At 44.9% G+C, this 71,111-nt stretch overlaps 4 protein-coding genes across 6 annotated transcripts; all 4 read left to right on the top strand.

Moving 5' to 3' along the window:
• Positions 1-24,174: 24,174 nt before the first annotated feature.
• Positions 24,175-39,113, top strand: LOC311110378 (uncharacterized protein). Of its 2 annotated transcripts, XM_084188925.1 has the most exons (7): positions 24,184-24,676; positions 25,123-25,253; positions 25,450-25,626; positions 30,263-30,415; positions 34,222-34,333; positions 34,612-34,733; positions 37,923-39,113. In XM_084188925.1, the coding sequence occupies exons 1-7, from the start codon at positions 24,394-24,396 to the stop codon at positions 38,862-38,864; spliced, it is 1,920 nt and encodes a 639-aa protein (XP_084045051.1). In that variant the 5' UTR covers positions 24,184-24,393; the 3' UTR covers positions 38,865-39,113. The 2 variants fall into 2 exon arrangements, with proteins under 2 accessions (XP_084045052.1, XP_084045051.1); XM_084188926.1 differs by lacking the exon at positions 37,923-39,113 and having other exon boundaries at positions 24,175-24,676; positions 34,612-36,314.
• A 3,559-nt stretch (positions 39,114-42,672) lies between these two features.
• Positions 42,673-45,831, top strand: LOC311110435 (uncharacterized protein). 2 transcript variants are annotated; one of them, XM_084188981.1, is made up of 3 exons: positions 42,673-43,141; positions 43,520-43,650; positions 43,823-45,831. In XM_084188981.1, exons 1-3 carry the CDS (start codon positions 42,883-42,885, stop codon positions 45,098-45,100), a joined length of 1,668 nt encoding a protein of 555 aa, XP_084045107.1. In that variant the 5' UTR covers positions 42,673-42,882; the 3' UTR covers positions 45,101-45,831. The 2 variants fall into 2 exon arrangements, with proteins under 2 accessions (XP_084045107.1, XP_084045108.1); XM_084188982.1 differs by having other exon boundaries at positions 42,679-43,141; positions 43,520-43,654; positions 43,830-45,831.
• Positions 45,832-54,823: 8,992 nt separating this feature from the next.
• On the top strand, positions 54,824-60,846 carry LOC311110374 (uncharacterized protein). The gene is made up of 3 exons (XM_084188920.1): positions 54,824-56,885; positions 58,645-58,775; positions 59,149-60,846. Exons 1-3 carry the CDS (start codon positions 56,597-56,599, stop codon positions 60,328-60,330), a joined length of 1,602 nt encoding a protein of 533 aa, XP_084045046.1. The 5' UTR covers positions 54,824-56,596; the 3' UTR covers positions 60,331-60,846.
• Positions 60,847-66,295: 5,449 nt separating this feature from the next.
• Positions 66,296-69,918, top strand: LOC311110379 (uncharacterized protein). The gene is made up of 7 exons (XM_084188927.1): positions 66,296-66,748; positions 66,966-67,084; positions 67,216-67,261; positions 67,395-67,498; positions 67,641-68,125; positions 68,234-69,085; positions 69,258-69,918. Exons 2-6 carry the CDS (start codon positions 66,975-66,977, stop codon positions 68,872-68,874), a joined length of 1,386 nt encoding a protein of 461 aa, XP_084045053.1. The 5' UTR covers positions 66,296-66,748; positions 66,966-66,974; the 3' UTR covers positions 68,875-69,085; positions 69,258-69,918.
• Positions 69,919-71,111: the final 1,193 nt, after the last annotated feature.

Here is a 71,111-nt window from a genome sequence, read left to right as displayed (position 1 = left end):
TTAAAGGGCCCCACAAACCGCCGACCCAGCTTCCGGCAGGGCAGGTGGAGGGGCAGGTTTCGAGTCGAGAGCCAGACTCGATCTCCCGGTGCGTACACCGGTCCCTCACTGCGGTGGCGATCGGCGCTCGCCTTTTGTTGACGGATGGCCCGCTGCAGATGGACATGGGCAGCGTCCCACGTCTCCTCCGAGCGCCGAATCCACTCGTCCACCGCAGGGGCCTCGATCTGGCTCTCGTGCCACGGTGCCAGGACCGGCTGATACCCTAAAACACACTGGAAAGGTGTTAAATTGGTGGAGGAGTGGCGGAGAGAGTTCTGGGCCATCTCTGCCCAGGGGATATACCTAGACCACTCCTCCGGCCGGTCCCGGCAATAGGACCTCAGAAACCTACCCACATCCTGGTTGACTCGTTCAACCTGTCCATTGCTCTCTGGGTGGTACCCCGAGGTAAGGCTCACCGAGACCCCCAAGCGTTCCATGAACGCCCCCCAGACTCTGGAGGTGAACTGGGGACCTCGGTCAGACACAATATCCTCGGGAACCCCATAGTGCCGGAACACGTGGGTAAATAGGGCCTCGGCGGTCTGTAGGGCAGTAGGGAGACCCGGCATTGGGAGGAGACGACAGGCCTTGGAGAACCGATCCACAACGACCAAAATGGTGGTATTCCCCTGGGAAGGGGGTAGGTCGGTTACAAAATCCACCGAGAGGTGGGACCATGGTCGTTGTGGAACGGGCAGGGGATGTAACTTACCCCTGGGCAAATGTCTAGGCGCCTTACACTGGGCGCACACCGAGCAGGAGGAGACATAAACCCTCACATCCTTTGCTAACGTTGGCCACCAGTATTTCACGCTAAGGCAGTGCACTGTCCGGCCAATACCTGGATGTCCAGAGGAGGGTGATGTATGAGCCCAATAAATAAGACGATCACGAACCTCGAGCGGAACGTACGTCCGCCCCACAGGACACTCGGGGGGAGTAGGGTCGGTACGCAGTGCCCGCTCGATTTCCGCATCGACCTCCCATACCACCGGAGCCACCAGACAAGACTCCGGCAGTATGGAAGTAGGCTCAATGGCCCTCTCCTCTGTGTCATACCGCCGGGACAGGGCGTCTGCCTTACCGTTCTGGGACCCTGGGATGTATGTGATCTTAAAAACAAACCGGGTCAGGAACATGTTCCACCTAGCCTGACGAGGGTTCAGTCTCCCAGCTGCCCGGATGTACTCCAGGTTACGGTGATCAGTCAGAATGAGGAAAGGGTGTTGAGCCCCCTCAAGCCAATGCCTCCACACCTTTAGGGCCTGGACTACAGCTAACAGCTCCCTGTCCCCAACGTCATAATTGCGCTCCGCCGAGCTGAGCTTCTTGGAGTAGAACGCACAGGGGCGGAGCTTAGGTGGCGTGCCGGACCGTTGTGACAGGACTGCCCCAATACCGGTATCGGACGCGTCTACCTCTACTTGGAATGGTAAAGAGGGATCCGGATGCGCCAGCACCGGGGCCGAGGTGAACAGGTTCTTCAGTTTGACAAATGCCCTGTCCGCCTCAGCTGACCACTGCAAACGAACCGGACCCCCCTTTAGCAGGGACGTAATGGGAGCTGCAACCTGTCCAAAGCCCCGGATAAACCTCCGGTAGTAATTAGCAAAACCCAAGAACTGCTGCACCTCTTTTACAGTGGTTGGAGTTTGCCAATTACGCACGGCCGACACACGGTCTACCTCTATCTCCACACCAGACGCGGACAACCGGTAACCCAAAAAGGAGACGGACTCCTGGAAGAACAGGCATTTCTCTGCCTTGACATACAAGTCATGCTCCAACAGTCTTCTCAACACTCGGCGCACCAGGGCTACATGCTCGGCTCGTGTAGAAGAGTACACTAGGATGTCGTCGATGTACACTACCACACCCTGCCCATGCATGTCCCGGAAAATCTCGTCAACAAAGGATTGGAAGACTGAAGGAGCATTCATTAACCCGTATGGCATGACGAGATACTCGTAATGACCCGAGGTGGTGCTAAATGCTGTTTTCCATTCATCCCCCTCCCTAATGCGCACCAGATTGTACGCGCTCCTGAGATCCAACTTTGTGAAGAACTGCGCTCCGCGTAATGATTCTGTCATAGTCGCAATCAGTGGGAGAGGGTAACTGTACTTAACCGTGATCTGATTGAGACTACGGTAATCAATACACGGGCGCAAACCCCCGTCCTTCTTCTTCACAAAGAAGAAACTCGAGGAAACCGGGGAAGTGGAGGACCGTATGTATCCCTGTGCCAAGGACTCGGCTATGTAAGTCTCCATAGCCGCAGTCTCCTCTTGAGACAGGGGATACACACGGCTCCGCGGAAGTGCCGCTCCTGTTTGGAGATTTATCGCACAGTCCCCCTGTCTATGAGGTGGTAGCCGTGTTGCCCTCGTTTTGCTGAACACAAGTGCTAAGTCCTCATACTCAGGGGGAATGCGCATTGCGGGCACTTGGTTCGGACTCTCTACCGAGGTCGCCCCTAAGGAAACACCTAGACATTTCCCTACACACTGGGCAGACCACTCCATAAGAGCCCTCTGTTGCCACGCAATGGTAGGATCATGGGCGCTTAACCAGGGAAGCCCCAGCACCACGGGGTACGCAGGAGAGTCAATCAGATAAAACTGAATGATCTCCTCATGACCCCCCTGCGTCGTCATCTTAAGTGGTGCTGTGACTTCTCTGATCAGCCCCGACCCTAACGGCCGGCTGTCTAGGGCGTGGACAGGAAAGGGGGCTTCTACCGGCCGAAGGGGAATCCCTAACCTATAACAAAATGCACGATCAATAAAATTCCCAGCTGCGCCTGAATCTACTAGCGCCTTATGCTGGGAATGAGGTGCCACCTGTGGAAATCTCACAGGAATACTCATGTGACCAACAGAGAGCTCTGGGTAAGTGGGGCGCCTACTCACCTGAAATGACTCCCCAGTGCGTGACCTGTTGTCCCCTCTCCCAGGAGACCCTCCCCAGCACCTGGCCGCGGTGTGTCCTCCACGGCCACAGTTGGTGCAGGGGATGGCCCCCCTCGGGTTCTCTCTCCTCCTCTCTCTAGCGCCAGCACCCCCGAGCTCCATGGGAATCGGCTCGGAGGTGCTGGAGGGTAGAATGGACGACCCCCACTCGGGACGTCCGCGGGTAGCCAGCAGGGTGTCGAGACGGATGGAGATGTCCACCAACTGGTCGAAGGATAGGTTGGTGTCCCTGCAGGCCAGCTCACGACGAACGTCCTCTCGTAGGCTACACCGGTAATGGTCGATGAGGGCCCTCTCATTCCACCCCGCATCCGCCGATAGAGTCCGGAACTCCAGGGCGAACTCCTGTGCGCTCCTCTTCCCCTGTCGGAGGTGGAACAGACGCTCCCCGACTCGATCGAAGACAGCCCTGAAGCGGCGGGAGAACTCCGCGTAGGTGATGGTAGCGGCGTCTATTCCCCTCCATTCGGCGTTGGCCCACTCCAACGCCTTGCCGGATAGACAGGAGATGAGGGCGGAGACGCTCTCGTATCCCGAGGGCGCTGGGTGTAGGGTAGCCAGGTAAAGTTCCACCTGCAGGAGGAACCACTGACACCCGGCTGCAGAACCGTCATATGCCCTCTGGAGCGAGAGCCGAATGCCCCTGGGTTCCGGTGCTGAGAGAGGAGGACTGGTCGTTGGTGATGGGATGGTGTAAGAAGACGTGGGCACCTCCCCAGTAACCAACCGGCGCAGAGTGTTGGACACCTCGTCCATGGCGGACCCAAGTTGCCGGATCATGGTGTCCTGATAGCTGATCCGTTCCTCCAGCGATTTGGGTGTCGCAGCTGCTCCTGCTGACTCCATAGTTGGTGTGTTGTTCTGTCAGATGAACCGATGTGGATGTGGTGGAGGAGTCAGGCGCAGGACACAGAGGCTTCGTCCAACAGACTTTACTAGTCAAAAGTGCAAAAATACAATACATGGCCTCGAAACAAACAGAGGCGAGTGAATACGTAAACCATGCGTAAACACTAAACAAACAAACAGAGCGTCAACACGCAGCTCCGAAATACAGGCAGACAACAACACACAATCTAACCAATACAAAACAGGGAACTTATAGGACACGTAATCAGAACACAAACAGACACAGGTGTACAAGACAGACCAAAGCAATCACACCACGAAACATTCAACGGTGGCAGCTAGTACTCCGGGGACGGCGAACGCCGAAGCCTGCCCGAACCAGGAGGAGGAGCAGTCTCGGCCGAAACCGTGACAGTATGAATTAAATTAGTGGGTCCTGCCTTGATGACTGTATTAGATTTACAGTACTTGTCCTATAGATTTTTGTTGTCTTAAACTATTACCTAGAATAAACTGATAGCTAAAACGCTCCTTTCCTGGAATGACATGCTAGCGATACAGCTATCTGCTCCTGCTAGCTAGCAACAGATCGACTTGTTGTAACTAGCTAACTAGCTACATCTAACGGTCTGGGAGGACAGAACACTACCACTCAACACCCCCTGCAACTGTTCTGCAGTAAAACCTTGCAATCCCAAGTATTCTCTGCCGCTGCCACCACAACCTTTATTTTCTGCGACTTTCGATCCAATTCTGTAGTACAATTGACAACCATAGTTATGAATGCCAAGAAACCTACCTTACTGAAGCACATATTCTTTCCATCACTCTCTATTAGTCTCTGTCTACTCACAGAAATCCTCTCAGGATCTCTCACCTTGTACCCATCTTCCTCTACCACTCTCTTCACTGCTTCAGCATACAACACTTTCTGTACTACTCTGACCCTAGAAACCTCAACCTGCCTTTCTCTCACTGGACACCTCCAATCTAAAACACTGAAATATCACATTTACATAAGTATTCAGACCCTTTACTCAGTACTTTGTTGAAGCACCTTTGGTAGTGATTACAGCCTTGAGTCTTCTTGGGTATGATGCTACACGCTTGGCATACCTGTATTTGGGGAGTTTCTCCCATTCTTCTCTGCAGATCCTCTCAAGCTCTGTCAGGTTGGATGGGGAGCGTCGCTGCACAGCTATTTTCAGGTCTCTCCAGAGATGTTAGATCGGGTTCAAGTCCGGGCTTTGGCTGGGTGAACCTTCGCCCCCAGTCTGAGGTCCTGAGCGCTCTGGAGTAGGTTTTTATCAAGGATCTCTTTGTACTTTGCTTCATTCATTGTTCCCTCGATCCTGACTAGTCTCCCAGTCCCTGCCGCTGAAAAACACCCCCAATGATGCTGCCACCACCATGCTTCAACGTAAGGATGGTGCCTGGTTTCCTCCAGACGTGACGCTTGGCATTCAGGCCAAAGAGTTCAATCTTGGTTTCATCAGACCAGAGAATCTTGTTTCTCATGGTCTGAGAGTCCTTTAGGTGCCTTTTGGAAACTCCAAGCGGGCTGTCATGTGCCTTCTACTGAGGAGTGGCTTCCGTCTGGCCACTCTACCATAAAGGCCTGATTGGTGGAGTGCTGCAGAGATGGTTGTCCTTCTGGAAGATTCTCCCATCTCCACAGAGGAACTGTGGAGCTCTGTCAGAGTGACCATCTGGTTATTTGTCACCTCCCTGACCAAGGCCCTTCTCCCCCAATTGCTCAGTTTGGCTAGGCGGCCAGCTCTAGGAAGAGTCTTGGTGGTTCCAACTTCTTCCATTTAAGAATGATGGAGGCCTTCTTGGGGACCTTCAATGCAGCAGACATTTTTTGGTACCCTTCCCCAGATCTGTGCCTCAACACAATCCTGTCTCGGAGCTCTACGGAAAATTCCTTCGACCTCATGGCTTGGTTTTTGCTCTAACATGCACTGTCAACTGTGTGACCTTATATAGACGTGTGTGCCTTTCCAAATCATGTCCAATCAATTTAATTTACCACAGGTGGACTCCAATCAAGTTGTAGAAACATCTCAAGGATGATCAATGGAAACAGGATGCACCTGAGCTCAATTTCGAGTCTCATAGCAAAGGGTCTGAATACTTATGTAAATAAGGTATTTCTGTTTTTTATTTTTAGTAAATTTGCAAACATTTCTAAAAGCCAGTTTTCGCTTTCTCATTATGGGGTATTTTGTGTAGATTGATGAGGATTTTTTTTAAACCATTTTAGAATAAGGCTAACGTAACAAAATGTGGAAAAAGTGAAGGGGTCTGAATACTTTCCGAATGCACTGTATTTTCCCCATGGGCTTTAAAGGGAGGATTTTTATCATATATTTAATTAGGGGCGTTTTGAAATGCAAATAGCCAAGGTCGTGCACGAGCACTGAGGCTGAGAACAATTGGTATTTATCAATGGTTATCTCATACCGGTGTGCATATGACGCTCGTAGGATTGTTATATAAAATCACACTTTTTCTATGCGTACGAACATTCAAAATTCCGTTCATAAGAAGTATTTTAGAATAGTTTCTATGCAATATTGATAAATGAGTCCCCAGGAGACATCATCACAGAGCAGGCAAGGACCAGAGGCGACATAATGGAGGTCAGTGGATGGGACAGCGTCCTCAACTCAGGGCTGGGGAACAACACTGTTAACCACTACCAGAAACAGACAGTCAAACACAAAACAACAACCAAACTTAGTCTCCATGACAACAGACTGGCTGAGACCAGGGCAAAGCGTAGATTTGGTCTGCGGGGACGGGGAGGTGTCCGTATGAGGCAGGTGAGAACACAGACTCGGCTAGCGATGCTCCGTCTTGCACCTATAGTTGTGATTCAGAGAGACTGATGGCGCCTCAGGTTAACCCCCTAGCTGGTGCTGCCTTCAGCCTGTCTTCTATAGGATCTATCAACTGGCAGATGGACCCTGACACAACACACACTCCCTGGCCTTCATCCTCCTCACACTCTCCTAATGTTAAACCAGACCTCAGACAATGCCAGTGCCTCAACACTAAATGACTACACAAGCCCATTGACAAATGACAGTAGTAGTAATGCTATCAGTAGATTCGGTGGCAAAGAGAAGTGCTTCCCGTGTTGATTATGTGGGAAAGCCTTCAGTTTCCCCAAACAGGTGGAAAGCCACCAGAGGGTCCATACAGGGGAGAAATCCTACAGCTGCCCCCAGTGTGAGAAGAGGTTCTCCCACCAGCACCATCTGAATGTGCACCTGAAGGTCCACACGGGAGAGAGGCCATTCACCTGTACGCACTGCGGGAAGAGGTTCTCAGATAGGAGATACCTCAGCATACACCAGCAGAAAATACACATGGCCCATGTATAGAGTGTGGTGATATGTAATGTAGTACTAGTTAGTTTGTTGTAGTTAATTCTGTTGGTATTTTATTTAGCATTTTATTAGGATCTCCATTAGCTGTTGCGAAAGCAGCAGCTACTCTTCCTGGGGTCCAAACAATACAGAAAATTAATAGACAAGAACAGCTCAAGGACAGAACTACATAAATAAATAAAAACGTCTCACATCCTACATATCAATACATACACACCTGTGGCCTCCCGAGTGGCGCGTTTGCAACGCCAGGGTTGTGGGTTCGATTCCCACGGGGGGCCAGTATAAAATAAATAAATAATGTATGCACTCACTAACTGTAAGTCGCTCTGGATAAGAGCGTCTGCTAAATGACTAAAATGTAAATGTAATACGCACCACAGGAGGTTGGTGGCACCTTAATTGGGGAGGACGGGCTTGTGGTAATGTGTCACAAGAATTTATATCTCTAATTAATCAAACTTAATGCTCTGAATAATTCCCAGAGGGTGTAAGGCTCTGGTTTAATCATGAATTAAACAAAGGTCCACAACCAGCAAGAATGATCTGTATGTTTAATCATGGAGAGCTCTGCCGCCAAAAAACAGATATACAGCTTTTATACTTCACACAAAGGCACTTTGCTCCGCCCACCTTTAGGAGGCCTTTAACCAGTTTCTCAGTCCCTTCATCCTGGAATGTTTGTCTCAGCAGTTTCTAACTCACCCCCTCTGTTAGTGGGTTTATAATGATAACCCTAACACAGTTCACACAGTCATCATCAGTATTGGGGTTAACAATTTTAGTCATAATCATAATTCCTCTATCAGTCCACCCTTTGACAAAATTTTTACACCCTTAGGATAAATGTATTTACAAGCATGACCAATCTGATCTTCATACGTCAGAACTAATAAACATTTCATCCAATTGCGGTCTTTCAGGGTCAAAGTCCTCGTCATCCACCAAGCCTGGAGGATCGTTTTTCCCACTCCCCTGGTCAGAGTCCGGAGTCGGTCCATCTCTCATCATTTGTTGAGATACTGCATTCACCAACGCCTTACTCACCAATCCTCGGACACAGGGAACAAGACAACAACCACATAATACAAGAATACCCATACAAACGCTGACCGCCCCTAAGATGGTGGCTGCTATGGTTTTCCATTTACCAAACATTTCATCAAACCACCCTATCCACGATGTACTAACTTCTGAGTTCTCAGCTCATTCTTCACTTAGAGCAGTTAATTCTGCAAGAGCTCTGGTGACCGTCCCATCCGGTGTGGTGTTGTTAGGGATAAATGTGCAACAATGGCTTATCATTCTATAGACACCGCCCCTTTCTGCCTGATCTAGAGCCAACCTCTTTTCCTAAGTCATGAGTGAGATGGCGGATAATTGTTTAGAGATCCCTTTTACTGCATCCCTAGTCTGGCCAATAAATCGTTGTTGGTCGTAATAGATATAATTAATCCAATCCACAATTTTGTTTATTGTCACCCACCAAAAGAACGTGGTAGTAAATCCTTCCCCTAATTCTTTCATAGCTTGCTCTCCATCCGGTACCCCCCTTGATACCCCAATCGCATCCATCTAAATAGGGCTATTCTCCTTCTTGTTAAAACTCCTCCTACGTCTGTTTAACCATTTCCTTGGTTCCTGGTGACTAATTCTAACTAGCTGAATCAGTAGAACTAGGGCGCACGTATCTAGCCACCCTTTTGGTATTCTCTGCCTTATACTGCCTTTACAAGCACACGCCCACCACACATTGGTTACAGGGGCTGTAAGGTTCAGAATTCTCTCCTGTGCTTCTGAACTTAAGTCAATCACATTACTACTATCTCCAATTGATAATTGGTGATGTCTTTGTTTCTCTTTACCCCCAATCTGGATGTTCAGTCCCGCCCGGTCTCATATCCCCGTCCCCAAGTGTGTTTAAACACTTGAGTCTAGGAACAATCCGCCGTGGGGGCCGAACACGAATATAATGGGATTTTATAATCCCAAATTGCTTATTGACATGTACCCCACCCATTGGCTACGTCCCTAACCTTTATTTTGAATCCTACAGTCTGCCCTTCTCTGACTCCCATTTTGTAGGCCACTCGTCCTTGACGGTCAGTATGTCGGGTCGCTTCTCTTCTCTTTTACTTCTTAACAATGGTAAGGGCATAGCGTAATTGGTGGTGGATCTTGACATATCAAGACCATTGCCGAGACTATGATGCAGCTCAAGTCACCCCTATTCCCAAAAACCGCCAACCCTCTCCTGTCCTCAGTCTTTCTGCTTGGTACTACCCCATACTCACACCCTGAGAACACACTACAGTGATGATAGGTCGGGGTAGGAGATCTTCGTTAACGGAGGTGATCCCCAGACCCCATTGGTTCAGTTCTTCTCTCTAACTCTGCGTGTGTTCAGTGGTGCTTGTATGTGTTCTTACCTTTTTGCAGTGGGTAACGTGGACCCAGGTTGCTCTTTCTGCTATTCTAATGGCAAAGGCAGTGACCAATATAACCTGATAGGGCCCTTCCCAACAGGCCTGCTTCCAGTCTTTCTTCTTTAGGGACTGGATGCTCACCAGTCACCTGGTTATATAGTGAGTCACCTTCTCCTTTAGTTCACCTGTGGGGCACAAAACCTCTGACATACCGGTGTGGTTAATAAACTACCTTCTCACGTTTTCTGCTAGGGTGCTCTTAATTTCTATTTCTGCCTTCTCCGGTCCTCCTAACTCTGGCATTCTGTATGGTCTACCAAATCCCTTCTCCAATGGCAATAACCCTTCTTCATCTGGAGTTCTCCTTATTGTCATTAATACTATCGGTATACCTTGTACCCCATTTCTTCCTGCTCTCCTGTGTGTTTTCCTTAATCCCTCTCTAATCATACCGTTCACATCAGTATTCTCTTTCTAGACTGTATCTAACAAAAAAAATGTTTTTTTTAAAGTATTTTGTCCTCTCCTTCATATATTTATTATGTAATCCTACCATCTACTATTATCCCCCCTTTTGACACATGTTTCTGCCCATGTGTCAATATTACCACCTACCTAAACAATCACTTAGGTAATATTGGTAATTTATCATCCAATTGCCATACCTTATTTATTTTTGAGACTGTCCCTTGCTTCTTTATTGCTCCTCCCACTTCCTTTGTCTATTATGGCGGCTAAATTCGACTTTCATTCAGTTCAGAATCAATAGTAATCCAATCAATCAATCCCTTATCTTGTAAAGACACTCATGTTTAGTTCAAACTCTGTTCTACCCCGGCTCTCCCGGGCTTGACCTGAAGACTGATGGTTGGGACCTGACAGGTCCATACTTAAATCTTTCAAACCTAACCCAAACCCCCCTTCATGCTGTAATCAATCAAGAAGATAGCAAAGGAGAGACAAAGGTTTTAGCCTGAACTCTGCTCAACCCTGGCAGCTTTTTCCTCTCTGTTTGAGGAGAGAAGCAAAAGGCTCCCTTCTGCTTTCATTCACTGATAATGTAGGACAGCCGTAGGACAGCCATAGATTACCACTTCACTTACACACCTCTAAAACATTTAATCTAACCCATGACACATTATTTACTACTGCTCATTCTCTTGCTACAATCTGCAAATGTACCAATAAATTATCTTACCATCATTACTACCCCCTTTTCTGAACACATGAGTCACAACGTCACTCATGCTTTCAAAAACAAAATACCAACATTGTTTATTAAACCATAATTTAAAAAATATTAAAATGACAACATCTGATAATACCTCAACTTACTTCTATCCCGTAAAGTAATCCAAGATTAGTACAATTGACTAGCAACAGGTATCCCTCATTCAGGGAAAGCTCTCTCTCTCTCTCTTCTGTTATTTTATGGTTCAACATACAGTGGGGAAAAAAAGTGTTTAGTCAGCCACCAATTGTGCAAGTTCTCCCACTTAAAAAGATGAGAGAGGCCTGTAATTTTCATCATAGGTACACGTCAACTATGATAGTCAAATTGAGGAAAGAATCCAGAAAATCACATTGTAGGATTTTTTATGAATTTATTTGCAAATTATGGTGGAAAATAAGTATTTGGTCACCTACAAACAAGCAAGATTTCTGGCTCTCACAGACCTGTAACTTCTTCTTTAAGAGGCTCCTCTGTCCTCCACTCGTTACCTGTATTAATGGCACCTGTTTGAACTTGTTATCAGTATAAAAGACACCTGTCCACAACCTCAAACAGTCACACTCCAAACTCCACTATGGCCAAGACCAAAGAGCTGTCAAAGGACACCAGAAACAAAATTGTAGACCTGCACCAGGCTGGGAAGACTGAATCTGCAATAGGTAAGCAGCTTGGTTTGAAGAAATCAACTGTGGGAGCAATTATTAGGAAATGGAAGACATACAAGACCACTGATAATCTCCCTCGATCTGGGGCTCCACGCAAGATCTCACCCCGTGGGGTCAAAATGATCACAAGAACGGTGAGCAAAAATCCCAGAACCACACGGGGGGACCTAGTGAATGACCTGCAGAGAGCTGGGACCAAAGTAACAAAGCCTACCATCAGTAACACACTACGCCGCCAGGGACTCAAATCCTGCAGTGCCAGACGTGTCCCCCTGCTTAAGCCAGTACATGTCCAGGCCCGTCTGAAGTTTGCTAGAGTGCATTTGGATGATCCAGAAGAGGATTGGGAGAATGTCATATGGTCAGATGAAACCAAAATAGAACTTTTTGGTAAAAACTCAACTCGTCGTGTTTGGAGGACAAATAATGCTGAGTTGCATCCAGAACACCATACCTACTGTGAAGCATGGGGGTGGAAACATCATGCTTTGGGGCTGTTTTTCTGCAAAGGGACCAGGACGACTGATCCGTGTAAAGGAAAGAATGAATGGGGCCATGTATCGTGAGATTTTTAGTGAAAACCTCCTTCCATCAGCAAGGGCATTGAAGATGAAAAGTGGCTGGGTCTTTCAGCATGACAATGATCCCAAACACACCGCCCGGGCAACGAAGGAGTGGCTTCGTAAGAAGCATTTCAAGGTCCTTGAGTGGCCTAGCCAGTCTCCAGATCTCAACCCCATAGAAAATCTTTGGAGGGAGTTGAAAGTCCGTGTTGCCCAGCGACAGCCCCAAAACATCACTGCTCTAGAGGAGATCTGCATGGAGGAATGGGCCAAAATACCAGCAACAGTGTGTGAAAACCTTGTGAAGACTTACAGAAAACATTTGACCTGTGTCATTGCCAACAAAGGGTATATAACAAAGTATTGAGAAACTTTTGTTATTGACCAAATACTTATTTTCCACCATAATTTGCAAATAAATTCATAAAAAATCCTACAATGTGATTTTCTGGATTTTTTTTTCTCATTTTGTCTGTCATAGTTGACGTGTACCTATGATGAAAATTACAGGCCTCTCTCATCTTTTTAAGTGGGAGAACATGCACAATTGGTGGCTGACTAAATACTTTTTTCCCCCACTGTAAATGTTACTTATCCCAAGTGTTCATTAAGTCCTCATGACATTTATTCTCATAAGAAATCATGTATACCCCAAACTCAGTCAAAAAACGAAAAACTCCATAAAATTCACTGTGTGAACTGTTGAAAACCCCCTAAATTCAAAATAACAAGCCTTTATAAACATCATACTAGGTGTGTTGTTTTTTATTTGAAAAACCCAATTGAAAAACAACAACCAAAAATAGCCAGGCCCCACTTAATTTGGTAGCTCACTTTTACGACCTAAATACTGCCTAACTTTACTACTGCTCCCCCTAGCCCTGGGCAACATTCCAATGAGGTAAGCTAATCTCTTTCTCCTGGAAGAGGAATTATACATTTTGTTAACCTTCAATTACCATCAGTAATCTAAAGATGGTAAGTACACACAAAACATGATACCGATATCCCCAGTCCTAACTCATCAATAATCGTTTGTATCAATCTAATTCCTCATAACTAATCCATAAAACCACTCAAAATTCCTTGAGTATACAATGATTGTTTAATTGATTACCCTCAGATCATATCCTCTTTAAATCTCACAATGATTATTGAACCCTGTCACACCCTGGCTCTGGGACTCTATTTGTTGAGCCAGGGTGTGTTTATTCTATGTGTTATATTTCTATGTTGTGGGTTCTAGTTTGTCATTTTCTATGTTGGCCTGAGTGACTCCCAATCAGAGGCAACGAGTGTCAGCTGTTTGCTGGTTGTCTCTGATTGGGAGCCATATTTAAACTGTCGGTTTTCCTTTGTGTTTTGTGGGTTCTTGTTTCAAGTTGGTTGTGTTTGACCGTGTACTGTCACGTTTCCGTCTTTTGTTGTTTTGATCGCGTTTCGCTAAATAAATGAGTATGTTTGCCTGCAATGCTGCGCCTTGGTCTACTCCTTACCCTGACGATCGTGACAGAAGAACCCACCATAAAAGGACCAAGCAGCGTGTCCAGGAGCAGGCAGACTGGACATGGGAGGAAGCGCCAGGTAAAGAGATGGAGAGGTTGGCGATGGCCCAGGTGGGCAAATCATGGTCCTGGGAGGACATGCTCGGGGGCAAGGGACCTTGGGGTAGGATTAAGGCCCTGGCGAGAGAGGAGCAGCGGCGTCAGCAGTGTCATCGTCGGAAGGACGAGAGGCAACCCCAAAAAAAAATTGGGGGGGGGGGGCACACGGCATGGGCGGCTGGGCAGCAGGAGGCTGCCACAGGGCGATTTGGAGAGGAGGCCACCAGGTTTGGGGGGCCAGAAGGCAGGTTGGCGGAGCCTGGATGGAGAGCGGAACCAACTTCCCGTGCTCAGGCATGGCAGCATGGGACGGGGCAGGTTCCGCGGTATGCGGAGCGGCGTACTGTGCCACGAGTGGTCCGGCATAGTCCTGTACGTCCTGTGCGAGCACCCCGCACGTGTCGTGCGAAGGTGGGTATGCAGCCAGGACGGAGTGTGCCGGCTCAACGCTCGTGGTCTCCAATGCCTCTCCGCGGTCCCGGATATCCTGCTCCAGTGTCACGTGCTGTTATGCCAGTACGGGTACACAGCCCTGTACGTCCTGTGCGGATGCCACACACAGAGTGTGTGAGGGTAGGCATTCAGCCAGGACGGGTGGTGGCCGCTCTTCACTCCAGGTCTCCTATCCGTCTCCACAGCCCGGTTCGGCCTGTCCCTGCTCCACGCACCAAGCCTACGGTGTGCGTCGCCAGCCCAGCCCGGTCTGTCCCTGCTCCACGCACCAAGCCTCGTCAGTTCGGTGAGGCCCGTTCCGGCTCCACGCACCAAGCCAGGGGTGCGAGTCGTCAGTCCGGTGAGGCCCGTTCCGGCTCCACGCACAAAGCCAGGGGTGCGAGTCGTCAGCCCGGTCCGGCCAGTTGCTACTCCACGCACCAAGCCAGGGGTGCGCATCGTCAGCCCGGTCCGGTCCATTCCTGCTCCACGCACCAAGCCAGGGGTGTGTATCGTCAGCCCGGTTCGGCCAGGTGCTACTCCACGCACCAAGCCAGGGGTGCGCATCGTCAGCCCGGTCCGGTCCGTTCCTGCTCCACGCACCAAGCCAGGGGTGCGTGTCGTCAGTCCGGTTTCGGCCAGCGGGGCTAGACCGGACCAGGGGCGCTATGGGGGGTTGATTGGAGGGTGGTGGGCAAGGCCGGAGCCAGAACCGCCGCCGAGGAGGTATGCCCACCCAGCCCTCCCCTGTTTAGCTCTTATTGAGGCGCGGTCGCAGTCCGCGCCTTTAGGGGGGGGTACTGTCACACCCTGGCTCTGGGACTCTATTTGTTGAGCCAGGGTGTGTTTATTCTATGTGTTATATTTCTATGTTGGGGGTTCTAGTTTGTCATTTTCTATGTTGGCCTGAGTGACTCCCAATCAGAGGCAACGAGTGTCAGCTGTTTGCTGGTTGTCTCTGATTGGGAGCCATATTTAAACTGTCGGTTTTCCTTTGTGTTTTGTGGGTTCTTGTTTCAAGTTGGTTGTGTTTGACTGTGTACTGTCACGTTTCCGTCTTTTGTTGTTTTGATCGCGTTTCGCTAAATAAATGAGTATGTTTGCCTGCAACGCTGCGCCTTGGTCTACTCCTTACCCTGACGATCGTGACAAACCCCTAAATCTGCTCCATGTGATCTCATCCCAAATTATCCATTATCAATTATTTGACCAACACCATAGGAAAATCTGTCTCCCCTTCTATTGTTCCTTTCGCCCCTGTAAATGTCATATTTCATTCATTAGCCAATACAATCACATACTCCGTGTAAGTAAGACATTATATTTTATCCCAGGCATCCCCTTAACATAATGCTATAGGAGACTTCCATCAATCCTGGAAGACACTATATAATACCACGTTTCATTAAGTTCACTACACCTTCTAATATAACCCTATAACTCCTTTCTATTAATTTAATCATCGCAATTTAATTTATTTAACTGTTCTCTCTGATTAGGCCCTAATTAATAAAACAAATACTTGCTATCGTTGATAAGCATACATTTAATTATATTCCTATCATTTGAACTATCATTCCCCCCCCCCCCCCCCCGCTCCTTCCTACACAACGGGGGAGGCGCGGGGACCTGCCCTAATGATCTTCCTTCTTACGAAATCATGTCATTAGTACTTGCAACATATTTTCATAGACCTTTCTAGAATACTTCTAAAGCTATCTAATTCAACTTTTCACATTTCTCAATCCACGTAGTAATCTAGGTCCATAGCCCCAATGCGAAAGCTTTACCCACTGTCCCTACCTGGGTTCGAACCAGGGACCCTCTACATACATTGCCAGTCACTCCACAAAATCCGCGATCCTTTCAAAGCAACTACTTCCAGTTCATAGAGTGACGTCACCAAATGAAAACTGCACTAGCTCTCACCTCATTCAGCAACACAAAAACTCTCTCTCCCTGCACCTATTCCCGTTGAATAAGTGAGTCTTTATATTTAACCCAAACCACTCTACAAATCTTCCATTCAACATCACCAAACCAAATACTCAGTAGTATCCGGTTACCACCCATACCAGCCGTTGAATTCCACTCAAACATAGAGATTTCACCTTATGCCATTGAAATGCCCAATAAACCATAATAGTTCAATGGAACCCTCTATTGGCTCTCTACTATATTATACATTACTTCTATAACCACATTAGTAATGGTCCGATTACCCTTTAAACCAGGGTTCTTCAATTCCGGTCCTGGAGGGCCGAAACACCTCTGTTTTTCATCCTCTCCTTCTAATCAGGGGCTAATTCAGTCCTGGGACACCAGGTGAGTGCAATTAACTACCAGGTAGAAATAAAAAACAGAAGTGTTTCGGCCCTCCAGGACCGGAATTGAAGAACCCTGCTTTAAACCTTATCACATGATCAAACAACGGCACAACCTTAAACTCATATTCTCTACTTTCTCACCCACGACGTACGTCTACGTTTGGATGAGAAAGTTCATACGTATATATCGTTAGAAATGTATAGGTACCTCTCAAATAATCGCTTCGTGGTGTTTTTAGCCAATTCTTAATCGACACAAATCAATTCTTCAAACTTTTTACCCGTGGAACCAAAAAATAGACTGTCATTTCCCGGACACTGCTCTTTCCTTTATCTCTGCAGTCGCGATGGTTATGACCTGTTTTGTTACAGTATTTACACGGGGCCTCACACTCTCTGGCAAAATGACCCTCCTTGTTACAGTTAAAGCACTTCCTCTTATCTCCTCCCCTATTCTGCCTCCCTGATTTATTATAGCTCTCTAATCTCTTCAACTCTCTGTGTTTAAATTTTCTAGCCCTTCTTGACTCTTTCTCCCTATCCAGTTATTTCCTTAGCCTGCCTATTTCCTCCCTAAGTTCTGTAAGTTCTTTCTCTAAAACTTCCCTCTCTTCCAACATTCCGGCTTGGCCGTCATATGGTGGGAGAGGGGCGGGGACCAGTCCTAATTTTCTCCTACACATGACAACGTTATCATCTGGGCTTTCTTTCCAAGCCTGCTCTGCTAAAACTCGATATAACCTTTCTACCCTCTGCTCTGGGGGAGGCACTGAAATCTCAACTTCATTTTCTCTCTGCATAACTATTTTTTTCCTTTTCTGTCCTTCCTCTCTATTTCGAGCCTCCAAAAGCCATACTCTCGCTGTCTCTAGCCCCCCCCTCACTGTTTCTTCAAATCCGTTCCACAGTTTACATGCATCTGTCTAATCATAGCCTCTAATTTCTCTACATCGAGATGCCCAATAAATCCATACCTCTTCTCCCAAATGGATCCATAATACATATTTCTTTGATCCCTTCCTAACATATATCTTTCATCCCCCGTTAATTCTCGGACCTCTTTAGAATATTTATTTCCCATGGTAGAAAAATAAGAAATCCCCCCGTTTAGTAATAATTCTATTATAAATTATTTTCTTTGGGACTTATTATTAGGTGCGACTTTTGAGCAAATGTTATGATCTGCTTTTGTAATCAACCATTTAAATTATTCAACCCGTAACCCAGAGTTTTTTAAAACCCCAGTTTCATGAAACGGAGGGACAACCATTTTTTTTTCTCATGCGACCTATTTTAGTCCCTTCCTTGATACAATGATCACGTACTTCGATGGATCATTAGGTCTCACACGTATACAACCTTACACGATTTTTTGCTAACACTATCCGTAACCCAGAGGTCGTAACTGCTCTAGTTTTATGAAATAGACAGAGTTGGAGCAAATCCCCAGTTGTTTATGACTCTTGACTTGTTTAATGTATCTATCTCACACGATGATAATTATCTTCCTTCCTGTTTATATTGTAAAGACTATCTTGTACAATCTCAATATTAACTAGTCTATTTTGGTATAGGCCTATTACCTAGAGTCATTTTCGGACCCCCCTTCCTTCCTTTATACCCTAATGAGATTTTGGTAACTATTATCTGCCCAAGTTCAAATCATTTCACCAAAATCCATGAATAAAAATTACTGACCTTATCCTTGCAGTTGGGATTTAAATGCTTTTTCAGATCTCGTCAACGTCTTTATCGTTCATAAGGTTCATCACCGGCCTGTTTATAACCTTAACGTCAAAGGCCAGGTCTATTCTATACGGATGCTATCATCCGCCCGTGCACGGTTTTCGGTGTCCTCAGAACAATAAAGACGTATTTTGAGCTCCGCTCGAAGGACCATTTGTCACGAGAATTTCTATCTCTAATTAATCAAACTTAATGCTCTGAATAATTCCCAGAGGGTGTAAGGCTCTGGTTTAATCATGAATTAAACGAAGGTCCACAACCAGCAAGAATGATCTGTATGTTTAATCATGGAGAGCTCTGCCGCCAAAAAACACATATACAGCTTTTATACTTCACACAAAGGCACTTTGCTCCACCCACCTTTAGGAGGCCTTTAACCAGTTTCTCAGTCCCTTCATCCTGGAATGTTTGTCTCAGCAGTTTCTAACTCACCCCCTCTGTTAGTGGGTTTATAATGATAACCCTAACACAGTTCACACAGTCATCATCAGTATTGGGGTTAACAATTTTAGTCATAATCATAATTCCTCTATCATAATGGCTGGAGCGGAATCAGTGGAATGGTATCATACACATCAAACACTTGGTTTCCATGTGTTTGATGCCATTCCATTTGCTCCATACCAGCCATTATTATGAGCCGTCCTCCCTTCAGCAGCCTCCACTGATACACACAATATCTAGGTCAAATAGGGGAGAGGCATTGTGGTTGTGCTGTAAGGAGTTGCTTTATCGATTGGTTTTGGATGTAGTAGGGAACTGGATGAGGCAGAGTATATGATATGGTGATGGTTGGTGTGATGGTGTCTGTAAAAATGCTTCACTGATGAAAAGTGACAATCTTGTCCTATTGTTTGATGCATGGCTGTCCTGGCTGGTTTTTTTTTTATAATGAGGAAATGATAGTGCCTTCATTCATGTTTACTTGACATAAAGTAGTGAAGATGGGTGCACTGTAATGTTGAACCTTTTCCAAATTATTTTAAAATATATTTTATCAAAGTGAGGGTACCAGATTTACAGTAAAGGTAAAGTGTTACCATAGTGAGAAAAGTTATTCTACATGTCACGTATTGTATCACTTGTATCGCAATAAAAGTACTGTTCTTCACGTTATGTTTTTGTTGAAATTAAAAACAAAATTGACTGTGCTGATTGACTAGGTTATTTTTGTATCATTGCAGGGACTGAGTTTCCCTTATCTCAGTCGAACCAAAACATTATACTTAATTCTTGAATCAACACATATGGAAATGTTTTATAATAAACTCCAATGGCTCCATATTGTTAGGTACTTGAATCACAGTGTTAGAGATGGGCTTGACTTATCATGTCATGTTTCTATGTGTACAGCAAATAGTTTCTTATATAAACCTTGATATGCTCTTCTGTACAATTTGTGTTTACAGCCTGCAGTCCATGAGGACCTGCTGATGTCCGGTGTTGATGATGGGTGAGTCTGGACCTCTGAGGTGGCTGATCACAAACCCTGGCCCCGGATCAGAACCCTGGATCAGGAGCCGTCGCTCTTCCTTCCAGTCCTCTGAGGCGGCTGGACTTCTTGAGTCGGAACCAAGACCGAACCATGAGGGACAGAGGCTCCATCACCACCTCCACTCAGAAGACAACCAGTGGACAGAACAACCTCAGTCCTGATGGTCATCAGAGAGACAGAGGCTCCAGTCAGGGATCCAGTCTGCAGCCCAGACACTTCTCTTCACAGTCTCAGTGCAGTGATGAAGCAGGGCCTGGGGCTGATAGAGATAGACCCTCCTGTTCCTATTATACAAACACCACAGTATCTATGATGATCAGAGCAGGTCACCCTGGGCTTCAGCCTTCACAGAGAGTGTTGGGAGACCACCCTGGTGGTAGTCTATCAGGAAGTCTGTCTTCGCCTTCAGGATCTCGTCTAATGCCTGGTAAATGGGTTCATAGAAAGCCTGGACCTGGGTCTAGCCTTCCTCAGCTACCTCATGATTAACCCACCAATACAAACAGGTTCAGGATGGGTGTTCTCCACAAGAGGTACCTAGCCTATAACACAGCACACAATCCCAACAACACCCAAACAATGGCTAGAGGTCAAGGAGGGAGCTCAAAGACTAACCACCTGAGGGTGGTGGCTCCTGCTTCTACCTCCTCTGGTGTCATTGGGTCACAACGTGGGAGGCCGAGCATTAGGACGGACGCATACAAGCCGTACGTACGCCTGCCCCACGTGTGGGAAGTGCATCGCTGAGGCGAGCTATCTGAAGAAGCACCAGACCGTTCGCACCAAGGAGAGGCCTTTCAAATGCAAACTATGTTACATACATTATTTGCCATTCATTTATACTGGGCAAAACATAATCTGTTTGTTGCCTCAAACATTTGATCTCAAATCCAAAATGCTGGAGTAGGCTATAGAGCCAAATTAAAAGTTTTAGCTTCACTGTCCAAATAAATACTTAGGGGAGTGTACGTCACTGTGTTTAGTCTACAGTCCTTGACCTCAAGCTGTTTGCAGTAAATGGCTTATAACAGTGGAGGCTGCTGAGGGGAGGACGGCTCATAATAATGGCTGGAACAGAACACATGGAATTTAATCAAACACATGAAAACCATGTGTTTAATGTATTTGATACCATTCCACCTATTCCGCTCCAGCCATTACCACGAGCCCGTCCTCCCCAATTAAGGTGCCACCAACCTCCTGTGGCCTATAAGCTACCTTCAGGTCGTGTTATGACTGAGGTGAAATATTAAACCTGAACTAATGTGAACCTGTACTTGATATTCTAGACTGACTGGTCTCTACAAACTGGGTCAGAGTGTACGACCTGTTTAGGAGGGTAGTTAAAGATTTACCCCTTATTAACCCTTTGTTAACTTACCATTTGAAACAGCCTTGTAAATACCTGTTATTAGAGAGACAGTAAACCTAGGCTAGATAAAGGACAGTTGAATATTTACGTTACTGAGGTGATGTAGATGGGATGAAGTCATTCTATTCTATTGTATTGTATTCTACTCTATTCTTGCTAACACACTGTTCTTTCTAAACAAGTCTGCTCTCAGCTTGAAAGATACTGATCATAGGAGATTTGATGCAACCAGTTAGCAAGGAGGAAAATGGCGGAAGCGGATGTTCTGTTTGAATCAGATAGCCTGTCAAGTGGAGATGAGAGTGAGAAGAATTGGATTACAGTGGCTCATGCAAAAGGAAATAAGTAAAGTGGTCGTGGAATCTAGTAAATCCAGTCCTCATTCTGAGTATGGGTTTTGGATCAATGTTGTTACCTAGGAGATCCGATTGAAGTCTCTCTAAAGATTGTGGACGCGTTGGATGAGGTGGCGTCGATGACAGTAACGAGGAGGGCTTATTTAGTTTTTTTGTGTATCTATGGAACAGAAGGAGTGTGCTCTGCGCTTCAAGAAGACATCGGATTGGAATGTGTCGTGTGTGGATCTTTGAAGCAGGGCGCCTATCAAGGGTGTTATCTCTGGGGTGGCTCTAGAAGTAAATGCAAAGGATATACGTGTAGAATTGGATCAAGTGGTTGATGCACACCGACTGACCAGCATGGTGGATGGAGTGAGGACGCCCACTCCATCCATTCTATTGTTTTTTTTTTTATGAAGAGTCTCTCCTTTCTCATGTGTATTTGGGTTTTATGAGATACCCTGTGAGAGCCTTCGTGCCCAAACCCATGCAGTGTGAAAAATGCAAATGATTTGGTCGTGTATGTAGATGGGAGGGGTATCGTATGCCAGCTGAGCCTAAATGCTGCAATTGTGGTAGTGAACTTGCACCTGAATTTCTGAAGTGTCCTGTTAGGGGGAAGGGGAAGGAGGTGGCAAGAATAAGGACTGTCCAACATGTCTCCTATCCGGAGGTGGTGAGAAGAGTAGAAGAAGGGAGAGAAGTTGAAGAAATAATGGTAGTAGGAGTAGAGATGGCAGATAATATTCTGTGTCAACAGAGGGATCCTGACATGTTGCATGTTAAGAAGGTGGACTTTGTAGTGTTTATTGCATCGGTTATCAACTGCACAGTGCAAACAGAGAGGAAATCTGAGAAAATAGGCATCATTGTGAATGTTTTTTGGGACTCAGGGATTTTACAGCAGAGGCATTACAAGGAATCCTGTCAATGAATGCTCTGTCCTCACAGGCCCCTGAGCCTCTTTAGGGATGGGATTTTAACTGTGACTGAAGGAGTGGAATGGTTTTTTGATAAATGTTTTGTATTTTGTATGATCTCGGGATCCGCACCTTCCCGCAATGGAATATTTTTTGTTTCAATACCCCGTGCAGTAGGTGGTGGCAATACACCCCAATAGGTGTAGTTTGTCATAAACCATAAAGAAGAAGGAGATTTGATGTGTAACGTAATAAGCAGTACCATATTTCAAAGAACGGCGCAGGGTTTGAGTTGAAGATGGCGGAAACTGAGGTTTTGTTTGAAACTGCTAGTGAGTTGGGTGAAGCTAATAGTACAGAAAGTGAGAATGAGTGGGTTACCATGGCGAAGAAAAAGGGAAACGAGAAGTAAAGCTGTGGTGGAAAATAGGAAACCACTAGACTCATTTTTAGTCGGAGTGAGGGTTTTGGATCAATGCTACTTGGGAAATCCGTTTAACGTCTCGAGGAAAATCTGGAATGTGTTGAAGGAAAGTGTGGAGTTGGTGAGAGTCACAAGAAGTGTATATTTTTGGTATGTCTGCGGAGCAGAAGAAGAGTGTTTCAAGACTCAAAAAGATATCGGAGTGGAATGTTTCCTGTATGGATTTTCAGAGCAAGGCGCCTATCAAGGGGGTTATTTCTGGGGTGGCGCAAGAAATAAAGGCAGAGGATATTATTGAGGACATCGATGGAGTGGTTGGTGCACGTCAACAGACCTGTATGGTGGATGGAGAAAATAAATTCACTTCATCCATGCTGCTGTTCTTTGATGAAGAGTCTCTCCCTTCTCATATAAAGTTAGGATTCATGACATACTCTGCAAGAGCTTTTGTGCACAAGCCCCAGTGTCATAAATGTAAAAGATTTGGTCATGTGTCAAGTGTGTGCAGAAGGGAAGAGCATTGTATGCCAGATGAAGTGAAATGCTGCAACTGTGGAGGTGAACATGCGCCTGAATTCCTGGAGTGCCCTGTTAGGGGGAAGGGGAATGAGGTGGCAAGGGTAAGGAGTGTCCAGCGTGTCTCCTATCTGGAGGCAGTGAGAAGATTGGAAGGAATGAGTGACGGGGAAGAAACAATGGTAGTAGAGCCACCACGACCAGTGAAGGCTTCTCATCAACCGAGGGATAGTGAAATGCATGTTATTTCATGTTAAAAAGGTGGACTTTGTATCATTTATTGCAATGGTCATAAACTGTACAGTACAAGTGGAGAAGAAGTCTTAAGAAAATTGGAATAATTGTGAATGCCGCTGAACATTTTTTGGGTCTTCGTGATTTCACAGCCTCTGTAGCTCAGCTGGTAGAGCACGGCGCTTGTAACGCCAAGGTAGTGGGTTCGATCCCCGGGACCACCCATACACAAAAAAAATTATGCACGCATGACTGTAAGTCGCTTTGGATAAAAGCGTCTGCTAAATGGCATATTATTATTATAGTATTAAATCCTGTCGGTGAATGTTCTGCCATCACAGGCCCCTGAGCCTGTGTAGGGATGTATTTTGGAGTGGACTGTGATTGAAGAAGTGGGATGGGTTTTCTTAGTTGATGTGTTGAATTTTGTATGATGTCGTTTTCCCCCTTTCCCGCAATGGTTTTATAGTTTCTTATTCACTACCCCGTACAGCTGGTGGCGGTAATGCACCATTAACATTGGATGCCAACCGCCGTTAAACCCCATCGAACAGCACGCATATCATTTTCATTTAGCCACACCCTTTGAGCTATGACGCCACCCAATAACATCCTTTCTCTTCAGTGTAAACGGAAGTGAAGTGACCAAGATGAATTTCCACGTTAGCGTTTTTATTGTTGTTATTTAGACGTTTATTAACAACATGGAACTTAGAATATGAGTAATTTAACTGCACAGCAACACATACTTACCCCATGTAGTCTTTAATTCGCGTTGGAGGCAGGACTTGGTTGATAGACGTTTTCTAGGTAACGCGAGTTAGCTGCTAACAATGGCTAACTGTATGGTTTTTCACACTCAAATAGCCTCCATCATGGAAGTGCTAGCGAATGCAGCCGTAGCAGATATATGTAAACTCGTAGACGACGACTATGCAGTGTTTCGTTTGGAAATAACTCAAAGCCAGAAAGAAAACAGGGCATTGCGGAGGAAACTACAGCTTCTGGAACTGAAGGTGGCACGGGAGCGCGCAGAGAGGACAATGCGAGAGCGCGTCCTCGCCAGTCGTCCAAGTAGTGTCAAGATCCTCGACCGATACAGAGGAATGGCAAGAGGTACATTTCGCTGAAGGCTGTCCTGCACGGCCTGTCGCCGTTCATATATAACTCAGTGCCTGTCGCCGTTCATATATAACTCAGTGCCTGTCGCCCCGTTCCCCTCTGTACATGTATTCAGATGTGTTTCCTGGAATTGGGTCTTCGTCAGTTTTTGGATAGTATGCAATAATTCCCCAGATTACTTAGCTATTTTGCGTAAAGAAACAATATAATATTCTAACCAGATTAATTTACTGCATTTCCTATTATTTACTCAATGAAGACAATGTGTTGCATGGAACATAATACAATCAATTAAAAGTATATCAAGAAGTTATGCAAAGTGTTACCTTTCATCCTGGCTAATTCTAGACAGTGTCAAAACTGTCAATAGTGTACAATATAGGGTTGAGCATTGACAGTAACTAACCTAACCACCTTTTTCCCCCCAATAACTCTCTCAGGTGAAGGACATCTCACTGGAGGCCACAGGAGCTTTGTGAAGCCAGCGGGACACAATACATGGAGAGATGAACAACCAATCACTGTTGATGAGGGGAGTGGAACCTCAACCCAGCACGTTATTGTGATAGAGGTTAGTGTAGTGTTGCATAAAAAATTACAGTTCCTTTGTAAATGAAATTTGTAACGTTTATTTCAGAAAGGCTCCCCTAAGCTATTCACTTGCTTACATGTACATCTGCCATAGTGGAGCTTGTGAGACTTTCCTAAGAGATTGTTATCCAATTCAACTCATGTACCGGTAATAACCTCCTCTCTTCTTGTGTCAGTCTGCAGATGCAGATGCTGCAGGTCCTGGGGTAAAGCAGGAGAGGTCTGAAGGAGAGGAGGACCCACGGCACAGCAGAGACATCCAGACTGGAGAGGCAGTAGAGCCCCCTGTAGCCATGGAGGACCCCACCACCACCGCCCCAGCTCAGCCCAGGACCCAACGCAGCATCACGGAGGTCAGTGGAACGCTGAACGCCGTCCTCAAGTCAGAGACAGACACCAAGACTTTAACTGAAACACAAAGGCTAGACACAGGATCTGACTACAGATCAGACCCAGAGAGACTGGGGCTGGGGAGACTGGGCTGTCCTCCTGCTCCCGGCTCAGAGTATTTACTTTACGGTAACCCGAGCCCAAGGACGGTTCATTCCCATCGGGACTCAGGTGACGCATTAGATGATCCGTCTTGTTCTTACAGTACAGAGATGGACCCTGGCAACATGCCCTTAGGTTTAGAGACAGAGATTGATCTATCTAGAGGGGACTGGAACCGGTACAGTAGTAGTGTATACTCTGAAGGGTGCCTAGATAAGAAAAGAGAGGGTCTGGTCGTAGATGAAGTGAAAGTGGAGTGTGAGTTTCCTCCCACATGGAATGCAGATAGTCACCTAGGATACGGACTCTCACAGGGCAGAGGTTTCTTAGATTACAGGGAAAGCTCAGAGACAAATTCAAATGTCGCGACCCACTCCCCTTTACACACGCTCAGGGATCGCGACACAGTGTCCACGTCGATTGGGCCTTCCGATTCTCATGGCCACATCCTTTTCGATCAGGTATCGAACTCAAACGACAGGGCTAGAGCCCAGGCTCAGGGAGGGGGAGCCAAATCAGGCAATAGTAAAGAGAAACGGTTCCTCTGCATGTTCTGTAACAAAGGCTTCAGCTGCCCCCAGAAGGTGGAGATCCACCAGAGGGTCCACACAGGAGAGAAACCCTTCAGCTGTGCCCAGTGTCACAAACGCTTCTCCCAGGCTTGTGACCTGAAAAGGCACCAAAGAGTCCACACAGGGGAGAAACCCTACAGCTGCCCCCAGTGTGAGAAGAGGTTCTCCCACCAGCACCATCTGAAGAGGCACCTGAAGGTCCACACGAGATAGAGGCTGTTTCCCTGTACTAGGTGGTGGGCCAAACCTGAAAAACGTGAAGTTGATCAATCCCCGTAGAGGGAGGAGCTGATTTTTGTACATGACAGTAAAACATTCTTATGATGACTATAAAAATTCGTTAAACTTTGAACCGATCAAACTCCCGCACATAACCCTTGTGATGAAGGCAGCCAATGGCCTGCTTCTATCTACGACGTAAACACAGCCTCTTGTGAAAACGCAAGCTGCTGTCTGATGAAGAGGAACAGATATAGCTAGCTCCCAAAGACTGAAATAAGATAAATATCTGTTTGAGTGCACTTGAAATATGCAGCATGCAATACGAATTGTCTTGATTGTATGAAGAGGTAACGCCGTTGATAATTTAGCCAATTTATTGAAAGCTAGCCAATGTTACAGTTTGACTAGCCTAGTCAGCTACTGTAAATGTCAATTTGTGTTTCATTAGCTATCTTTGTCAGTGAATTCAATTTTTTTAATCATGTTTTGGCATGATTGTCTCATTTCAAGTAATTAGCTGCAAGCTTAAATAAACATTCAATCATATACTTTGCGTAGAAACCCAAATAAAAGCATGTAGACAGAAAGATGTGTGTGTGTCATGAACGCTAGAATGCAGGTTTAAAATGACGTCTGCATCTGCCATTACATATAGCATACCTTGCAATACAATCTTCTCTAAAAACAGTTGTACAATGTGCTTTGCAATAAGATAACCAGAATTTGATTTCTAAACCAGATGAGTTCTCAAATTGCAGCTGCCCAATACCATGGTGGGCATGCATAATGTTGGATGCATTGGAATGTAAGGTATGGTGAATGATAAAGAGCATGAAGGATTGTACAAAAAGCATTTGGGAAATTAATGTTTCAGTTTTAAATACTAAATGTTCAGTGAAAGTGAATATATTTAGGTGGTTTAAATTATGAACTTTCATACTAACCTTCTAAAAGTTGACAGTGCCTAAATCTTGCCAATCCATTCATAATTCTACTAACTATGACTGAATGTGAGACAAGTTTTCCATAGTGTACATTTCATGCGTATACATCCGAACAAAGAACACCAACACAAATAGTGTTCCACCATTTATTGAGTACAGAGGCAAATAGTCTCAGGCAGTATTTGAAATATCTAAATATAGTGTAACCTACCAATCAATATTTATTTGGACCGTGACATAATTTGCATAATTTTGGCTCTGTATGCCACCACAATGGATTTGAAATGAAACATTCAAGATGTGCTTTAAGTGTGGACTTTCATCTTTAATTTAAGGGTTTTGTCAAAATGATTGTATGAACCGTGTAGGAATTACAACCATTTTTATACATAGCCCCCCAATTTTAGGGGCTCAAAATTAATTGGACAAACTAACATAATCATAAATTAAATTGTGAGTTTTAATACTTGGTTGCAAACCCTTTGCAGTCAATGACTGCCTGAAGTCTGGAACCCATAGACATCACCAGATGCTGGGTTTCTTCCCTGGTGATGCTCTGCCAGGCCTTTACTGCAGCTGTCTTCAGTTCCTGCTTGTTCTTGGGGCGTTTTGCCTTCAGCAAATGAAATGCATGCTCAATTGGATTCAGGTCAGGTGATTGACTTGGCCATTGCAGAACACTCCACTTCTTTGCCTTGTATTGGGTTGCTTTCGCAGTATGCTTCGGGTCATTGTCCATCTGCACCGTGAAGCGCCGTCCAATGAGTTTTGAAGCATTTGGCTGAATCTGAGCAGATAATATAGCCATATAACTGTCATCAACGCATGCTTCAGTATTCCGCCTTCTCTAGGAACATTTGTGTGCCCTGGCCCCATAGGCGTATCGGAAGGATCCCACCCTGTCACCAATGTAGCTGAATCAAATCAAATGTTATTTGTCACATAGTTTGTAAACAACAGGTGTGGACTAACAGTGAAATGCTTACTTACAACTCCCAACAATGCAGAGAAAGAAAATAGAGAGATAATAGAAAAGTAAGAACTGACATCGCCAACAAACGGAAATGTGTTCAGAAGTAATAAATATACACTGTGAAAACCAACTCCTCCCTCGACAGAGATCGATCATCTCGAAAATGAAAGAAGATACTGTAGCTTGCTACACAGCCTATCACCTGTACGCACTGCGGGAAGAGGTTCTGGGAGAGGAGCTACCTCAGGATACACCAGCAGAAAAACCATTCCACTATATAACATAGAAAGTAGGGCTGGGAATTGCCAGGGACCTCATGATACGATATTATCACAATACTTAGGTGCCGGTACAATATTTATTACGATTCTCACGATTCTATATGTATTCTGATTCGATATTGCGATTTGATGTTCCAAACATATTGCTCACTATATGTCTGCTGCAGAGAGACGAGAGAGCATGATAAAACAAGTTTTGATCAATCAGGGAAATAAAAGTGCTGAAAACATGTTGGCTCACTATTTAAAAAGAAGATGGAGAACAAGCTATAGGATTTAAAAATACCTGAGTTTTTGTGCAGGTACAGCCGACTAGCGCCAGCTAACGCTACCTACAGTAGCACATTTTTTTAGAAAATAATAATAATTTGTTATTTTTTATATATATTTTTGTACCGATACTTGGAGTCAAATATCGATAGAATATAGTCCAAAAATTATATTGCAATATGTAACTGACATGTTATACGAAATGTAACGCGATTTGTAACCATCCAATCGATAGCTTCTGACGCTTAGATCAAGCCCTACATTAAAGACAAATATTAATTGTCATTGTTGTCAACAGAAAAGATCCACAGATGCATTTGGAATAATGAGAGTAACAGATTTCAGTGTTGAATATTCCTGAGTAAAATATTGCATCCAGACATTGTGTGATATAAGGCATACTTAAAGCCTAAAAAGTCTGTTACATCAAAATCAAATGTATTAATAAAGCCCTTTTTACATCAGCAGATGTCACAAAGTGCTATACAGAAACCCAGCCTAAAACCCCAAACAGCAAGCAATGCAGATGTAGAAGCATGGTGGCTAGGAAAAACTCCCTAGAAAGGCAGGAACCTAGAGAGGAACCAGGCTCTGAGGGGTGGCCAGTCCTCTTCTGGCTGTGCTGGGTGGAGATAGTACATGGCCATTAAGGCCAGATTATTCTTCAAGATGTTCATATTGTGTTTGGACTGTGTAGGCTATATGATGTTCACAAATGCCTGTATCATTACATCTATTCAACTACTTTATTTTTTATGAGAAAGTTCATGCAGATTTTTAGTTGAGACGTATGTGTGGTTTATATATTGTGTATTTAAAACTCAGACTTTTCATTCCAAGACTTTCATTGAGACTCTCTTTGTTATACATCGCATCTGATCTCACCCTATTCTGCATACACCCAACAGCGCTTTATAACCAATATAATATATACTTACTAAATATAGCTACACATACCCACACACTAACAAACACCTACTGTACATGTCAAAATAGTTTAGTCAGGTTTGTCTGATGATGACTTGACTAATCATAGCTGACATGTTTACGCACTACATCCTATTTATGTCCACCATGATGGGTTTAACTACAATTAAGTAATTCTGTAACTACAGTATAGGACTCATTCATAGGGATGGGTAAACACTCCATGTTGAAAGTATGTTTATTATCTGTGTGTGTATGTACCTGAGGGAGTGTATGTCTGTGTAATCTGTATCACCTGTCTCTTCCAGGAGGAGGAGGGTCCAGAGGTGCTGCTGGTGAAGGAGGAGGGTCTGGGGAACCCTGAGGGGCCCACGGTCATGGAGGACAACCAGACAACACCTCCTCCTGAACCCACAGAGGAACCAGCTGAGCAGCACAGGACCACACACAGTCTCACTGAGGTGAGCCCACTGTGAACTACTGTCTGTATAGTATTAGGTCAGGGCCCATATCCACAAAGCCTCTCAGAGTAGGAGTGCTGAACTAGGATCAGTTTTGCCTTTTAGATCATAATGAATAAGACTATATAGACAGATGGGGACCTGATCCTCGATCAGCACTTCTACTCTGAGACTACCCATGGGCCGTATCCACAAAGCGTCTCAGAAAAGGTCATTTAAAACCTGTTTAAAAAAACTCCAAGCTCAGAGTAGGTTTTATGATGATGTTAAAACACTGCTCAGACAAATTCTGAGCCAGGATTAAAATCAACTCTTAAAAGTTTATTTCAGCTGGTAATCATGACAGTTTGAGGTACCGTAAAGGAAAGATAGTGATGACGCTCATTGACATTGTTACGGGCCCTTCCCAACAATGCAGTGAGAAAGAAAATAGAGAAATAATAGAAAAGTCATAACACAGAATAATAAAAGTAATAAATACACAATGAGGAATGATACACGGGGTACCAGTACTGAGATAATGTACATATAACTAGGAATTAAGTGACTAGTCTACAGGACAGATAATAAACAGCAGCAGCAGCAGCGTATGTGTTGAGTCAAAAATGTTAGTGCAAAAAGGTCAATGCAGATAGTCCGGGTAGCTATTTGGTTAACTATTTAAGTCACTATTTAGCAGTGTTATGGCTTGGGGATAGAAGCTGTTCAGGGTCCTGTTGGTTCCACACTTGGTGCATCGGTACCGCTTGCCCTGCGGTAGCAGAGAGAACAGTCAATGACTTGGGTGGCTTGGGTATTTTTTAGGGCCTTCCTCTGACACTGCCTGGTATAAAGGTCCTGGATGGCAGGGAGCTCGACCCCAGTGAGGTACTGGGCCGTACGCACTACCCTCTATGGCGCTTTACGGTCGGATGCCAAGCAGATGCCATACCAAGCGGTGATGCAGCCAGTCAAGATGCTCTCAATGGTGCAGCTGTAGAACTTTTTGAGGATCTGAGGGCCCATGCCAAATCTTTTCCGCCTCCTGAGGGGGAAGAGGCATTGTCATGCCCACATCACGACTGTGTTGGTGTGTGTGTGGACCATGATAGATCCTAAGTGATGTGGACACCGAGGAAATTGAAGCTCTCAATCCACTCCACTACAGCCCTGTCGATGTGAATGGGGGCGTGCTCAGCCCTCCGTTTCCTGTAGTCCATGATCAGCTCCTTTTATCTTCCTGACGTTGAGGGAGAGTTTGTTGTCCTGGCACCACACTGCCAAGTCTCTGACCTTCTCCCTATAGGCTCTCTCATCTTCGTCGGTGATCAGGCCTACCACCGTCGTGTTGTCAGCAAACTTACTGGTGTTGGAGTCGTGCACATCCACACGGTTGTGGGTGACCAGGGAGTACAGGAGGAGTCTAAGCTTAGTGATGAGCTTGGAGGGCACTATGGTGTTGAACGCTGAGGTGTAGTCAATGAACAGCATTCTCACCTCTTGTCCAGGTGGGAGAGGGCAGTGTGGAGTGCAATAGAGATTGCGTCATCTGTGGATCTGTTGGGTCGGTTTGCGAATTGGAGTGGGTCCAGGGTGTCTGGTGTGATGGTGTTGATGTGAGCCATGACAAGCCTTTCAAAGCATTTCATGGCTACAGATGTGAATGCTACTAGGCGAAAGTCATTTAGACAGGTTACCTAGATGTTCTTGGGCACAGGGACTATGGTGGGCTGCTTTAAACATGTAGGTATTACAGACTGGGTCAGGGAGAGGTTGAAAATATCAGTGAAGACACTTGCCAGCTGGTCAGCAGATGCTCTGAGTACGGGTCTGGTAATCCGTCTGGCCCTGCGGCCTTGTGAATGTTAACCTGTTTAAAGTTCTTACTCACATCAGCTACGGAGAGTATGATCATACAGTCGTTCGGAACAGCTGGTGCTCTCATGCATGGTTCAGTGTTGCAATTAGAGATCGCACACCAGCTGTTATTATCAAAGAGACATACACCTCCCCCTTGAGCTTACCGGATGTTGCCGTTCTGTCCTATTGATGCATAGAAAAACCAGCCAGATGTACAGTACCAGTCAAAAGTTTGGACACACCCAGGGTTTTACTTAATTTTTACTATTTTCTACATTGTAGAATAATAGTGGAGACATCAAAACTAAGAAATAACACATATGTAGTAACCAAAAAAGTGTTAAACAAATCAAAATATATTTTATATTTGAGATTCTTCAAAGTAGCCACCCTATGCCTTGATGACAGCTTTGCACACTCTTGGCATTCTCTCAACCAGCTTCACCTGGAATGCTTTTCCAACAGTCTTGAAGGAGTTCCCACATATGCTGAGCACTTGTTGGCTGCTTTTCCTTCACTCTGTTATTTCATAGTTTTGATATCTTCACTATTAGTCAACAATGTAGAAAATAGTAAAAATAAAGAAAAACCCTTGAATGAGTAGGTGTGTCCAAACGTTTGACTAGTACTGTATATTATCCATGTTCTTGTTCAGCCAAGACTCCGAGAACCATAGGATATTACAGTTCTTCAGGTCCCGTTGATAGGATAGTTTCGAACGGTGCTCGTCCAGTTTGTTCTCCAGTGATTGTACGTTCACCAATAGAACGGAGGGTAGAGGTGGTTTATGTCCTCGCCGACATAGTTTCGTCAGGGTGCCCACATGTTGGCCTCACTTGCGCCGTCTTTTTCTTTTCTGAGTCTTCGGGATTAGGGCCTGGTCTGGGGTGAACAGTATGTCCTGTGCCTCCAACTCATTGAAGTAGAAATATTCATCCAAATCGAGGATAGTGATCGCTGTTCTGATGTCAAGAAGCTATTTTCGGTCATAATAATTATAATTATGGGGAATAGCTAATCGCAATGAGGCATTGCCACCTTTGGACTCTCAACACACTCATCACTACCGTTTAACAATTCTAAATCGCTTTGGCACAGTAGGCATCAACTCACTTGCCGATATTGTTGCATAAAATGTTTGAGAAGTCTCAATTTCATCGAACATAATCAAAGTTAACATAGGCCTTATCATGTGAAAATGATAGACCTTTCAAAGGTTTTCTGCAACATTATCTAGATGCTTTCAATTTCAAGCATGTTTTTTAAAGGTAGACTGTCAACGTCTATCAAGGTGATATGCGCTCCAAAGGGATAACTTGAAATAACACAATGTAGGTTATTGAAATAATCAAAAGAAAATGTTGAATATTTATTAGCCTACTGGTTAAAACAATTTAGGCATATCATGTGAAATCATTGTCAAAAGTGCAAGAGATACTGTTGCAGGTAGGTCTAGATCATTTATGGGTTGATCATATACAAATATAAACACATTCTTTCAACAACTCCGAAGCAATTTCATGTCTATGGTGCAGGAACCACTGACTCACTGCCTTTTTCTATTATCAAGACACTTGCTGGTAACTCAACTAGTTAGGACAGCTCATGAGGTCTCCTAAATATCTGTAGACTAGGTAGGACCCTTATTACTAAAGAGGCTTCATGCATAGCTTTTATTCTTACCCATTAGAGTAGGAGTAAAATGTAGCTTCTCAGAACTTACGACCAATGTTCTACTCTGAGACACTTTGTGGATATGGGCCCTGGTCTTGATTAATTTTGTCTTAAGTGTGGGACCATGCCTTTCATTTATTAAACCATTAAAGAGTATCAAATAATAAAATAAACTAACATGTTTGCATAGTACTCATAGCAATCCCTCATTGCCCAATCAGAAGATGCTCCGTAGCAGGGTGCTCATATCAGATTTCTTGATCCAACATCCTCTCACTCTGTACCTCTTACAGTCAGTAGACATGGAGGATGGGAAGCCTGATCTGCTGCTGGTCAAAGAGGAGACAATAGAAGATGGACCAGAGAGCATTGATCTGCTGAGTGGACTAAAGATGGGGGAGCAAGGTAAGGGAGAAATACATATAGCCTACATACAGTAATAGATCTTCAATGGGAATAGTAATGCGCCTGGCTATTATTTTTTCAGAAAATGAAATCAATACAGCTTATGTTTACATACAAAAACACACAATGTATGAACTTGACCAGGTAATTTACTAAAAAAACTCCATATGTAGAGTTTTCTCTGCCATGATTTTTAAAGTCTATTTTGTAAATGTAAGTCGCTCTGGATAAGAGCGTCTGCTAAATGACTTAAATGTAAATGTAACCTCTTCCTTCAGGTGGTTGGCTGGAGGTTAAAAGAGGAGACTGGGCGGTCATCTTGGATTCCCAGACCGGAGCAGCCAAGGGTCCAGGGGATGACATCACTGAGCAGGCCAGGGCCAGAGGCGACATAGTGGAGGTCAGTGGATGGGACAGCTTCCTTAATGCCGGGCTGGGGAACAACACTGTTAACCACAACCCGAAACACACAGTGGAACACAAAACAACAACCAAACTTTGTTTCCATGACAACAGACTGGGTGAGACCAGGGCGAGGCGTAGATTTGTTCTGCAGGGACAGGGAGCTGTCGGTGTGAGTCGGGAGAGAACAGACACAGACTCGGCTAGTGATGCTCCGTCCTGCTCCTATAGTTGTGATTCAGAGAGACTGATGGCGCCTCAGGTTAACCCCCTAACAGATGCTGCCTTCAGCCTGCCTTCTATAGGATCTATCAACTGGAACATGGACCCTGCGACAACACAGACACTCCCTGGCCTTCATCCTCCTCACACTCTCCTAATGTTAAACCAGACCTCAGACAATGTCAGTGCCTCAACACTAAATGGCAACACAAGCCCATTGACAAATGACAGTAGTAGTAATTCTATCAGTAGATCCGGTGGAGAAGAGAAGCGCTTCCTGTGTTCGTTCTGTGGAAAAGCCTTCAGTTTCCCCAAACAGGTGGAGATCCACCAGAGGATGCACACGGGGGAGAAACCGTTCGGCTGCAACTTGTGCCGGGCCAGTTTCTCCCACTCATCCAGCCTGAAGAGGCACCAGAGGGTCCACACGGGGGAGAAACCGTTTGGCTGCCACCTGTGCCGGGTCAGTTTCTCCCACACGTCCAGCCTGAAGAGGCACCTGACGGTCCACACAGGAGAGAGGCCGTTCACCTGTACGCACTGTGAGAAGAGGTTCTCAGAGAGGAGCTACCTCAGGATACACCAGCAGAAAATGCACACGGCCCATGTATAGAGGATAGTGACATGTAATGTAGTACTAGTTAGTTTATAGTTAATTATGTTTGTTTTGGATGTAGTAGGGAACTGGATGAGGTGAACTGAGGAAAGAATGAGTATGATGAAGCAGAGTAGATTATATTGTGAAGGTGTCTGTAAAAATGCTTTACTGATGAAAAGTGACAACCTTGTCCTGTTGTTTGATGCTGGTGTTTATAATGAGGAAATGATAGTGCCTTAATTCATGTTTACTTGACATGAAATAGTGAAGCTGTATGCACAACTTTGGCCCTCCTGTAGCTCAGTTGGTAGAGCATGGCGCTTGCAATGCAAGGGTTGTGGGTTCGATTCCCATGGAGGGCCAGTATGAAAAATGTATGCACTCACTAATTGTAAGTCGCTCTGGATAATAGCGTCTGCTAAATGACTAAAATGTCAATTGGATCACTAAAGAATACAACTTTATAGTCCCCTGTAGCTCAGTTGGTAGAGCATGGCGCTTGCAACGCCAGGGTTGTGGGTGCGTTTCCCACAGGGGGCCAGTATGAAAATGTATGCACTCACTAACTGTAAGTCGCTCTGGATAAGAGCGTCTGCTAAATGACTAAAATGTAAATGTAATGTAATGACATTAAGTAGTGAAGCTGTGTGTAATGTTGAACCTTTTCCAAAGTATTCTCGAATTAATTTGATTTAAAAAAACTGATTTCAGATATTTTTGGTACAAAATTGGTAGCCTAAATTAAACAAATTAAGAGTCTACATTATAGTGAAGTTTTATTTGATTTTGAATAGCCGAGTAATAGGCTGACATTACCTTCAGCTACAGAATATTTCACCACCTTGCGTTTCCAGCTCCTCCCCTCTCTCCTTAATGCCTTTCTCCAGCGCGCAGATAGAAGGGCTGTCAACAGTTTAATGAAATACAGAATGTTTCGTTGTGAAAACATGTTACTATCGATGTTCCCGAACAGATTTCACTTGGTTTCCCAAATGAAGCACTGGGTAGCTGCAGGAACAGGGTTGGAGAGCCCATGGCATACAGAGTTTGGGCGGAATATCTATAACGTTGCGCGGCGACAATAACCGAAGTAGTTTACCCGACATGGGACGAACCTGCAGGAAAGTGGCCTCCATTCGCTACTCGAGTGCGGATGATGTGTCTTTTTCCTCTTGCCCATTTGATAATGGCCCATTCTAAATCATTAGTGAAGATAAGATTAAATTGAGAGTAGTCTGATGGGTGAAATAATGATCACTTGATGAGAGCTGGAGAGAACAGCATGTGCAGCCTAAGGCATAAGCTTTTTTTGCAACTTTCTCAAATCATCAATAGCCTATAGTCGCATCATGCAGCCCATATATCTTTTGATTTCGAAGGCATTCTAAGGTTTGTATCATTCACAACTAAAGTTGCCAAATAACTGAAAATCTAGCATACAGGACCTGTTATGCTCAACATAGCCACTTCATATGCACACTCCTCTTGAATGGGAAAAACATCCTTTCTATTTTATTCAGCTAAGTTCAATTATAATCTTCTTACTATAAAATCATAATATAAAATAATGGCATGGGACTTATAAGCATATATTGTCAGCTAAATGAACAATCCTACAGCCTATGGAATGGTGCATAGCCATATAACAAATGACAGTGTACAGTAGGACTATTTACATTCTATTCTTCTGAAATACATTTTCTTTAAATCATGTTTCTTTAGACCTGCCTAAAATAAATCATGGCTTTATTGTGATGGTGTATATTCAATTGATTTATTATATATGTTCCAAAGTGCATCAGCAGCTTGTATGGTCTCACTAATTGTAAGTCGCTCTGGATAAGAAAGTCTGCTAAATGACTAAAATGTAAAATGTAATGCAGGCCTGGAGATGCTTAACATGTTTATGTTAATTAAGGTCAATTACCTTGAGACTGGCAGACTTTTGCATGACAATAACTAGCTGACAAAATGTCATGACTTCCACAGTCCTACTTGTCACATGTATCGTTTTGTGCAATAAAAGTACTGTACTTCAAGTTATGTGAGTGTATTACCATTTTGTTGAAATTAAATACAAAATTGACTATGTGCTGACTGGCTTGGTTATTTTTATATCATTGCAGGGACTGGGTTTCCCTTATTTCAGTCAAACCAAAACATTATACTTAATTGTTGAATCAACACATATGGATTTTTTTGATAATAAACTCCAATGGCTCCATATTGTTAGGTAATTGAATCACAGTGTTAGAGATGGGCTGGACTGTGGTTAAAATTTTATAATATCATAATGTCATGTTTCTGTGTGTACAGCAAAGAGTTTCTTATATAAACTATGCTTTTCTGTTCAATATGTGTTTACAGTCTGCAGTCCATGAGGACCTGCTGATATCTGGGGTTGCTGGCGGGAGAGACTGGACCTCTGAGGCGGCTGGTCACAAACCCTGGCCCTGGATCAGAACCCTGGATCAGGAGCCATCACTCTACCTTCCCGAGTCGGAACCAGGACCAACCAACAAGGGACAGAGACTCCACCACTACACAGAACACAACCAGTGGACTGGTGGACTGAACAACCTCAGTCCTGGTGGTCATCAGAGAGACAGAGGCTCCAGTCAGGGATCCAGTCTGCAGCCCAGACCCTTCTCTTCACAGTCTCCGTGCAGGGATGGAGCAGGGCCTGGGGCTGATCGAGATAGACCCTTCTCCTCCTATGATACAAACACCACAGTATCCATGATGAACAAAGCAAGTCACCCTGGGCTTCGGCCTTCACAGAGAGTGGTGGGAGAGCCCCCTGATGGTAGTCTAATAGGAAGTCTGTCTTCTCCTTCAGGGTCTCGTCTAATGCCTGGTGACTGGGTTCATAGAAGGCCTGGACCTGGGTCTAGCCGTCCTCAGTTACCTCATGGTTACCCCACCAATACAGACCGGGTCAGGATGGGCGTTCACCACGAGAGGCACCTAGCCTATAACACAGCACACAATCCCAACAACACCCAAACAATGGCTAGAGGTCAAGGAGGGAGCTCAAAGACTAACCACCTAATGGCGGTGGCTCCTGCTTCTACCACCTCTGGTGTCATTGGGTCACAACGTAAGAGGCCAAACATTAGGACAGACGCTGACAAGCCATATGCCTGCCCCACATGTGGGAAGCGCTTTGCTGAGGCAAGGTATGTGAAGCAGCACCAGACCATTCACACCAAGGAGAGGCCTTTCAAGTGCAAACTATGTTACAAGAGCTTCTCCTTCCTGAGTTACCTCATCAGACATAGGAGTGCCCACAATGGGGAGAAATCGTAGCAATTCTTTAGCTGAAATACACTGCTCAAAAAAAGAAAGGGAACACTTAAACAACACAATGTAACTCCAAGTCAATTACACTTCTGTGAAATCAAACTGTCCACTTAGGAAGCAACACTGATTGACAATAAATGTCACATGCTGTTGTGCAAATGGAATAGACAACAGGTGGAAATTATAGGCAATTAGCAAGACACCCCCAATAAAGGACTGGTTTTGCAGGTGGTGACCACAGACCACTTCTCAGTTCCTATGCTTCCTGGCTGATGTTTTGGTCACTTTTGAATGCTGGCGGTGCTTTCACTCTAGTGGTAGCATGAGACGGAGTCTACAACCCACACAAGTGGCTCAGGTAGTGCAGCTCATCCAGGATGGCACATCAATGCGAGCTGTGGCAAGAAGGTTTGCTGTGTCTGTCAGCGTAGTGTCCAGAGCATGGAGGCGCTACCAGGAGACAGGCCAGTAGTACATCAGGAGACGTGGAGGAGGCCGTAGGAGGGCAACAACCCAGCAGCAGGACTGCTACCTCCGCTTTTGTGCAAGGAGGAGCAGGAGGAGCACTGCCAGAGCCCTGCAAAATGACCTCCAGCAGGCCACAAATGTGCATGTGTCTGCTCAAACGGTCAGAAACAGACTCCATGAGGGTGGTATGAGGGCCCGACGTCCACAGGTGGGGGTTGTGCTTACAGCCCAACACTGTGCAGGACGTTTGGCATTTGCCAGAGAACACCAAGATTGGCAAATTCGCCACTGGCGCCCTGTGCTCTTCACAGATGAAAGCAGGTTCACACTGAGCACATGTGACAGACGTGACAGAGTCTGGAGACGCCGTGGAGAACATTCTGCTGCCTGCAACCTCCTCCAGCATGACCGGTTTGGCGGTGGGTCAGTCATGGTGTGGGGTGGCATTTCTTTGGGGCCCTCCATGTGCTCGCCAGAGGTAGCCTGACTGCCATTAGGTACCGAGATGAGATCCTCAGACCCCTTGTGAGACCATATGCTGGTGCGGTTGGCCCTGGGTTCCTCCTAATGCAAGACAATGCTAGACCTCATGTGGCTGGAGTGTGTCAGCAGTTCCTGCAAGAGGAAGGCATTGATGCTATGGACTGGCCCGCCCGTTCCCCAGACCTGAATCCAATTGAGCACATCTGGGACATCATGTCTCGCTCAATCCACCAACGCCACATTGCACCACAGACTGTCCAGGAGTTGGCGGATGCTTTAGTCCAGGTCTGGGAGGAGATCCCTCAGGAGACCATCCGCCACCTCATCAGGAGCATGCCCAGGCGTTGTAGGGAGGTCATACAGGCACGTGGAGGCCACACACACTACTGAGCCTCATTTTGACTTGTTTTAAGGACATAACATCAAAGTTGGATCAACCTGTAGTGTGGTTTTCCACTTTAATTTTGAGGGTGACTCCAAATCCAGACCTCCATGGGTTGATACATTTGATTTCCATTGATAATTTGTGTGATTTTGTTGTCAGCACATTCAACTATGTAAAGAAAAAAGTATTTAATAAGATTATTTCATTCATTCAGATCTAGGATGTGTTACTTTAGTGTTCCCTTTATTTTTTTGAGCAGTGTATTATAGTTATCATGTGAAGTGTCCTGGGTTAAGAGTTTTTATTTTTTATTACCAAGTCCCTCAGTTGAGCATCTGGGTACGCTAACATTCTCACATGATACAGACTTGTTGTTTGGTGTGCTGGTATAGCCGAAACACTGTCATTGAAGTCTAACACACACACACACACACACACACACACACACATATATATATATATATATATATATATATATATATATATATATATATATATATATATATATATATATATATACAGTGCATTTCGGAAAGTATTCAGACCCCTTGACTTTTTCCACATTTTGTTACGTTACAGCCTTATTATAAAATTGATTAAATAGTTTTTTCCCCTCAATCTACACACAATACCCCATAATGACAAAGCAAACAGATTGAGTTTTTTGCAAATTTAATCAAAATAATAAACTGAAATATCACATTTACATAAGTCTTCAGACTGTTTACTCAGTACTTTGTTGAGGCTCCTTTGGCAGCGATTACAGCCTCGAGTCTGATACTACAAGCTTGGCACACCTGTATTTGGGGAGTTTCTCCCATTCTTCTCTGCAGATCCTCTCCAGCTCTGTCAGGTTGGATGGGGAGCGTCGCTGCACAGCTATTTCCAGGTCTCTCCAGAGATGTTAGATCGGAGTCCGGGCTCTAGCTGGGCCTCTCAAGGACATTCAGAGACTTGTCCCAAAGCCACTCCTGCGTTGTCTTGGCTGTGTGTTTAGGGTCGTTGTCCTGTTGGAAGTTGAGCCTTCGCCCCAATCTAAGGTCCTGAGCACTCTGGAGCAGGTTTTCATCAAGAATCTCTCTGTACTTTGCTCTGTTCATCTTTCCCTCGACCCTGACTGATCTCCCAGTCCCTGCCGCTGAAAAGCATCCCTACAGCATGATGCTGCCACCACCATGCTTCACTGTGGGGATGGTATTGGCCAGGTGATGAGCGGTGCCTGGTTTCCGCCAGACGTGAAGCTTGGCATTCATTCCAAAGAGTTCAATCTTGGTTTCATCAGACCAGAGAATCTTGTTTCTCATGGTCTGAGTCCTTTAGGTGCCGAATCCTTTAGGTGCCTTTTGGCAAACTCCAAGCCAGCTGTCATGTGCCTTTTACTGAGGAGTGGCTTCCGTCTGGCCACTCTACCATAAAGGCCTTATTGGTGGAGTGCTGCAGAGATGGTTGTCCTTCTGGAAGGTTCTCCCATCTCCACAGAGGAACTCTGGAGCTCTGTCAGAGTGACCATCAGGTTCTTGGTCATCTCCCTGTAGGACCTTATATATACAGGCGTGTGCCTTTCCAAATCATGTCCATTCAATTGAATTTACCACAGGTGGACTCCAATCAAGTTGTAGAAACATCTCAAGGATGATCAATGGAAACAGGATGCACCAGAGCTCAATTTCGAGTCTCATAGCAAAGGGGTTGAATACTTACGTAAATAAGGTATCTGTTTTTTATTTTTAATACATTTGCAAAAATGTCTAAAAACCTGTTTTCGCTTTGTCATTATGGGGTATTGTGTGTAGATTGATGAGGAAAATAATTAATTTAATCCATTTTAGAATAAGGCTGTAACGTAACAAAATGTGGAAAAAGTGAATGGGTTTGAATAGTTTCCAAATGCACAAATTCCCCCTTTGAATTTGGTTTTCCCTATGTTCTGGTCATAACAAACAATGTCCATCCCAACATTATTTGGCATAATCAGGTGGTACCTGTTCCTTTATGTACAAAAAAATAAGTGATCAAATCTGTTAATAAATTAGAAATTATGTTGTCCTTTTGATATGTTGACTTTTTATTTACTTGTTTATCATTTACAATTAAAATTGGCCTTAGTTTCATTCAATCCTATGAAAGGGTTTCCATTAGATTCCAAGGCCACAAAGTAAAAATTGGCTATATTTTAAAAATGAATGAAAACAAAAATGTGCTTTTTGGTCTTCATTTAAGGTTATGGGTTATGCATAAAGTTAGCAGTGTGGTTAAGGTTAGGTTTAAAATCAAATGTTAATTAGAGATATTGTAGAAATAGGCAGGGTTTAGACATAATTATGACTTTGGCTGTGGATGCTAGTGACAACCGCTTGAAAGATACTGATCATGAATCGGAGGTTTGACGTGTAAGGTAATAAGCCGTATTTCAAAGAACAGCGCGCACACCCTTCATTTAGCCACACCCTTCTATGACGCCCACCAATAACATCCTTTCTCTTCAGTGTAAACGGAAGTAAATTACGAAGAACAATTTCCATGTTAGCGTGTTTATTGTTGCTATTTAGACGTTTATTAACACCATGGCACTAAAAATATGACTCATTTAACTGCACAGAATCACATACTTACCCTGTGTAGTCTTTAATACACGTTGGAGACAGGATTTGGTGATTAGATATTATCTAGTTAACCTAGCTGCTAACAATGGCTAACGGTATGGTTTTTCACACTCAAATAGCCTCCATCATGGAGGTGCTAGCGAATGCAGCAGTGGCAGACATCTGTAAACTCGTAGACGACGACTATGCAGTGTTTCGTTTGGAAATAACTCAAAGCCAGAAAGAAAACAGGGCATTGCGGAGGAAACTACAGCTATTGGAACTGAAGGTGGCACGGGAGCGCGTCCTCGCCATTCGTCCCAGTTGTGTCAAGATCCTCGACCGGTACAGAGGAATGGCAAGAGGTACATTCTGCAGAAGGCCGAGACTGCGTGGCCTGTCTCCCCTTTCTGCACATGTTCAGATGTGTTACCCACAATTGGGTCTTGGTCAGTTTTGGGATAGTATGCAATAATCTCCCTGATTACTTAACTAGCTTGCGCAAAGAAACAATCATATTCTAACCATATTATTTCATTCACTGCATTTCCTATTATTTACTCAATAAAAAAAAAAGTGATGCATGGAACATAATACAATACATCGATAAATAAATAGCATATCAAGAAGTTATGAGAAGTGTTACCTTAAATTGTTGCCAATTCTAGACATTGTCAATAGTGTACAATATAGCATTGAGAGTACCTCACCTAACCACTTCTTTCCCCCAATCATTCTCTCAGGTGAAGGACATCTCACTGGAGGCCACAGGTGCTTTGTGAAGCCAGCAGGACACAATACATGGGGAGATGACCAACCAATCACTGTTGATGAGGGGAGTGGAACCTCAACCCAGCATGTTATCATGATACAGGTTAGTGTAAAAAAATGCTACTTTGTTAATCAAATGTTGCCCATTTATTTCAGCAAGGCTCTCTTCAGCTATTCACTTGTGTACATGCACATCTACCATAGGAGAGCTTGTTTGACTTCCCTAAGACATTGTTATCCAATTTAGGTAATAACCTCCTCTCTTCTTGTGTCAGTCTGCAGATGCAGAGGCTGCAGGTCCTGGGGTCAAGCAGGAGAGGTCTGAAGGAGAGGAGGACCCAGGACACAGCAGAAACATCCAGACTGAAACGGCTGAAGTGCCCCCTGTAGCTACGGAGGACCCCACCACTGCCACAGCGCAGCCCAGGACCCAATGCAGCATGACGGAGGTCAGAGACAGACACAAGTCAGAGACAGACACAGAGACTTTAACTGTAACACACAGGCTGTTACACACAGAATCTGACAACAAGTCAGACCCAGAGCGACTGGGGCTGGGGCCACTGGGCTGTCCACCTGCTCCCAGCTCAGAGTATTTACTTTACGGTAACCCGAGCCCAAGGACGGTTAATTCCCATCCGGACTCAGGTGACGCGTTAGAGATTGGAAATGATCCGTCTTGTTCTTACACTACAGAGATGGACCCAGGCAACATGCCCTTGGGTTTAGAGACACAGACTGATCTGTCTAGAGGGGACTGGAACCGGTACAGTAGTAGTGTATACTCTGAAGGGTGCCTAGATAAGAAAGGGGAGGTTATAGTCGTAGATGAGGTGACAGTGAAAGTGGAGGGTGACCCTCCTCCCACATGGAATGCAGATAGTCACCTAGGAGACAGACACTCACAGGGCAGAGATTTCTTAGATTACAGGGAAAGATTAGAGACGAATCAAAATGTTGCGACCCACCCCCCTTTACACTCGCTCAGGGATCACGACCCAATGTCAATGTCGATGGGGCATTCCGATTCACACGGCCGTGTCGTTTTCGATCAGGTATTGAACTCAAACGACAGGGCTAGAGCCCAGGTTCAGGGAGGGGGAGAAACATCAGGCGGTAGTAAAGAGAAACGGTTCCTCTGCAGGTTCTGTAACAAAGGCTTCAGCTGCCCCCAGAAGGTGGAGATCCACCAGAGGGTCCACACAGGGGTGAAACCCTATAGCTGTACCCAGTGTCACATGTGCTTCGCCCAGGCTGGCAACCTGAAGAGGCACCAGAGGGTCCACACAGGGGTGAAACCCTTCAGCTGTACCCAATGTCCCATGTGCTTCGCCCAGGCTGGTGACCTGAAGAGGCACCAGAGGGTCCACACAGGGGAAAAACCCTACAGCTGTACCCAGTGTCCCATGCGCTTCGCCCAGGCTGGTCACTTGAAGATGCACCTGAAGGTCCACACTGGAGAGAGGCCGTTCGCATGTACACACTGCGGGAAGAGGTTCTCAGAGAGGAGCTACCTAAGGATACACCAGCAGAAAAAACATTCCACTCTATAACAGAAAGTAACCATTCCAATCGATAGCTTCTGACGTTTATATCCTACCCTGCATTAAAAACAAATAATAATTTTCATTGTTGTCAATCGAAAAGACCCACAGATGCATTTGGAATAACAAGATTAACAGATTTCAGTGTTTAATATTCCGGAGTAGAATATTGCATCCAGACATTGTGTGATACACTGTATGACCTAAAAAGTATGTTACATAGTGTGTTTGTACGGTGTAGCCTATATGATGTTCATAAATGCCTGTTTCATTACTTCAATTGAAATTCTATTTTTTTCACCAGACACTTTGAGAAAATGAATGCAGTTTAGGAAATTCATGCAGATTTTTAGTTGAGAAGTCTGTGTGGTTTTCATATGGTGTATTTAAAGACTTCCTCCAGTGATTTAACTTTTCCTGTTGTAAAGTGATATCCCAAGTATAAATACAAGTCTAAATGGTTACAAAAATAAAACATTAGCGCAAAAGTGTTTTTTTAGACAACTGCAAACTTCAAGGAGTAGGGTATTCAATTAGTTGGTTTGATGGGAAGTTGTGATGTCATCGGCCTAGAGAACAAAAGAGGAAAGGCCCACCACTTGTGAGATGTCATGACTTACCCGGACCACCTATTGAGATGTGCCTTTTGTTAAGTAAATCAGGTGTTAAGAGGTGAAAAGGAGTCTGGAGTGCCACCTTAACACTTGTTCATGTTTAATAAACACAAAATGGGACTTTTCATTCTAAGACTTTCATTGAGACTCTCTTTAGTATACATCACATCTCACCCTATTCTGCATACACTCGACAGTGCTTTGTAACCATTAGACTTACTAAATATAACTACACATATCCACACACTAACAAACACATTTACATTACATTTACAAACACCTACTGTACACGTCACAATAGTTTAGTCAGGTTTGTCTGATAACTTTTTACTTATCATAGCTGACTTATTTTAACCCACAACATATGTATGTCCACCATGATGGGTTTAACAACAATGAAGTCATTATTTAACTACAGTATAGGACTCAAATGTAGTGGGGATGGGTAAACACTCCATGTTGAAACTGTGTTTATTATCTGTTTGTACGTACCTGAGGGGGTGTATGTCTGTGTAATCTGTATCACCCCTCTCTTCCAGGAGGAGGAGGGTCCAGAGGTGCTGCTGGTGAATGAGGGGTGTGAGGAGGGTCTGGGGAACCCTGAGGGGACCATGGTCATGGAGGACAACCAGACTACACCTCCTCCTGAACCCACAGAGGAACCAGCTGAGCAACACAGGACCACACACAGTCACACTGAGGTGAGCCACTGTAAACAATTATCTGCATGGTATTAAGTCAGGTCCCATATCCACAAAGCAACAGAGTAGAAGTGCTGATCTAGGATCAGATTTGCCTTTTAGATCATAATAATAAAGACTATGTAGACAGGTGGGGAACTGATCCTTGATCAGCACTTCTACTCTGAGACTCTTTGCACATACGGGACCATGCTTTTGAATTATCAAACCATTAAAAGAGTGTCAAGTAATCAAATCATCTATCACTTTTCCATAGTATCAAATCAACTAACATGGTTGCATAGTACTCATAGCAATCCCTCATTGCCCAATCAGAAGATGCGCCATAGCAGGGTGCTCATATCAGATTTGTTGATCCAACATCCTCTCACTCTGTATCTCATACAGTCAGTAGACATGGAGTATGGGAAGCCTGATCTGCTGCTGGCCAAAGAGGAGACAGTAGAAGACGGACCAGAGAGCATTGACCTGCTGAGTGGACTAAAGATAGGGCAGCAAGGTAAGGGAGAAATACATATAGCCTACACACTGTAATAGAGCTTCAATGGGATGCCATCTTGGATTCCCAGACCGGTGCAGCCAAGGGCCCAGGGGACAACATCAGCTTGCAGGCCAGGACCAGAGGCGACATTGTGGAGGGGGGATGCTGTGGGATTACTTAAGATACTCTTTGAAGAGGTTTCAGATGTTTTCGGAAGATAGGCAGGGACTCTGCTGGCCTAGCTTCAGGCGGAAGCTGGATCAGGGCATAAAATACTCGCTAAATGCGGGTAGATGTATGTATTGGTGGTTAAGAATGTCTATTTCACCAGCCACGTTGGCGGGTGGTCAATTTGCAGGGCTACAGTGCCAGCATTACTTTTACAAATAAAAATAGTCAAATGTCAAGTATGAGCACATCTGCAACTTGTGAATTATAGCAGAAAAAAATAATTTCCGCTGTTTTGTTTCATAGCTGCTAATCGCACAAAGAAATATGAATCCTATATCCCACCTTGCGCAGCAACACTGCCTGGCAGGGGAGCTTTGTGCACTGAGTGAAGTGCTGAGAGATTCATTTTTGGAGGCTCTGCACACAGGCATAAAAGTTGGTCTAATTTACTCAAAAGTCTACAAAGTGAGACTTTGTCCTCGTTTCTTGGCTATTTACATTGTTTTGTTCACAAGCTCGGTTGTTTTTCAACGATAGTTTGATTCTGCTGCTTCAACAGATAGTGAAGAGACACCCTAGTCAGGTCCCAAATCTCACACATGACATGACTCAAGTGGCCCCATTACCACGGTAACCTCCCACCCTTAAAGGGGCAGCTGAACATTTTGTCTCTTTTGGTCTATTTTGGTTAAAAGACTCAGGTCACAAAATGTTTTATGAAATTGAGCAATATACCACATTACTTCATACTAATACATTTCTGGCCATATGTGTTGATTCAAGAATTAAGTACAATGTTTTGGTTTGACTGAGAAAAGAGAAACTCAGTCCAACGGATGACCATCACAAAGCATGGTCATCCGTTGTTGTAATAATAGGGAAACATATTTTGTCTGGTTAAAAAAATCAATGTTTTCATCTACCTGCCACAGTGGCTGGTGGGCCAAAAAGTACATTTTAGGCCCTGAGCTGGTTCCACCATTGAGGTGCCAGGACAGAGAAGAGCTTGGACCAGGCTGAGCGGGAGCTGTACTGCTGTAGGGGTGGGAGGGCCAAGAGACCAGAGGGCCAAGAGACGGAGTGCTCAGGTTGGGGTGTAGGTTTGAGCATAGCCTGACGGTAGGGAGGGGCAGTTCCTCTTGCTGCTCAGTAGGGAAGCACCATGGTATTGGACTGGAAGCCAGTGGAGTGTGCAGAGGAGTGGGGTGACATGGGAGAATTTGTGAAGGTTGAACACCAGGTGGGCTGGTTCTGGATAAGTTGCAGTGGTCTGATGGCACAAGCGGCGAGCCCCGGCAAAAGAGTTGCAGTAGTCCAGACGGTGTCGAAGACAGTGGATAGATCAAGGACGATGAGAACAAAGGAGAGAGTCAGCTTTGGCAGTGCATTGAGCCTCCATGACACAGAGGAGAGCAGTCTCGGTTGAGTAATCCTTCTTGAAGCCTGACTGGTTAGGGTCAAGAACATCACTCTGAGAGAGATAGCGAGAGAGTTCGTCAGTGACAGCACACTCAAGTGTTTTGGAAAGAAAAGAAAGAAGGGTTTCTTGAGGAGGGGACGACTGGCCATTTTGAAGTCAAGAGGGGACGCAGCCAGTGGTCAGAGAAGTTAGGAATGGGAGGTCTCCAGAGATGGTCTGGAGAAGGGAGGAGGGGATGGGGTTGAGCGTGCAGGTTGTCGGGTGGCCGGACCTCACTAGTCGCAGAATTTCATCTAGAGAGAGAGGGGAGAAAGAGGTCAAGGCATAGGGTAGTTCTGTGTTAGTGGGACCAGTGGACTCAATAGGCTGAGTGAATGAGGAGAGGATGTCGTCAACTTTCTTTTCAAAGTGGTTGACAAAGTTGTCTGCAGAAAGGGAGGGGATGGAGGATTAAGGAGGGAGGAGCAGGTAGAAAATAGTTTCCTAGGGTTAGAGGCAGAAGCTTGACATTTAGAGTGATATAAAGTGGCTTTAGCAGCGGATACAGAGGAAGAGGAGGGAGAGAGGAGGGAGTGAAATTATGATAGGGCCTCCGGAAGTTTAGTTTTCCTCCATTTTCGCTCAGCTGCCCGCAGCCGTTCTGTAAGCTCACAACGAGTCACTCAGTCACGGAGCAGGAGAGGAGGACCGAGCCGGCCGGAAGGAAAGGGGACAGTGCGAGTCATTCGATGCGGAAAGGGAGGAGAGTAGGGTCGAAGACGCAGAATCAGCAGACAGAAGGGAGAAGGATTTAGCAGAAGGGAGAGTTGATAGGATAGAAGAGGAGAGAGAGTAGTGGGAGAGAGAGAGCAAAGATTGTGATGGTGCATTACCATCTGGGTAGGGACTGAGTGGCTAGGTTTGGAGGAGAGGGATACAGAAAAGGAAACAAAGTAGTAATCAGAGACCTGGAGGGAGGTCGCCGTGAGATTAGTAGGTCGAACATCCTCTAGTAAATATGAGGTCAAGCGTATTGTCTGCCTTTTGAGTGGGAGGGGAAAGGGTGAGGTCAAAAGAAGCAAGGAGGGGAAAGAAATTAATCGAAAGGCAGAAGTCGGGAGGTTGATGTCGCCCAATACAAAGAGCGGTGAGCCATCATCAGGAAATGAGCTTATCAAGGTGTCAAGCTCATTGAGGAACTCAAAGGGCACCTGGTGGGTGATTGATGACAACAATGTTAAGCTTGAGTGGACAAGTGACAGTGACAGCATGGAATTCAAATGAGGAGACAGAAAATGTCCACTTAGGAGAAATGAGCTGCCTTGTGCCACATTTTTTTTTACATTTACATTTTTAGTCATTTAGCAGACGCTCTTATCCAGAGCGACTTACAGTTAGTGAGTGCATACATTATTTTTAGTATTTTTTTTTTCATACTGGCCCCCCGTGGGAATCAAACCCACAACCCTGGCGTTGCAAACGCCATGCTCTACCAACTGAGCTACATCCCTGACGACCAGATGCTCTCAGACTATGAGAGAACACGTAGTCAGATGAAGAGAGAGCAGCTGGAGTTGCAGTGTTCTCTGTGGTGAACCATGTGTCCATCAGTTCCAAACGCTGCCGGAGACCAGGAATTCCACATGGGTTGTGCGTGCAGGGTACACTAAATTAGAATGGTTGCAGCCAAGGGGTGGGGAGAGTCTGTAAAGCCTACAAGGAGAGGAGCGAACTGGGATAGAACATACAGTGGGGGAAAAAAGTATTTAGTCAGCCACCAATTGTGCAAGTTCTCCCACTTAAAAAGATGAGAGAGGCCTGTAATTTTCATCATAGGTACACGTTAACTATGACAGACAAAATTAGGAAAAAAAATCCAGAAAATCACATTGTAGGATTTTTAATGAATTTATTTGCAAATTATGGTGGAAAATCAGTATTTGGTCAATAACAAAAGTTTCTCAATACTTTGTTATATACCCTTTGTTGGCAATGACACAGGTCAAACGTTTTCTGTAAGTCTTCACAAGGTTTTCACACACTGTTGCTGGTATTTTGGCCCATTCCTCCATGCAGATCTCCTCTAGAGCAGTGATGTTTTGGGGCTGTCGCTGGGCAACACAGACTTTCAACTCCCTCCAAAGATTTTCTATGGGGTTGAGATCTGGAGACTGGCTAGGCCACTCCAGGACCTTGAAATGCTTCTTATGAAGCCACTCCTTCGTTGCCCGGGCGGTGTGTTTGGGATCATTGTCATGCTGAAAGACCCAGCCACGTTTCATCTTCAATGCCCTTGCTGATGGAAGGAGGTTTTCACTCAAAATCTCACGATACATGGCCCCATTCATTCTTTCCTTTACACAGATCAGTCGTCCTGGTCCCTTTGCAGAAAAACAGCCCCAAAGCATGATGTTTCCACCCCCATGCTTCACAGTAGGTATGGTGTTCTTTGGATGCAACTCAGCATTCTTTGTCCTCCAAACACGACGAGTTGAGTTTTTACCAAAAAGTTCTATTTTGGTTTCATCTGACCATATGACATTCTCCCAATCCTCTTCTGGATCATCCAAAGGCACTCTAGCAAACTTCAGACGGGCCTGGACATGTACTGGCTAATTTTCATCATAGGTACACGTCAATTATGATAGACAAATTGAGAAGAAAAATTCCAGAAAATCACATTGTAGGATTTTTAATGAATATATTTGCAAATTAAGGTGGAAAATAAGTATTTGGTCACCTACAAACAAGCAAGATTTCTGGCTCTCACAGACCTGTAACTTCTTCTTTAAGAGGCTCCTCTGTCCTCCACTCGTTACCTGTATTAATGGCACCTGTTTGAACTTGTTATCCGTATAAAAGACACCTGTCCACAACCTCAAACAGTCACACTCCAAACTCCACTATGGCCAAGACCAAAGAGCTGTCAAAGGACACCAGAAACAAAATGGTAGACCTGCACCAGGCTGGGAAGACTGAATCTGCAATAGGTAAGCAGCTTGGTTTGAAGAAATCAACTGTGGGAGCAATTATTAGGAAATGGAAGACATACAAGACCACTGATAATCTCCCTCGATCTGGGGCTCCACGCAAGAGCTCACCCCGTGGGGTCAAAATGATCACAAGAACGGTGAGCAAAAATCCCAGAACCACATGGGGGGACCTAGTGAATGACCTGCAGAGAGCTGGGACCAAAGTAACAAAGCCTACCATCAGTAACACACTACGCCGCCAGGGACTCAAATCCTGCAGTCCCCCTGCTTAAGCCAGTACATGTCCAGGCCCGTCTGAAGTTTGCTAGAGTGCCTTTGGATGATCCAGAAGAGGATTGGGAGAATGTCATATGGTCAGATGAAACCAAAATAGAACTTTTTGGTAAAAACTCAACTCGTCGTGTTTGGAGGACAAAGAATGCTGAGTTGCATCCAAAGAACACCATACCTACTGTGAAGCATGGGGGTGGAAACATCATGCTTTGGGGCTGTTTTTCTGCAAAGGGACCAGGACGACTGATCTGTGTAAAGGAAAGAATGAATGGGGCCATGTATCGTGAGATTTTGAGTGAAAACCTCCTTCCATCAGCAAGGGCATTGAAGATGAAACGTGGCTGGGTCTTTCAGCATGACAATGATCCCAAACACACCGCCCGGGCAACGAAGGAGTGGCTTCATAAGAAGCATTTCAAGGTCCTGGAGTGGCCTAGCCAGTCTCCAGATCTCAACCCCATAGAAAATCTTTGGAGGGAGTTGAAAGTCTGTGTTGCCCAGCGACAGCCCCAAAACATCACTGCTCTAGAGGAGATCTGCATGGAGGAATGGGCCAAAATACCAGCAACAGTGTGTGAAAACCTTGTGAAGACTTACAGAAAACGTTTGACCTGTGTCATTGCCAACAAAGGGTATATAACAAAGTATTGAGAAACTTTTGTTATTGACCAAATACTGATTTTCCACCATAATTTGCAAATAAATTCATTAAAAATCCTACAATGTGATTTTCTGGATTTTTTTTCCTAATTTTGTCTGTCATAGTTAACGTGTACCTATGATGAAAATTACAGGCCTCTCTCATCTTTTTAAGTGGGAGAACTTGCACAATTGGTGGCTGACTAAATACTTTTTTTCCCCACTGTACACACATAATCCTACAGCTGCCCCCAGTGTGAGAAGAGATTCTCCCACTAGCAACAGCTGAAGATGCACCTGAAGGTCCACACGGGAGAAAGGCTGTTCGCTTGTACACACTGCGGGAAGAGGTTCTCAGAGAGGAGCTACCTCAGGATACATCAGCAGAAAATGCACATGGTCCATGAACAGTGTATAGTGTGATATGTAGTACTATTTTTTTATATATATATATTTTTTATTCTGTTGGTTTTGGACTGAATGAGGTGAACTGAGGAAAGAATTGAGTATGATGAGGCAGAGTAGATGATATGGTGTCTGTAAAAATGCTTCACTGATGAAAAGTGACAACCTTGTCCAGTTCTTTTATGCTTTTGTTTTATAATGAGGAGATGATAGTGCCTTAATTAATGTTTATTGTTATAAAGTAGTGAAGCTGTGTGTAACGTAATGTTGAACCTTTTCCAAAGTATTCAAAAATTAATTTGATCAAAGTGAGGGTACCAGATTTACAGAAAATGTAAAGTGTTACCATAGTGAGAAAAGTTATTCTACTTGCCACATGTATCATTTTGTGCAATAAAAGTACTGTACTTTAAAGTTATGTGAGTGTATGACCATTTTGTTGAAATTAAATACAAAACTGACTCTGTGTTGACTGACTTAGTAATTTTTGTATAATTGCAGGGACTGAGTTTCTCTTATCTCAGTCAAACCAAAACATTGTACTTCATTCTTGAATCAACACATATGGCCAATTAATAAACTCCAATGGCTCCATATCGTTAGGATAAAAAGAAACGGAATAGAGCTAAGCACAGGCAAAATCCTAGAGGAACACCTGGTTCAGACACTGGGAGACAGATTTACCTTTCAGCAGGACAATAACCTACAATGCAAGGCCAACTATACACTGGAGTTGCTTAACAAGACAACATTGAATGTTCCTGAGTGGCCTAGTTACAGTTTTGACTTAAATCGGCTTTAAAATCTATAGCAAGACTTGAAAAGTGCTGTCTAGCAATGATCAACAACAACTTGACAGAGCTTGAAGAATTTGTTAAAGAATAATGTGCAAATATTGTATAATCCAGGTGTGCAAAGCTCTTAAGCCTGTTCACACTGCAGGCCTTAACACTCAAATCCGTTTTGGACTACTGACTGTCCAAACAGCAAGTTACAATTGACCAAATCGGATTTGTGTGTGTTCAGACAGCAGTCATTTGCTGATAAGGCAACACTAGTTGTCATAGTAACGACGGGTGTGTGTGCAGTGGTGTAGGCTGATTGGTGGTGGTGCTTGTGCTTATGTAGCAAGCTAAGGTGACAACAATGCTTGCCGTGGACATTTCCCAGTTGTTTGAAAGTTCAAAATCATAGGGCAAGAACACTTTTTTAAAGCCTCAAATGATAAGATGATCCAACTTTCAAAATTAGTCCTTTTTGGCTAGCCACAGCAGTCAACTAGCTAGTTAAATAGCTGTTTAGCTTTCTAGCACATTCACTCAATTGTTTGTAAACAATTAAGAAGCTAGTTAGCCAGCGTACCACATGTTTTAGTCAAACTGCCAGAGTAGCTAGCAAGCAACAAGATATGTAGAATAACAGTCTAAAAACCACTTGAAAATAATCCGATTTGACCGTTCAGACAAGTCACATGGCCAGGAATCAGATTTGTATCTGACTTCAAACCAACTACGAAATGTAGGTTGAAATATCCGATTCCATGTGCTTTTTGGCTGTTCAGAATACAGGAAAAATAACAGATTCTAATCGGATATGCAAATAAATTAGATTTGATTCATTTCAAACTGCCAATGTGAGCACGGCTTCAGAGACTTACCCAGAAAGACTCACAGCTGTAATCGCTGCCAAAGGTGATTCTAACATGTATTGACTGAGGGATGATAATACTAATGTAAATGAGATATCTTTATTTCATTTTCAACCAATTGGAAAAAATTCTAAAAACATGTTTTCACTTTGTCATTATGGGTTATTTTGTGTAGATGGGTGATTTAATAAATGTTGAATTCAGGCTGTAACACAACAAAATGTGGAATAAGTCAAGAGGTATGAATACTTTCTGAAGGCACTGTATGTTCTGATAATGTAACCTCTACAAAATAAATGCTTTTCTTAAAGTTTCACATTGTTTTTATAAGTCAACATATAAAAAACAATAACAATTACTATAAGAAAAATATAATATTTGTATATACATGTTCAGGTATGAGTTTATGGTTACGAATGGGCAGCACCTCCTACTGGACAGTTTATTTATCTACAGCTATGCCTTTGGTCTCCCATCCTGGGTTTTAACCAAGCCCAGCCCTGCTTAGCTTTGATATTTGTCACTGACTACTAGCAATGTAATGAGAATAATTGTTGAGAGATCTCCACTTAATAATGAAATAGAAACTGCTATGGAATAATTCCTCCTCCTCATCCTCCAGCTTTTCCCCTTCCTCTTCCTGCTACTCCTCGAGGCAGACTTTGCTTCTTTCTTCAATAAGTGTGAAGTTGCGTGCTTACATTTACATTTTAGTCATTTAGCAGACGCTCTTATCCAGAGCGACTTACAGTTAGTGAGTGCATACATTTTTCACACTGGCCCCCCGTGGGAAACGAACCCACAACCCTGGCGTTGCAAGCGCCATACTCTACCAACTGAGCTACAGGAGGGCCTTCAATGATGTCAGACAGTGGTATGCAAGTGCTTTGAAATGTATGTCCCACGTATGTGAGACCTTAGAAGGCTTAGCTTACATGTCTCTCGTATGTTTTTTTATACAATACAAGCAAAAGCTAGTTATTACTATGATCCAAGTGTTTTGAAATTAAAATGTCCCATGTACTGTATATCTCCCATATCTGTTATGTGTGTTATTGCTATGAATCCCCCATGACTGTAGCAAACATTGCCACTCAATAATTGACTTACTCAGTCACACACTGTTGGCTGTATTTATACTGATGTACGTCACCATGTCACCTTGTTCATCAATGCAACAACGACCAAAACATGCTTAAGTCAAGTCCCTCTTAACGGTTTCTGTTGTTAAAAACCCAGAGCTCACAAGCTTATCTATCATCTGTGGTATGGGATCTTTACAAACAGTCCATGACCTCAAGCTGTTTTCAGTAAATGGCCTGAAAGCTTCAGGTCTTGTGATGACTGGGGTGAAATAATAAACATAAACGAATGTGAACCTGTACTTGATATTCCAGACAGACTGGTCTCTACAAACTGAATCAGTGTAGGACATTTTAACGTCTGTTTAGGAGGGTAATTAACTTGTCATTTCAAACAGGCTTTTGTAAATCCCTGTTTTTAGAGACGGTAAACCTAGGCTAGAACAAGGACAGGGGTGTAATCATTAGTCCAAACAGTTGAGCAAGTAAAACGAGAGTTTCAATCGGACAAATTCACGTAGGTCCCCATTCTTTTCACAGTCTATGTAGGTCCCTCCCCGTTTCGTTCCATTTGCTTCCGTTTAAGAAACGTTTTGCAACAGAATCGGCATAATGAATATAATAAAATAAATGATAAATATATTTTAAAAAGTAATACGGCCCAGCTGAGTATTTACCTTACTGAGGTGATGTAGATGGAATAAAGTAATTCATTCTATTCTACTATATTCTTGCTAACACACTGTTATTTCTAAACAAGTCTGCTCTGAGCTTGAAAGATACTGATCATTGGAGATTTTACGTGTAATAAGCAGTACCGTAATTGAAACAGCGCGCATACCTTTTTCATTTAACTAAACCTTTGAACTATGACGACATCCAATAAGATCCTTAAACGGAAGTGAACAGTGACCAAGAACAATTTCTACATTTAGCGTTTTAGTTATTTAGACGTTTGTTAACGCCCGGGAACTCAAAATATGACTTCTTTAACTTCCCAGCATCACATACTTACCCCCAGATAGTGTTTAATTCGTGTTGGAGAAAGCACTTGTTGATATATGTTATCTAGGTAATGCTATTTAGCTAGCTGCTAACAATGGCTAACTGTAACGATATGGTTTTTCACACTCAAATAGCCTCCGTTATGGAGGTGCTAGCGAATGCAGCCGTGGCAGAGATCTGTAAACTCGTAGACGACGACTATGCAGTGTTCCGTTTAGAAATTTCTCAAAGCCAGAAAGAAAACAGGGGATTGCGGAGGAAACTACAGCTACTGGAACTGAAGGTGGCACGGGAGCGCGCAGAAAGGACAATGAGAGAGCGCGCCTTCGCCAGTCGTCCCAGTAGTGTCAATATCCTCGACCGATACAGAGGAATGGGAAGAGGTACATTTTGCAGAAGGCCGAGGCCGCGGGGGCTGTCGCCGTTTATATATAGCTCAGTGCCTGTCGCCCCGTTTCCCATGTGTTCAAATGTCTTACAAGAATTGGGTCTTGGTCAGTTTTTGGATAGTATGGAAAAATGGCACAGATTACTTAGCTACCTATTTTACGCAAAGACACTATCGTATTCTAACACGCGACTTCTGGATGAAGAATGAAAGCAGTTAGGGCCACTGCCATGAAGAAACATTCATAGTTGTTGTAACCGGAACCATATATTTTGCGGTTGTCATAGTACGCGTACAATGTTTAGCTTGAACAGATATTTATATTATATTGTTTGTGATCTTTGTAAAATACCTATTTTGGATGCATCACTTGTTTGCTAGAATGCTAACGTTCAATGACCGGCTGTAGTAAAGTTAGCCAAAGAGCCATTTTACTGGTTGAAGTGTTTTTAAGTGTTATGTAGTTGATTTGTGATGACACAGCCATTATATTAAAGGTCCAATGCAGCCGTTTTTATCTTAATATCAAATCATTTCTGGATAACAATTAGGTACCTTACTGTGATTGTTTTAAATTAAAATGGTAAAATAAAATAAAGGTTCTTAGCAAAGAGCAATTCTGGAAATGAGTTGTTACTGGCAAAGAGGTTTGGAACTGTCTTTCAGATTGGTCTATTAAAGGAAAAATACACACAAAACCACTCATCCCTATAACTTAATGTGAGAACAATATTTTTTTGTGAACAAATAGGTTGGTAGCAATATGTGAAAATCGTGGACTACAAAACTTGCAACGCTCTCTCTATGGGCTGGCTAGCTAGGTAGCTAGCAAATGTAGCTACACACAATAATACCAAAGTCAATATTAGCATGTGGAGTAGCTAGTTAGCTGTAAAATCGCCTAAACAAACTGCACTATCAATTTAGGAGTCTACAATCTCACATTGTTAAACCTGCAGATCGATGTTCCTCAGAGTGGAGTCTGACATTCGCAACGGCACCATGCAATGCACCCTGGACTGAAGAGGCAGACAAATAGGAGAAATGTGTTAGACCCTCTGTTAAATTACAAATTCGAGAGAAGACAACCTCCCGCGTTATGACATTTGCCAGGATTGAAATCTGACATGTATGATAGAAGTTTTCGCGATCTAAAAGTCGTATTCCTATTATCTTCCAGTGTAGTCATACCGGCCGAATTTCTGCCTGCTTGAACGGCAATAGCTCAGATACATGAAAACATGAAATGACGCAGGGAATGGATAGAATATCGCTCAGAGATGCACAAAAACAATATAACATTCAAAATGGGTGAATCTTTACTTTAACTAATGTTACCAGGCAGGCCAAAATCCCATCCCACCAAAACAGGCTGAAAATGTCAGGCGCTCTTTTCAAACAGCTCTTACACTAAAAGGGCATTATCATAATTTTCACAATTTCACAGTACCATTCCAACTTCAGTGTGGATATATATATAAAACACAGGAAAATATTGTTTTTGACTGCACTGGGCCTTTAAGCAGGACATTCATAGGAGCCTTAAAATCCATTTATACTCCAAAAGTAGTGTGAAATGCAATCATGAGAAACATGTAAATGTTTTTTTTTTTTTTTTAGTTTTCTGAGAACTCCCCCGTGTTCTGTAATCAAATTGCACGCATCGCCCTTGTGTGGCAATGTTTGCAAACACAGAAAGAGGTCTACCACAGTAGTTAACCTAACAACCTATTTTCCCTCAATCACTCTCTCAGGTGAAGGACATCTCACTGGAGGCCACAGGAGCTTTGTGAAGCCAGCGGGACACAAAACATGGAATGATGACCAACCAATTACTGTTGATGAGGGGAGTGGATCCTCAACCCAGCACGTTATCGTGATAGAGGTTAGTGAAGGGCTCTCCAACCCTGTTCCTGGAGAGCTACTGTCCTGTAGGTTTTCACTCCAACCCTAATCTAGTGCACCTGATTCTAATAATTAGCTGGTTGATAAACTGAATCAGGTTACTTACAACTGGGGTTGGAGTGAAAACCTACAGAAGGGTATCTTTCCAGGGACAAGGTTGGAGAGCCCTTGGTTACTGTAATAGTGTTGCATTACAAATTACATTTACTTTGTAAATCAGATGTGGCCTGTTTATTTCAGAAAGGCTCTTGCTTACATGTACATCTGCCATAGGAGAGCTTGTGAGACTTCCCTAAGAAATTGTTATCCAATTCTACTCATGTACAGGTAATAACCTCCTCTCTTCTTGTCAGTCTGCAGACGCAGAGGCTGCAGGTCCTGGGATCAAGCTGGAGAGGTCTGAAGGAGAGGAGGACCCATGGCACAGCAGAGACATCCAGACTGGAGTCAAGGAGGACCCTACCACTGCCGCAGCGCAGCCCAGGACCCAACGCAGTGTCACCGAGGTCAGTGGAACGCTGAACGCCATCCTCAAGTCAAAGACAGACACCAAGACTTTAACTGTAACACACAGGCTCTTACACACAGGACCTGACCACATATCAGACCCAGGTTTGGGGAGACTGAGCTGTCCTCCTGCTCCCGGCTCTGACTATTTACCGGTATTTCACCAGAGCCAAAGGACTGTTCATTCCCGTGGGGATGGTGATGGTGACGCGTTAGACACTGGCGGTGATGATCCGTCTTGTTCTTACACTACAGAGAAGGACCCTGGCAACATGCACTTGGGTTTAGACACACAGAATGATCTGTCTATAGGGGACTGGAACCGGGATAGTAGTGGTGTATTCTCTGAAGGGTATTTAGATAAGAATGGGGAGGGTCTGGTCATAGATGAAGTGACTGTGAAATTGGAGGGCGACGTTCCTCCCACATGGAATGCAGATAATCACCTAGGAGAAGGACACTCGCAGGGCAGAGATTTCTTAGACTACAGGGAAAGCTTAGAGACAAATCCAAATGTTGCGACCCACTCCCCTTTACACATGCTCAGAGATCGCGACCCGGTGTCCACGTCGATGGGGTCTTCCGATTCACACGGCCATGTCCTTTTTGATCAGGTATTGAACTCAAACAACAGGGCTAAATCCCAAGCTCGGGGAGGGGCAGCAACATCAGGCAATAGTAAAGATAAACGATTCTTCTGCATGTTCTGTAACAAAGGCTTCAGCTGCCCCCAGAAGGTGGAGATCCACCAGAGGGTCCACACAGGGGAGAAACCATTCAGCTGCACCCAGTGCCACATGCGCTTCACAGAGGCTGGCACCCTGAAGAGGCACCAGAGGGTCCACACAGGGGAGAAACCTTACAGCTGCCCCCAGTGTGAGAAGAGGTTCTCCCGCCAGGACAAGCTGAAGAGGCACCTGAAGGTCCACACGGGAGAGAGGCCATTCGCCTGTACGCACTGCGGGAAGAGGTTCTCAGAGAGGAGCTACCTCAGAATACACCAGCAGAAAAACCATTCCACTCTATAACATACACAGTAACCATTCCATTTGATAGCTTCTGACGTTTACATCAAACCCTGCATTAAAGGTAGACTTTCAATTTCCGCAACAACTACGAGCTTTGGAAGTGCAAGGACTAGACATTGTGGAATATACACAGAGTTTACAAAACATCAAGAACACCTGCTCTTTCCATGACATAGACTGACCAGGTGAAAGCTATGATCCCTTATTGATGTCACCTGTTAAATCCACTTCAATCAGTGTAGGTGAAGGAGAGGAGACAGGTTAAAGAAGGATTGTTAAGCCTTGAGACAATTGAGACATGGATTGTGTATGTGTGCCATTCAGAGGGTGAATGGGCAAGACAAAATATTGAAGTGCCTTTGAACGGGGGTATGGTAGTAGGTGCCAGGCCCACCAGTTTGTGTCAAGAATTGCAACGCTGCTGGGTTTTTCACGCTCAACAGTTTCTTGTGTGTATCAAAAATGGTCCACCACCCAAATGACATTCAGCCAACTTGACACAACTGTGGGAAGCATTCGAGTCAACAAGACGGAGCTGCTCTTCCTCCCGGGGAAGGACTGCCCGTTCCATGATCTCGCCATCACGGTTGACAACTCCGTTGTGTCCTCCTCCCAGAGTGCGAAGAGCCTTGGCGTGACCCTGGACAACACCCTGTCGTTCTCCGCTAACATCAAGGCGGTGACCCGATCCTGCAGGTTCATGCTCTACAACATTCGGAGAGTACGACGCTGCCTTACACAGGAAGCGGCACAGGTCCTAATCCAGGCACTTGTCATCTCCCGTCTGGATTACTGCAACTCGCTGTTGGCTGGGCTCCCTGCCTGTGCCATTAAACCCCTACAACTCATCCAGAATGCCGCAGCCCGTCTGGTGTTCAACCTTCCCAAGTTCTCTCACGTCACCCCCCTCCTCCGCACACTCCACTGGCTTCCAGTTGAAGCTCGCATCCGTTACAAGACCATGGTGCTTGCCTATGGAGCAGTGAGGGGAACGGCACCTCCGTACCTTCAGGCTCTGATCAGTCCCTACACCCAAACGAGGGCATTGCGTTCATCCACCTCTGGCCTGCTGGCTCCCCTTCCTCTGCGGAAGCATAGTTCCCGCTCAGCCCAGTCAAAACTGTTCGCTGCTCTGGCACCCCAATGGTGGAACAAGCTCCCTCACGACGCCAGGACAGCGGAGTCACTCACCACCTTCCGGAGACATTTGAAACCCCACCTCTTTAAGGAATACCTGGGATAGGATAAAGTAATCATTCTACGCCCCCCCCCCCCCTTTACTCCAACCCCCCCCCCCCCCCCCCCCCCCCCCCCCAAAAAAAAAAAAACATTGTAAAGTGGTTATCCCACTGGCTATAAGGTGAATGCACCTATTTGTAAGTCGCTCTGGATAAGAGCGTCTGCTAAATGACGTAAATGTAAACATGGGCCAGCATCCCTGTGGAACGCTTTCGACACCTTGTTGAGTCTGTGAAGGAAATATTACTTTGTGCATCTTATCTTTGGTGTCATGAACAATCCTTGGTTCCTGCCTGTGTCTGGTCAAGGTATGAGGGGGTGGGGGGGGCGTCATGACCCCCTCCAGAGGACCATCTGGCAGAACACCCAGAATATGTTCTTTAAGTTAAGATAGGAGACGGAGCCAGTCACATGTAGGAACCAATCCAATTAATCATGTTTATGTAGCCATATAAGGCTCTACGTAAGGAACGCCCTTTTAGAGCTCACTTCAGACCGGTACTTTATGCATCTAAGTTTGACTGTGACCTCTCCAGCTTGCTGACAATAAAGAGTGATTCATTTAATATTGACTTTGAGTGTCCTGTGTAAGAATTTCCACAACAATTTGGCGTCACGAATTTCCACCTGTGGAGCATCTCAGTGAAGGTCTGCGAGGGAGACACCGGTGCCGCATTCCCTAGTGGGAAAGTGTAAGGTAATTTCCCGTCTGACCAAAGACGAAGTGGACCCGCCCAGATCAGACTTTTACTGAGAGCTGCCCGGGGGAAGATACCTGATACACGAACCTCTGAGGGAGATGTCTTCTGAATTTCAGTAAGTCCATTTAAATTAATCTGTGTTCTTTTATTTTCTATGATATAAAATACAATTAAAGCGAGTAACGCATAAAAGGTACCCATAGTCTTATAGAGAGAAGGCTATTCACCAGTTTTATGAGAAGACTAGAGCGATGGCGTAACGGTACCATGGAAAGCCCCGCTGACAGCTGTCTGTAGGCATTTATAAGTAATGTCTACATGGTCTGCAGCCACTGCAAATAACACTGTATTTTTGAATACGGGGTGTTATTTATATACACTGCTCAAAAAAATAAAGGGAACACTTAAACAACACAATGTAACTCCAAGTCAATCACACTTCTGTGAAATCAAACTGTCCACTTAGGAAGCAACACTGATTGACAAATTTCACATGCTGTTGTGCAAATGGAATAGACAACAGGTGGAAATTATAGGCAATTAGCAAGACACCCCCAATAAAGGACTGGTTTTGCAGGTGGTGACCACAGACCACTTCTCAGTTCCTATGCTTCCTGGCTGATGTTTTGGTCACTTTTGAATGCTGGCGGTGCTTTCACTCTAGTGGTAGCATGAGACGGAGTCTACAACCCACACAAGTGGCTCAGGTAGTGCAGCTCATCCAGGATGGCACATCAATGCGAGCTGTGGCAAGAAGGTTTGCTGTGTCTGTCAGCGTAGTGTCCAGAGCATGGAGGCGCTACCAGGAGACAGGCCAGTACATCAGGAGACGTGGAGGAGGCCGTAGGAGGGCAACAACCCAGTAGCAGGACTGCTACCTCCGCCTTTGTGCAAGGAGGAGCAGGAGGAGCACTGCCAGAGCCCTGCAAAATGACCTCCAGCAGGCCACAAATGTGCATGTGTCTGCTCAAACGGTCAGAAACAGTCTCCATGAGGGTGGTATGAGCGCCCGACGTCCACAGGTGGGGGTTGTGCTTACAGCCCAACACCGTGCAGGACGTTTGGCATTTGCCAGAGAACACCAAGATTGGCAAATTCGCCACTGGCGCCCTGTGCTCTTCACAGATGAAAGCAGGTTCACACTGAGCACATGTGACAGACGTGACAGAGTCTGGAGACGCCGTGGAGAACGTTCTGCTGCCTGCAACATCCTCCAGCATGACCGGTTTGGCGGTGGGTCAGTCATGGTGTGGGGTGGCATTTCTTTGGGGCCCTCCATGTGCTCGCCAGAGGTAGCCTGACTGCCATTAGACATTTTACATTTACGTCATTTAGCAGACGCTCTTATCCAGAGCGACTTACAAATTGGTGCATTCACCTTATAGCCAGTGGGATAACCACTTTACAGTGTGTTTTTCTTTTTTTCTTTTTTTTTTTTGGGGGGGGGGGGGGTTGGGGTAAGGGAGGGGTAGAAGGATTACTTTATCCTATCCCAGGTATTCCTTAAAGAGGTGGGGTTTCAAATGTCTCCGGAAGGTGGTGAATGACTCCGCTGTCCTGGCGTCGTGAGGGAGCTTGTTCCACCATTGGGGTGCCAGAGCAGCGAACAGTTTTGACTGGGCTGAGCGGGAACTATGCTTCCGCAGAGGAAGGGGAGCCAGCAGGCCAGAGGTGGATGAACGCAATGCCCTCGTTTGGGTGTAGGGACTGATCAGAGCCTGAAGGTACGGAGGTGCCGTTCCCCTCACAGCTCCATAGGCAAGCACCATGGTCTTGTAACAGATGCGAGCTTCAACTGGAAGCCAGTGGAGTGTGCGGAGGAGGGGGGTGACGTGAGAGAACTTGGGAAGGTTGAACACCAGACGGGCTGCGGCATTCTGGATGAGTTGTAGGGGTTTAATGGCACAGGCAGGGAGCCCAGCCAACAGCGAGTTGCAGTAATACAGACGGGAGATGACAAGTGCCTGGATTAGGACCTGTGCCGCTTCCTGTGTAAGGCAGGGTCGTACTCTCCGAATGTTGTAGAACATGAACCTACAGGATCGGGTCACCGCCTTGATGTTAGCGGAGAACGACAGGGTGTTGTCCAGGGTCACGCCAAGGCTCTTCGCACTCTGGGAGGAGGACACAACGGAGTTGTCAACCGTGAAAAAATTGTAAAGTGGATATCCCACTGGCTATAGGGTGAATGCATCAATTTGTAAGTCGCTCTGGATAAGAGCGTCTGCTAAATGACGTAAATGTAAAATGTAAAAGTAGGTCAAGCACGTGCAGCCTACTTTGTTTTTCCCGCGATATTTATTACGGCTTCTACTTTTAACATTATGTGCTTTGGCACCCTCATTGCCCCAATATGTCTCTGTCAAAAAAGAGAAAAGTGGACGCAGAGAGCAGAGTGTTCCAAGAAAAATGTTCATCCTATTTAATCACGGAATTGAATGGGAAAGCTGTATGTTTGGTGTGTTCACAGCATGTTGCAGTGCTGAAAGAATATAACCTTCGTCGCCACAATGTGAGTCTTCATGCCGACAAATATGACAACTTTCAAGGACAGCGGAGATGAGAGAAGGTGAATGAACTGTTGGCAGGTCTGAAGAAACAGCAGTCTGTGTTTACTCACAGCCGAGACATCAGTGACGCTGCAGTGAAAGCTAGCTACCTCATTGCTAATGAAATCGCAGTGGCTTCAAAACCATTTAGTGAGGGTGAATTTGTAAAAACATGCATGATGAAGGCAGCAGAGATTGTGTGCCCTGAAAAGCACCAGGCTTTTGCAAATATCAGCCTGACAAGAAACACAGTTGCAGACAGGATTTCCGATCTTTCAGTGGATTTGGACAGCCAGTTGAAGCAAAAAGTAAAGTCATTTATTGCGTTTTCGGTTGCAATTGATGAAAGCACGGACATTACAGATGTTGCACAACTGGCCATTTTCATCCGCGGAGTTGATGACACATTGACCGTCACCGAGGAGTTCGTGGAGTTGGTGCCGATGACAGATACAACGACAGCAGCTTATATTTTTACCGCACTCGTCGGCGCGCTGGACAGGGTCGGAGTGGACTGGTCCCGCGCTGTCAGCCTGGCTACAGATGGTGCGCCCTCAATGATCGGGAAAAAAGCAGGCGTTGTGACAAAGTTCAGAGAGAAAGTGCAATCTGCAAATGGAGGATGTGATTTTTGGACATTTCACTGTATTTTGCACCAGGAGGCTTTGTGTTGCAAGTCATTAAAGATGGATAACGTCATGAAGGTGGTCATCCAAACTGTTAATTTCATCCGATCCAGAAGCCTGAATCACCGTCAGTTTGACAGCCTTCTCACAGAGAAAGACCACATCTATGGCCTGCCATACCACACTGAGGTAAGATGGTTAAGCCGAGGTGCTGTGCTGAGGCGTTTCTTTGATTTACGAGAAGAAATTGAACAGTTCATGGAAGAAAAGGGCAAACCAGTGTTAGAATTTAATTCCGCAGAATGGATGCAGGACCTTGCATTTATGGTGGATGTTACAGAGCACCTGAATAACTTGAACAAACAGCTGCAAGGGCGCAACAAAGTTGTCACGCAGTATTATGACAGCATACGTTCTTTCAAGTTGAAGCTGTCATTGTGGGAGACGCAACTTGCCGGTGGTGATGCAGCTCACTTCCCCTGTCTGAAAAATGTGTGCGCGACCCAACATGTGGCAGACATGAAGCGGTTCAAAGATAAAATAACGGGACTGTTACGGGAGTTTGAGCAACGCTTTCAGATTTATGTTTATATGTTTTTATGTTGATGTGCTATTGTTTTTAATTAATTTAATTTTATTTGTATATTTAACCTATTCTTGACTCTGTGGTTCTTGCACTTGTTTGGGGAACAGGATTTCATTATTTTTATCTACATTTCTGCCTGAGAAATGACACCCTGATATAGTTCTGTGATCTGTGAAACAGTTCTGTTAATCACTGAGGCATTGTGTGTTTGTGTGTTCTTTGTCCTCAGAACTTTCAAATAACTTGAGGTGTTTTATGATTAATAGTGATGTTGTGCTTTTGGACACTGTCCTCAGGCTCCAGCTTTATGTTGTATGTTGATCGTATTAAAACAAAGAAAACAATCTGAAGTTGTTGTTTTTAAGTTATATATACCATGATTTTTCCGGTCCGGCCCACTTGGGAATAGATTTTCCTCCATGTGGCCCCTGAGCTAAAATGAGTTTGACACCCCTGCTCTAGAGCATCCCGTTTATCTATAGCGCTGCATTTCGTCCCCCTCTGACCATGGATAGGGTTGGGAGCATTCCTGAGTTCACTTATGGTCCCACTAAGGTAATCTTAGGAGATATTCCTTTTGGCATACTGTAAATGCCTGTGCATAATGTACCTAATAAAGCATAATTATTTTAATTATCTTCAAAGGAATTCTGTAGAAGCAGCCTTTATTTACAGACTCTGCAGGCCTGCTGGGAGGAAGTATATTACAATAAACAGGTAAGATTCATCCCACAAAAACAGTAACCACAGAAAAAAAGAGGGAGATTTAATCCCAAAACAAGAGTTTTATTTCAAGACAGTTTAGAGAAGATGGTCATAAGATCACTTGCAAATTGTGAGACATGAGCAGTTGTGAAATGTTGCGAGAAGCCCTTCTGAAAGCACATTATATGGTCTTTAGTGGCACGGTCTCACACCTTACCTCATCTTGCAGAAGAAGCTCATGGTCCACTATCTGCTGCTCCAGAGTCGAGGCCAGGTCTCGCCCCATGTCACCATGGAGCACATGAGCGACTGGCTGGTGTCTCAGGGCAAAAAATCCCTTAGGGAGAGGTGAGTACCACGTCAGCTCTCACCTTCACTGCCATTCTCTGTCACCAGCAGCACTCCAGGAGGTGTGGGTAAAATAAACAACAAAAAATAGGAAGCCAGGAAAGTTGAAATGCTTTGTGTTTTATTTGAAGGGTGTGGAAGGAAACCCTGGAGGAGGGGAACGAACTCGCTCGGCTGGTAAGAGAATGAGAGTTAGAGACTTAGACTATCAGTCAGTGAGCTCTTTTCTAGCCTTTCAACAACTAGTTAGTACAGCAGAATATATCTGTTGTGAAATTACACTAATGGGACTTCCTGTTTCCTACGGCAGACCTGGGAAGTAAACACCTGCCTAAAAATGATTGACATGGAGCACGAGGCTGTCTGCAAGCTCCGCCGCTCTATGCACCCCACCTCTCCAGCTGGCGCTGACATGTGAGTTCCATGTACTGCCCTGCATACAGCTTGCTCCATTCATCTACACATCTGGAGCTATGCAGAAAGAAACTAGGGCAGTGTTCTCTGTGTGAACATTGCACATCGTTTAGCTTTCTCTGCTGCTTTTTGTTGATTTCAGCGACCCTAAGGTCCACAGCATCGTGGAGAGAGCTGTGAGGAGCATTCTGGACAAGCTGTCCAATAAGCCCTGTAGCAACCTGCTCAGCCCATCCCAGGTGGTGGTGGAGCTGGTGCCCAGGATCCTCCTGGCCCTGTGGCTTCAGCCAGAGGAAGGCCATTCAGATCACCCCATCCTCCTAAGCGGGATGGCTGTGAGTATGGTGGTGGCCGTAGGGGAGAAGCTCTCCAGCATGTTGAAGGCCTCTTCTCCTCACACCCCTTTCTCCCGTGCTGCTGCTTTTGACTCTGTGAGGTCGATCCTTGGGAGAATCAGCCAGTCCTTCTCCCTGGATGACCTCACAACCCCTTTTTTTATGAGCTCTGTCTGTGCCTTTGTGGCGGACGAGGTGAAAAGCTACTTCCAGCCTACTGCAGACACCCTGCCAGTCCCCCCTGTCCTAGTGGTGGCCGTCTTCGCCACACTACCAGCTGACATCCAAGCAGGTGAGTAGCACTCATAGAGAGCACTCTGACAGATGCCTTTTGTCATGACATCCTGGTGCCTTGTAGTAGTAAAGCCAATCAGGATTTTAATTGTCACCCCAAACACAGATGCAGACCTGGCTTCTTCGCACCTGGAGGTTGTGGACATCACCCCTAACAAAGAGGCTCACCTGGCTTCTTCCCACCTGGAGCTTGTGGACATCACCCCTAACACAGAGGCAGACCCGGCTTCTTCCCACCTGGAGCTTGTGGACATCCCCCCTAACACAGAGGCAGACCCGGCTTCTTCTCACCTGGAGGTTGTGGACATCACCCTTTACACAGAGGCAGACCCGGCTTCTATCCACCTAGAGGTTGTGGACATCACCCCTAACACAGAGGCAGACCCGGCTTCTATCCACCTAGAGGTTGCGGACATCACACCTAACACAGAGGCAGACCTGGCTTATTCCCACCTGGAGGTTGTTTACAAAACCCGTAGCACAGAGGCAGACCCGGTATCTTACCACCTGGAGGTCGAGGACATCACTCCTAACACAGAGGCAGACCTGGCTTCTTTCCACCTAGTTGTTGTGGACATCACTTTTGACACAGAGGCAGACCCGGCTTATTCCCAGCTGGAGGTTGTGGAAGTCACCCCTAATATAGAGGTAGAACCTGTCTCTTCCCACTTGGAAGTTGTGGACATCACACCTTACACAGAGGCAGTAGGCTTCTTCCTATCAGAAGGTTGTGGAAACCACCCCTAACACAGAGGCAGACCGGGCTTCTTCCCACCTGAAGGTTGTGGACATCACCCCTAACACAGAGGCAGACCCGGCTTGTTCTCAGCTGGAGGTTTTGGACCTCTCCCCTAACACAAATGCATACCCGGCTTCTTCACTCTTGGAGGTTGTGGACGTCACAATTGAAGAAAAGCCTCTCATGGTGGCCGTCTCCGCCACTCTGCCATCCAAGCAGGTGAGTAAGACTTATAGAAAGCACTCTGACAGGTGCCATTTGTCATGATAACATGTAAAGTGTTGGTCCCATGTTTCATGAGCTGAAATAAAAGATCCCATTCAACTGGCCAGTGTTTAGAACCTACGGTTTGCATTTATTTACGTTCTGTCCCGCTTTTGTCCTTTTCCAGAGGATGTTGCTGTGGTCACCCTGGACGTCACCCCACACGTCACCAAGGACGTGACCCTGGATGTTCCATGCAGGGCGAGGAAAGGGGCAGTCCGGCGTTTTTTTTGCAGGCTTTGGAGGGCAGTGTGCTGCTGCGCTTGCCACAAGGAAGAGGAGGAACAATATTAACTATTCATTAGACCAGAAACAGGATTGAACCATAGACCATTAAATTCTTTGCATTATAGTTGCCTTCAATTCTGATTTTCTTCTGTTTAATTCTTAATTAATTTCAGAACATTTCTCTAAACTTTGTGGAGTAGGTTGTATAAATAAGTGGGAAACATCCCAATCCCAATTTTAATGCTTTTAATAATTTACCTATGACATTTTTTTTAGATGTATTATTTGACGAAAAAGTGGAGGGCGCTCAACCAACGTTGAGTCGAGGTGCAACCAAAAACCTTAATCATAATCTAAAAGGAAAAGCGCAACTCTTTCTCACTATTAAAAATGCATTGTTTTATTCAAGCAAGGTTAAAAGATTAACGTTAAGGCCTAGTCTATGACGATATGCATGTTGTGTTTGCCCAGTTAAAGGGGGACCCAGACTCACCCTGGTTCTTGAGGGTTGCAGACACTGAATAATTATCATTTGAAATAAATGGCACTTTTCAAGTCTTGACTAAATATCTTTAATGAATATGAATTAAACATTTTATTTCATTTTTTTATTTAACCTTTATTTAACCAGGTAGGCCAGTTTAGAACAAGTTCTCATTTACAACTGCGACCTGGCCAAGATAAAGCAAAGTAGTGCGATAAAAACAACAACAACACAGAGTTACACATGAGATAAACAAAACATACAGTCAATAACACAATAGAAAATCTATATACAGTGTTTGCAAATGTAATAAGTTATGGAGGTAAGGCAATAAATAGGCCATAGTGCAAAATAATTACAATTTAGTATTAACACTGGAGTGATAGATGTGCAGAAGATGATGTACAAATAGAGATACTGCGGTGCAAATGAGCAAAATAAATAACAATATGGGGATGAGGTAGTTGGGTGGGCTAATTACAGATGGGCTGTGTACAGGTGCAGTGATCGGTAAGCTGCTCTGACAACTGATGCTTAAAGCTAGTGAGGGAGAGAAGAGTCTCCAGCTTCAGAGATTTTTGCAGTTCTTTCCAGTCATTAGCAGCAGAGAACTGGAAGGAATGGTGGCCAAAGGAGGGGTGATATACCTGCTGGAGCGCATACCACGGGTGGGTGTTGCTATGGTGACCAATGACTTCAGATAAGGCTGGGATTGATGACCTGGAGCCAGTGGGATTGGCGACGAATATGTAGTCAGGGCCAACCAACGAAAGCGTACAGGTCACAATGGTGGGTAGTATATGGGGCTTTGGTGACAAAACGGATGGCACTGTGATAGACTACATCCAATTTGCTGAGTAGAGTGTTGGAGGCTATTTTGTAAATGACATCGCCGAAGTCAAGGATCGGTAGGATAGTCAGTTTTACGAGGGCATGTTTGGCAGCATGAGTGAAGGAGGCTTTGTTGTGAAATAAGAAGTCGATTCTAGATTTAACATTGGATTGGAGATGCTTAATGTGAGTCTGGAAGGAGAATTTACGGTCTAACCAGACACCTAGGTATTTGTAGTTGTCCACATATTCTAAGTCAGACCCGCCGAGAGTAGTGATTCTAGTTGGGTGGGCTGGTGCATGCAGCGTTCGATTGAAGAGCATGCATTTCATTTTAATAGCGTTTAAGAGCAGTTGGAGGCTACGGAAGGAGTGTTGTATGGCATTGAAGCTCGTTTGGAGGTTTGTTAACACAGTGTCCAATGAAGGGCCAGATGT

This window comes from Coregonus lavaretus (genome assembly GCF_964263955.1).
Source record: "Coregonus lavaretus genome assembly, contig: SUPER_35_unloc_5, whole genome shotgun sequence".
NCBI classification, from domain to species: Eukaryota; Metazoa; Chordata; class Actinopteri; order Salmoniformes; family Salmonidae; genus Coregonus; species Coregonus lavaretus.
The sequence above is the reverse complement of the archived record's forward strand: the minus strand, read 5'-3'. Positions and strand labels throughout refer to the sequence as shown.

Excerpts from the sequence above, each read along its gene's own strand:
- LOC311110435 (XM_084188981.1), top strand. The coding sequence starts at position 42,883 with ATGGCTAACGGTATGGTTTTTCACACTCAAATAGCCTCCATCATGGAG. Across the intron at positions 43,142-43,519 it reads GTACAGAGGAATGGCAAGAG|GTGAAGGACATCTCACTGGA; the intron begins GTACATTCTGCA and ends TCATTCTCTCAG. Across the intron at positions 43,651-43,822 it reads AGCATGTTATCATGATACAG|TCTGCAGATGCAGAGGCTGC; the intron begins GTTAGTGTAAAA and ends TTCTTGTGTCAG.
- LOC311110374 (XM_084188920.1), top strand. The coding sequence starts at position 56,597 with ATGGCTAACTGTAACGATATGGTTTTTCACACTCAAATAGCCTCCGTT. Across the intron at positions 56,886-58,644 it reads ATACAGAGGAATGGGAAGAG|GTGAAGGACATCTCACTGGA; the intron begins GTACATTTTGCA and ends TCACTCTCTCAG. Across the intron at positions 58,776-59,148 it reads AGCACGTTATCGTGATAGAG|TCTGCAGACGCAGAGGCTGC; the intron begins GTTAGTGAAGGG and ends TCTTCTTGTCAG.
- LOC311110378 (XM_084188925.1), top strand. The coding sequence starts at position 24,394 with ATGGCTAACTGTATGGTTTTTCACACTCAAATAGCCTCCATCATGGAA. Across the intron at positions 24,677-25,122 it reads ATACAGAGGAATGGCAAGAG|GTGAAGGACATCTCACTGGA; the intron begins GTACATTTCGCT and ends TAACTCTCTCAG. Across the intron at positions 34,334-34,611 it reads ACTAAAGATGGGGGAGCAAG|GTGGTTGGCTGGAGGTTAAA; the intron begins GTAAGGGAGAAA and ends CTCTTCCTTCAG.
- LOC311110379 (XM_084188927.1), top strand. The coding sequence starts at position 66,975 with ATGGTCCACTATCTGCTGCTCCAGAGTCGAGGCCAGGTCTCGCCCCAT. Across the intron at positions 67,262-67,394 it reads GGAACGAACTCGCTCGGCTG|ACCTGGGAAGTAAACACCTG; the intron begins GTAAGAGAATGA and ends TTCCTACGGCAG. Across the intron at positions 67,499-67,640 it reads TCTCCAGCTGGCGCTGACAT|CGACCCTAAGGTCCACAGCA; the intron begins GTGAGTTCCATG and ends TGTTGATTTCAG.